General features: G+C 41.9%; 1 protein-coding gene and 1 long non-coding RNA gene across 3 annotated transcripts; one reads left to right on the top strand and one right to left on the bottom strand.

Annotated features, from left to right (window-relative positions):
- The first annotated feature begins 16,700 nt into the window (after positions 1-16,700).
- On the top strand, positions 16,701-51,026 carry WASL (WASP like actin nucleation promoting factor). 2 transcript variants are annotated; one of them, XM_083699331.1, is made up of 12 exons: positions 16,701-17,465; positions 31,123-31,257; positions 31,899-31,985; positions 32,501-32,597; positions 36,845-36,868; positions 39,218-39,386; positions 42,193-42,235; positions 42,562-42,715; positions 43,417-43,434; positions 45,886-46,409; positions 47,272-47,380; positions 48,145-51,026. In XM_083699331.1, the coding sequence occupies exons 1-12, from the start codon at positions 17,352-17,354 to the stop codon at positions 48,204-48,206; spliced, it is 1,536 nt and encodes a 511-aa protein (XP_083555457.1). In that variant the 5' UTR covers positions 16,701-17,351; the 3' UTR covers positions 48,207-51,026. The 2 variants fall into 2 exon arrangements, with proteins under 2 accessions (XP_083555457.1, XP_083555458.1); XM_083699332.1 differs by lacking the exon at positions 43,417-43,434.
- LOC310825691 lies at positions 43,714-45,879 on the bottom strand. Its single transcript, XR_014555447.1, has 2 exons — positions 43,951-45,879; positions 43,714-43,913 (listed from the first exon to the last, which is right to left on the bottom strand). It is a non-coding gene; the product is annotated as an uncharacterized lncRNA (long non-coding RNA).
- Positions 51,027-56,159: the final 5,133 nt, after the last annotated feature.

Here is a 56,159-nt window from a genome sequence, read left to right as displayed (position 1 = left end):
GGCTTATATTCGGGTGCAGCTTATATTCGGGCCAATACGGTACCTGAAATTTGTTGGCAATCATCGTAGATGTTGTGTTTTAATTGGGTGCAGATGACATCACTTAAATCTTGTTATTGTCTTTTGACGTTTTAAACAGGCTTAAAATAGTTTATAGCTCTCAGAATAGACCTTTCCAGAGAGGCTGGATTCATTAAGATGCCATTTTGCTTGTTTTTTTCAGACTATGCCTGCATTTTAAATCGAAGATGTGGCACCATCTGCTGGATAATAATGAAAGCTTTGTTCCTCTTTTTGGAAAAAGCCAGTCATTGTACTGTACTTTTCTTCACCCATTTCTCGACTTCAAGACGGTTGAGAGTTCAAAGAAATGAGAACCATTCAAACTTCAGCCTAAAAAAAACAATTGAAGTTTTATCTTAGGCTCTGATGTGTAGCAGCACAAAATTCATTGTATCACTAGGCATGAAATTCAATTCAATTTGCATTTAAAGGCAAATTTACCTATGTTGCTCTTTCTGAAACTATATGCCATTTTTCAAAAATTTGCACTTCTCTGAATTTTGCAATGCACTTTTCCAGCCAACTAACATGCACAAAAATGCATAAACTGGGTGGTGTGTGTGAAAACTGATATGCTAGTGAAAATAACATACAAAAAATGCATTATATGAGGGGAAATTGCTTTGCAAAAATGAAGGTGTTAGGCAGAATTGCACACAAAACTATGTGTATTAGAAGAAATTTGCGCTAAAAATGCTTGCGAATTTTCAAACCTGGCTCTAGCCCTGAAGGGGGGACATGACTTCCTTCCTGCAACAAGAAGTCCACAATGCAGCACAGAGGAAATGGGCTTATGAAAAACTGTGCCTATGTAGGTAGTAAACTGATATCACACCGCCAGCAGTTTCAAAGCGTTTTATGGTCCTTCTGTCCTTCCATTAATATACTCGCAAAGTGGTTGTTAAAAGTTAAGGCACATTGGCCATTATAAACTTGTAGAAAATGAGTCGATGCTCCAATTTATGGCTGCTTTCCGGAGAATGCTTGTGATGCAATCCCATCTACTTAGGGGTGAAACCTGCTAGACGTTCTCAAAAGTGAACATAGAACTACAGCTTCAAAGACTAACTGCATGTTGCACACAAACATCCACCACAGAGTCCCATTCTATTCTCCTCCTCCTCCTCCTCCTCCTCCTCCTCCTCCTCCTCTTCTTCTTCTTCTTCTTCTTCTTCTTCTTCTTCAAAAGAAGTTTTGAGAAGGCAGATTTTGGAGCAGAGCAATGGTGCTTAACCGTTTCTTCACCTGTTCATTCTTCACCCCCAAATCCTCTCTTTCCCTCCTACTGCTTTCCCTCCTTCTTGACACGCGGAGAAGATAAGCTGCATGGTCTGGCGCCCATAACCAAAATGTCGGCGCCTCCGTACGACCGAGCTGTAATGGCTACTCCTCCGGCCGTTTCTTCGGAACCCCATCCAGGTTCTCCTCCGATGGTGATTAACAACCTAAGCCTTTGAATGAGACTTAAGGCACGCTCTCCATTGTGCAGAGTACTCAGACAGCAGCAGAAGGAGGCAGAAATATGTGCTACATTGCTACTTTATTTCTAACTATGCCAGACAGAAAAGAATATGCGTCTGCTCTCTGTGAGAGACAGAAAACAACAGGGCAAAGAAACAGGAAACCAGTAACTTCAACATCCGTCTCCCGTGAGACTTCCAACAGTCTGGAATGTCAACAGAGTCTTGTTACTCCAAGAACTGCACAGTGGCATAACAAAAACTTAACATAATGTGTCCAAGGCATTGTATGAGGTCAGACCCATTAGCAGGGCCCGCCCCAAAGGCGGGGTGAAGCAGCAGCCTTGGGTGGTGGAATCCCATGGACCAGCACCGCCTGCAGGCACTCTAACCCTGCCGCCACAGGGGTTGCACACCTGCAGCCACAGTTTTCAGCAAGATCTCGTGAGATCTCGATGAACTCTTGCAAGATCTCACCAGAAACTGCTCTCTTGCTTGCTAGATTTCTAATTGCTTTCTAATTTAGGGATGGGCACATCCCTCAATTAATCCAGGTAGGGTACCAACGCTTCAAGTTCCGCTTTGATGTGCTTATTGACGCCCTCTGACACCACGCGAGCTTATGAGCAACTCAATCTTTCCTAATGCCGAAGAAGAGTCGAAACAGACAGATGCGATTGAAGTATTTCTTGCCCAACCGCAAATATGAAGTAAGAGGAAACCTTCCACAAAAACCCTTTCTCATATTGTTTCCTGTCTGCGCTTGTCATGAAAAAGGTCTGAGTTAGTCAGAAAATGATGAGAAGCATCTTCTGTGGAGTTTCTGTTCTGCTTACAAATTAAGTACTGGAAAGTACAGTTGGAAGATAGTTATTTTAAGGGGCGTGGAGATTCCCACCCTCTTTAAAATGCATGCTCCCCACTTCCACTTCTGCTTTGGTCACTTCCAGAGGACCTGTCTGTTTGCATCGATCTCGATTTGTTTGCAGGCAGGTTATATGATTCAGTCCATTTTCTTATCTCTCACTGCAAAAAAGAAGAAGTACAGATGGGTGGGAACAGGTATATTGCACAAGAGCATCAAATCAACTTTTATTGCGATACCTGAATTTCCCTTATGTGATTTAACCCCACCTAAAAACGGTTATAGCTTGGAATTGCCCCTATGATTTAACACTAAAGTTCTTTGAAAATTGTCTCTTCTGGCCCCTCACTGATACCTATGTCTTTGCATCAGAAGTGACTTGCTGGGTGGATGAATCACTGTTGCGTACCAGGTGGGAAAGGGTGAGGCAGCGAGGAGGTCAGTGTGGGGCAAATGCGCCAACAGAGCCAATGTGTTTGCACTACGCTGACCTCCCCACTGCCTCACAGTAAGCAACAGAGACCCACATGCCTTGATGCTAGTGTAGCAGCTCTACCCCAGCCAGCAAGCCGTTTTGTAGTCTCAATATCTCATCAATCATTAGAATTAAACAGAGGTGGGAGGGAGGAATTTGAGGTTCAATGTATTTTTTTGAGACAATTGCATTTGATTTTTGAGCTTAAGAAAATGCCCCTGGATCATGGAAGGATCAGGTGAGCTGTAAACATACAGCAAACATCGTGATCTACAGGTAGATCCTCAGCTGATCCTGGTAGATCACGGGATCTTTACTGTGTACAAAAAGTTATAGGGGGAAAGCTAAGAAAACTCTGTGCAATCCTCCCCAAAAAAGCTGAACAATTAATAATAATAATAAAAATAAATAAATAAATAAATAAATAAATAAATAAATAAATAAATTATTTATATCCCGTCCTCCCCAGCCAAAGCTGGGCTCAGAGCAGCTAACAACAGTAAAATAATACAGCGTTCTAAAATCAATTCATTATAAAATCAGTTCAGATCAAATTAATGGCAACCATTGGGCTAGAGTTCTGTGAAGAACAGCTCTGGGGGCACTTCCCTCTGAAAAAAAACCTCAGCAGTTCTGGGCAATCTACCCATCCCATGCACGCTCCTCCACCCTCCAATGACAATGGGTAGATCACAGCCAGTTTTTTTATACTGAGAGTAGATCACAGTCTCTTGGGAGTTGGATATACCTGACATACAGGATGGAATTCAACATAGCACTAGGCCAGTGATGGCCAAACTTGGCCCTCCAGCTGTTTTGGGACTACAACTCCCATCATCCCTAGCTAACAGGACCAGTGGTCAGGGATGATGGGAACTGTAGTCCCAAAACAGCTGAAGGGCCAAGTTTGGCCATCACTGCCCTAGGCATATTGTTTCACCAGTGCAAGCTTTTATTAGCACAATCTATGGAATGATCCTGATGAGGACAAAAAGCAGCATCCTGCACAACTCCAGATGTTACCGGACTCCAACTCCAGTCAACCTCTTCCAGCATGGCCGATGGTCAGGGATAATGGAAATTGTAATCCGACAACTTCTGAAGGGCCAGTTTCCACATCCCTAGAGGAAGACTGCTTCCAAGCTGATCCACACAGTTCTCAGAAACTAGTATGGACCAGACTGAAGCACTTTACATATCTGAACTGAGAGGGTTGAATGCACACAAAACAGCCCATGCTCTCAATTAGAGATATTATAATAATATAATAATAATTTATTATTTATACCCCGCCACTCTGGGAGGCTTCCAACAAAATACAGTGGTACCTCAGGTTACATATGCTTCAGGTTACATACGCTTCAGGTTACAGACTCTGCTAACCCAGAAATAGTGCTTCAGGTTAAGAACTTTGCTTCAGGATGAGAACAGAAATTGTGCTCTGGCGGCGTGGCGGCCCCGGGAGGCCCCATTAGCTAAAGTGGTGCTTCAGGTTAAGAACAGTTTCAGGTTAAGAACAGACCTCCGGAACGAATTAAGTACTTAACCCGAGGTACCACTGTAGTAAAATATAGTAATGCATCAAACATTAAAAACTTCCCTAAACAGGGCTGCCTTCAGATGTCTTCTAAAAGTCTGGTAGTTGTTGTTCTCTTTGACATCTGGTGGGAGGGCGTTCCACAGGGTGGGCGCCACTACCAAGAAGGCCCTCTGCCTGGTTCCCTGTAACTTGGCTTCTTGCAGTGAGGGAACCGCCAGAAGGCCCTCGGCACTGGACCTCAGTGTCTGGGCTGAACGATGGGGGTGGAGACGCTCCTTCAGATATGTTGGCACGGACTAGTTGCTCGATTCAACCCTTTCCAAAATGTGACTTAAGTGGAACTATAGGGACCATGGAAAAGTATTCCCCAAACAACACTGCAGGCAGTCTCAATGTCTGCTGCATTCCTGGTGGAGCCCATAAACAAAATGACTCACAAACAGAAAACAAGTCAAGCAGACTAGTCCGCCCTATCCAATCTCAAAGGGAAGAAATTATTAATGCTCTTTTTTATCACCCCCATTCAATAACTCTTAGGAGACTTTTTGACTGAATCACACAATTTGGCAGTGCTGTTTTTCAGGAAAAAAGAGGTGCCAGAAGTCACCATGAACACCTCCCTTGGTCTCTTATAATTTCAATGGCACCCACCAGAGAGGTGCCATAACTGAGTTCTGATGAGTTCTGGCTGAAAAAAAGCCCTACAATTCAGTAACATACTATGGAATCCTTGATTTCTCTACAACCAATAACGTCCAATTGTTAGTATTTTAGTCTCCTCTCAATTCCTTCCATGTGGCAAATGTGTGCTATTTTTATTACGGCATCCGCCAAAGAGCAGAAAATCCTAAAGGAGAAACACAGCCGTGACACAGCGCCTAAAGACAGCCCAAACATCACATTGCAAAATTAGATGGCTCACATGCTAAGATGACCTCATGCTCTCATTAAAATAGCAGCATTGTCATGCAGAGGTTGAAATACATTGACTAGGGAAGCAAAATGCCCAAACGATATAGTAATTGAATGGGGAGCAAATGATCACTTAGTGCAGTGTTTCCCAAACTTGGGTCTCCAGCTGTTTTTAGACTACAACTCCCATCATCCCTAGCTACTAGGACCAGTGGTCAGGGATGATGGGAACTGTAGTCCAAAAACAGCTGGAGACTCAAGTTTGGAAAGCACTGTGCTAGTGGCTCTTTCTGTAAAGATGCTATTGCCTGTAATAATTTAGAATAAATTGAGAAAATGCATTTGCTTGTTTGTTTGTTTGTTTGTTTGTTTGTTTGTTGTATTGAAGACTGTAGGCTATTGAAGATGTTGGGAAAGATGGAGGGCACAAGGAGAAGGGGACGACAGAGGATGAGATGGTTGGACAGTGTTCTCGAAGCTACAAACATGAGTCTGACCAAACTGCGGGAGGCAGTGGAAGACAGGAGTGCCTGGCATACTCTGGTCCATGGGGTCACGAAGAGTCGGACACGACTAAACGACTAAACAACAATTGAAGACTGGAAGCAGCAACTAACTAAAAATAAGCAAAGAGGAATGCTTTCTCTGTACTAGACAACTTAGCAGCAGAGCCTGGGACAATTTTTGATGTTGATTTTTTTACCCTCCCAACAATGCCCACCTGCACAAGGCAGTAAAACACATCACTTCTGATTCCTTTCCTAGTTTGACTCCTCTGACAATGCATTTGCTCGCTGGCCTAGATCTTTTCCCATTACATTTTGTACCTTGCTCCATTTATTCCTACATGTTAAAATTAGTTCTTAAGCATTGTGTTTTTATGCCTAGCGTTTCAGTTCTCCGAGCCTTTTGTTTCTCGAGGGAACGTTTCAAACGCCCTCGGTCTAAGAATACCTTCCTTATAATTTCACGGCGAGGATTCTTTGTTCTTTAGTTTTAGCAAATTGTCTCCTGTCTCAGAGTATTTATTTCACTGTGTTCCTGTATTGCAATCTGTATTCCTGGGGGCTTGCGATCACAGAATCACTTTACTCCTCCTCGCAAGAGTCCAAAATGGCGAGGCAAAAATTCAAATTAACTCTGTGATTTCCATTCTGCGGATTTTCAATCAAGAACAAACTTACTGAGTGGTGAATCTGGAACCCAGCTGCAGACTTCCTGCACCCTCTGTTCATGCTGCCGCCTGAAATGCACTCTCTTACCACCTATCCCCACCCTCATTCAGCAACACTTTTGCACACAAAGTTTGTGTGCTCCCACTGCTGCATAGAGACTGCAGTTTGGATTGTGCCCTAAATTATTAACCTCTTTGAACACAATCACAGAGAATGAAGGAGCTCTAGGAAGCTCAAGAATAAGGGTGGGCAACCTCAGGTCTGCAGGCCAAATCTGGACCACTAAACTCCTCTGTTCCTTAGGATTCTCCCCAGTGCCCTGTTTTGCACTCCGTTTTTGCCTATGTTATTGAACTCTGATAATGCTCCATGTGAACCCACCCAGACCCTGAGATCATCTTCTGAGGTCCTTCTTCCTGTGCCTCCTCCGCAAGCGGTCCAAAAAGTGGCAACATAAGAACAGGCCTTTTCCAGAGTGGCTTCCCATTTGTGAAATAGCCTATTGTTCAAAAGGTAAAATTTATATTTCTTCTATCCACTTTTACCTCTGAATTCCCATACAGTCTTCAAGGGAAGGCCCACATAAAGTGCATTACAGTAGTCCAGCTTGGAGTTTACCAGAGAATGAGGAACCATGGCCAGGCTATCCCTATCTGGAAACAGCCATGTTCTTAAATTGAAATAATTATTAATGTTCATGTGATAAATAAGTTCAGAATCTAGGCCAGCTTCAGATGGTGAAATAAAATGCCACTAAATATCTAGAAATGTCTAAGTGCACCTCCTTCAAGTCAGAATAAATTAAATGGCAAGCACCCAAAGGGATGTAGATCAGCTGCATAAGTAACACGTGTGCTTTTAATGTGTCATCTTCTATCAAGTGTTTACAACAGACGTGACAAGTTAATTAAAATTAGTAAGAAGGCATTGATGAAAATGCCAATTAGAATAGCTTGGCCTTGCTAATTTTCTTGTAGATGTTTGTTAAGCACATACAATGAGGTTTCTTTGCAATTTGGGATAACTTTCGTTTAATTTCAAATACGGTGGCTCCAATGCAATTCTGGAAATTGTGATACGGAAAGCTGAGCAAGTGAAGCAAAGCCATGTCAGGTATGGGGAACCTCTGGACTTACAGGTGTTTCTGGACTACAACTCCCATCAGCCCCGGTTAACATGACTATGGAGGGCAAAGATTCCCCACACCTGACCAACCTTCCTGGAGGCACATGTAAACAGCTGAGATGGCCCACAGTGTATGTAGCCATGGCCACACAGAGAAACCACACACATACAAGCAAGCATGCATGCATACATACATACAAACATACATATACAGTACATACTAGATCACTGATCTATTGGGACTTACAACCTGATCTAAGGTGGGAGTATTCTTCTTCTTCTTCTTCTTCTTCTTCTTCTTCTTCTTCTTCTTCTTCTTCAGCTTCTTCATCCACAACGGCAAGGGTAGCACACTGGAGAATAAATTTCCAACTGTGTTTCCAACTCAAGACCCATTGAAGAACATCTCATCCAGTTCAATCTTTGAAAAAACAGCTTTGAAAAACTTTTCCATATTCTCCAGTGTGCTACCCTTGCTGTTGTGGCGGCACGGGGCTGCCGTTCTGTGATTGGATTTACGCTACTTGTTGAACGGTTCATTTATGCAGTCTGTATAACGTTTACTGCACATGTAACTTGTTAAGATAGAGTTGTACATTTATACACTCCATGTTTACAGTATCTCCAGGCTTTGTCTTGCACATGGCACCTTAATATGTTTGTTGTTTGAATGGTTACAAGTCTATCTCTATTCTAGCTATTATTCTAGTAAATTTGGTTTTATACTTACCGGTATAAGCCAGTTTGTGGTGTTGTTGTTTTGTTGTACTGCATCAGGCATGGCCAAACTCGGCCCTCCAGTTGTTTTGGGACTACAACTCCCATCATCCCTAGTTAACAGGACAATCCCTAGCTAACAGGACCAGAGATCAGGGATGATGGGAACTGTAGTCCCAAAACAGCTGGAGGGCCAAGTTTGACCATGCCTGGTCTACATGAAGGACATTTTCAGTCATCTGACTGCGATGACAAATTGCTCAGGGACTTGTGGCTTGTGGCATCCTGAAGCATCTGACTTGAATCCACTTCAGAGGCAAAATCCAGCACACACATTACATTACCACATTATGTTTCCTCCTAATCCAGGCCATTAAGCACCCACTGAAGCATATTATAGAACAATGTGCTCGGGCCAGAAAGAGGCAGCAGATTGCCCTCCACATTTCAGTATGAAGTTTCAGCATAGGCCACTCGAATCCACTTTGGGACTACAGCACTGAAATGAAGCCATGCGATTAATGAAGACCACAAAAACAGTGTCATCACCTGACAGCTGTTCATCCAATGCTTATATAAAGTGAGTAAATCAATTTGGTGCCCTTCTTGATGGGCAAGTGTGTTAGCATACCCTCCAACATTTCTCTAATGAAAACAGGGACATCCTATTCCATCTTCACCAACAGCCATCTGAACGGATTGCCCGAGCCACTCTGGACGGCTTCCTACATATATAAAAACATAATAAAACAATAAAAATATATTTTTAAAAAACTTCCCTATACAGGGCTGCCTTCAGATTTCTTCTGAAGGTTGCATAGTTACTTATTTCCTTGGCTTGGGGGGTCTCACAATTCCATATCCTCTAACATTTCTCTGATGAAAATAGAGAGGTCGTACCATACACACCCTCTAGCATTTCTTCGATAGAGACTTCCTACCATACCCTCCAACATTTCTCCAATCAAAATAGGGACGTCCTAAAGAAAAGCAGGACATTCAGGGATCAAATCAGAAACCAGGACAGCTTCTGTAAATCTGGGACTGTCCCTGGAAAATAGGGACATTTGGAGGGTCTGCAAAAATGTAACAACAGGGTCAGTATTCTGTTCCCTGTCCTGAAAATTTCTCTACCCAGCAGAAAATGGTGGAAGGAAGGCAACCGTATTAGAGGAGGGGGAAATCCAACACACTCATACGGTATTTTCTTAGGAATAAGCAATGAAAAAAATGTTTTGCATTGGTTGCTTTACAAATGTCCTGTTTTAAATAACAGATAGCACAACCCCATGTATGCCTTCTTAGAAATAAGTCCCATTGCATTCCATGTGACTTACACCCAGAATTGTAGCCAGAATATCCTCAAGGACCTATTGATGGCATTTTACCATTGTACTGTTGAGAGTGTATTAACTAATGGTCTGTGTGTGGGGGTTGGGAGCTGCACGGTCAGGGAAAAAACAATGCTGTCCAGGGTTGTAAAGACTGCGGAGAGAATAATTGGGTGCACTCTCCCTACCTTGGATCAAATCTATGCTTCCAGGTGCTATAAGAAAGCTGTAGAGATAGCGCAGGATAGTGCACACCTGGGAAATGATCTCTTTCAGCTTCTGCCTTCTGGAAGAAGGTACAGGGTTATAAAGACTAGGCCTAGCCACCTGAGAAACAGTTTCTATCCAAATGCGATTTTGGTTTTAAACACAGTGTAAGGAGACTCTATGGGAGTACAGTGGTACCTCGGGTTACATACACTTCAGGTTACATACGCTTCAGGTTACAAACTCTGCTAACCCAGAAATAGTACTTCGGGTTAAGAACTTTGCTTCAGGATGAGAACAGAAATTGTGTGGCGGCAGCGGGGTGGCGGCGAGAGGCCCCATTAGCTAAAGTGGTGCTTCAGGTTAAGAAGAGTTTCAGGTTAAGAACGGACCTCCGGAATGAATTAAGTACTTAACCCAAAGTACCACTGTATATTGTATTTTAAAAATGGGTTATCAGAGTTTTTAGGGGGCCAGTGTGGTGTAGTGGTTAAGAGCGGTAGTCTCATAATCTGGGGAACCGGGTTCGCGTCTCCGCTCCTCCACATGCAGCTGCTGGGTGACCTTGGGCCAGTCACACTTCCTTGAAGTCTCTCAGCCCCACTCACCTCACAGAGTGTTTGTTGTGGGGGAGGAAGGGAAAGGAGAATGTTAGCTGCTTTGAGACTCCTTAAAGGGAGTGAAAGGCAGGATATCAAATCCAAACTCTTCTTCTTCTTCTTCTAAGCAGGTTGTGATAGCTGGAATAACAGGCTTGTTGACTTTGAATGTCTTATGTATATATATATATTTTCAATTTCGTTGTTCTGTATGGGACAATGACAATAAAGATTATCGTGTTGTATTGTATTGTATTGTATTGTATTGTATTGTATTGTATTGTATTGTATTGTATTGTATCGTAAGTAGGTAAGATCAGCATACTCTTCAGAAGGGAAATAAAATCAACAGTCATGGTCAAATCAATATTCTTTTCTGATGGCGTCCTTCACTAGCATATCCTGAAGTCAGGAACAATTCCACTCCCATCTCCTGGTTCAATACCATCCTCTGCTGAGGTGGGTAGAAAGCACACAGGGACGAACAGCCTTCCTTCATTATCTGAGGAGACAGGGATACTAGCTTATGGCTGAAATCAAAATTGAGTAACCAATATTAGGAGACTTGCTGTTTTTAGCTTGTTTGAGACTTGGAAAGTCGTGCTGAAATCTCACCTTTTCTTCTTCTTCTTCTTCTTCTTCTTCTTCTTCTTCTTCTTCTTCTTCTTCTTCTTCCTATTGTTAAGCTGTTTTTGAGACTTCTGGCTATTCGATGCCCCTAGGTGGGCTACGTAACTGCCGGCTGTCAGTCTTCAAAGCTTATTTTTGCTAACAGCATTCAGGGGGAATTCTGAGAGATTGATTCTGAAGAAGCGGGAGCTTCAGGGAGTCTATCATTAGGCAGACGGTTAGGCTGAAGGTCTCCATGCTGAAGAGGAACTTCCCCATAATAAATCTCTGCGGTTCTCATTAACCAGTACTCTGCTCTGAAAAGAGGGTGGTGGTTAGTATTCTTTCAAGGTTGTAGTAATGGTATATATTGTTGTGACGTGGGGTTTGTGATTTCAGCTCTCTTGACATAATATGCTGGAGACAGTTCTCTAGTAACACATTCTTTATTAAAGCAAACAAGACTGAGACTTGAGGAGGGGAGAGCTACATTTATAGGGACAGGGAACAAGCTAGAAAGGATACATTTTGGAGGGAACAATATCAGGCAATCACAGTCCTGCCTTTTGGAGGAAACCAATAAGACAGAGGATCCAAATACAGCAGCTTAAATGAACCAATAGTAGCTGTACCCTCTGGAACCAGAAGGCAGTTACTTTACCCTAATGCAATACAGACAATAATAATACAGATATAAAATCCTTTGACTCAATACACAACATATATAGCCCTAAAACAAGTTGCGAGGTGGTTACCTGAGAGAATGCGTGTAAGGAGATTTGCTTGGGTATCAAAATGGGCAAAAGCAGAACCTTCACGCCCCTATTTTCCAGGGACAGTCCCAGATTTACACAATCTGTCCCTGTTTCTGATTTGATCCCAGAATGTTCCACTTTTCATCAGAAAAATGTTGGAGGGCATGGAAGTATGTCCCTATTTTCATCGGAGAAATGTTGGCAGGTGTGGAATTATGCAACCCCTGAACCAAGGAGATAAGGAACTATACAACCTTTAAAAGACATCTGAAGGCAGACCTGTTTAGGGAAGTTTTTTTAAAAAAAAATGTTTAATGTTTTATTATATTTCATACATGTCGGGAACGGCCCAGAGTGGTTGGGACAACCCAGTATGATGGGCAGGGTATAAATAATATAATTATTAAATAATTATTATTAAATAGGACTTCCCTATTTTAATCATAGAAATGTTGGAGGCCTTCTTAATGGTGGCACCCCACTTTGGATCCGCCCCTCCCTCCTTTCTGAGTTATGACTAGCTCTGATGTTAATCTGTTTTCAGCCACAAGTGTAGATTTGCCATGTTTGCTGGAACTGATGGAAGTTGTAGTTCAGTAACATCCTATAGGCCAGGGGTCAGCAAACTTTTTCAGCAGGGGGCCAGTCCACTATCCCTCAGATCTTGTGGGGGGCCAGACTATATTTTTTGGGGGGGAATGAACGAATTCCTATGCCTCACAAATAACCCAGAGATGCATTTTAAATAAAAGCACACATTCTACTCATGTAAAAACACCAGGTAGGCCGCACAGATAACCCAGAGATACATTTTAAATAAAAGGGCATATTCTACTCATGTAAAAACACCAGGCAGGCCCCACAGATAACCCAGAAATGCATTTTAAATAAAAGGGCATAAAGATTTAGAAGGCGATTGGGCTGGATCCGGCCCCCGAGCCTTAGTTTGCCCCAGTGGCGTAGCGTGGGTTGTCAGCACCCGGGGCAAGGCAAGTAATTTGCGCCCCCTAACCCGTGAATTTGCGCACCCTAACCCTAACCCCCAGATGTTGCGCCCGGTGCGGCCGCCCCCCCCTGCACCCCCCACGCTACGCCACTGGTTTGCCCACCCATGCTATAGACCAAATATTCCCACACTGGGCTAAAAGTGATGACATAATCATCTCAAAGCAATTTGAATGAACAATTCAACTTTAATACAGTTCCTAAAGATGGAGTTTTGTGGTTAAAACAAAAGCACCAAGCACATTAAAAAAACCAATTCTGATTATTCAAATCAGTACTAGGAATGTTAAAGCAAAGCTATTTTTTTTTTTTAACGAAGTGAGGTTTTTCTGCAAGCTTTTCAGAATTCTTTGGGTGTATTTGGCACTGATATGTGTTGAATCTGGTCAGCTGTGAAAACAGACGGTAGTCAAAATTCTTTTTCTAACAAAAATGCTCTTTTCCAGTCGCGTTATGCCAGTCGCGTTATGATGTGCCAGGGTCTGAAGTTGGCAGCCCGTCCAAATTCCAGCTGAGTTGCACAAAGCATGATGCAGCGGGATCTCCAGGTACGTAAGCCGACTTAACATTCAGTTGCAAAATTGCTCATTATTTGTATAAAGCTACAGTTGCCTGTAAAGCAGGTCTATTAATCTGTCTCTGTTTTGTGATGTGAAAGATGAAAATCTGGGAAATGTATCAGCACTGCAGCTCAACCTAGACTCTAGATTCCATAACAATACTACCAGCCATCACATACCCTCCAACATTTCTCTGATGAAAATAGGGATGTCCTGTTCAACAACAACACTATTTATACCCCGCACATCTGGTTGGGTTTCCCCAGCCTCTCTGGGCAGCTTCCAACAGAATATTAAAATACAATAACCTATTAAACATTAAAAGCTTCCCTAAACAGGGCTGCCTTCAGATGTCTTCTAAAAGTCTGGTAGTTGTTTTTCTCTTTGACATCTGGTGGGAGGACGTTCCACAGGGCGGGTGCCACTACCGAGAAGGCCCTCTGCCTGGTTAATAAAACATTTAAAAAACCTTCCCTATACAGAGCTGCCTTCAGATGGCTCAGGAATCTGATAACTCCATTGCCTCCAACGTTTCTTGGGTGAAAATGGGAAAAGTGGGACATTCCAGGATCAAATCAGAAACTAGGGCTGCTCCTCTAAATCCGGAACTGTCCCCGGAAAATCGGGACACTTGGAGGGTCTGCCATCAATCTGGCAGGTCTCTCCACAAACAAGTGAGATAAAACAAGGATGGCATGCTTCTTCCAGCAATAGAGCCTTACTCATGAGAACGGAGTCTGAAGCACTGGAGAACATCTTTGTGCCTTGTTGACGTGCAGTTGCCCCAACTCTACTGCTATCCCACCAAGCCAAGCTCTGCTGGAGGCAGGGGGCTTCACCCTTTACCCACATGGTGGTGGCCGTGGTGGAGAGCTCTATGTTATGGATATGTAGACATGCCCCCGACTGATGTGCACAGTCTCCATTGCTATTTTTATCACGGCCTGCCAATTGTATGAACACCACCTCCAAAGTAGGAGGCTGTGTTGTTCCACAACGGAAATACTGTTCCAGGAGGACAAGATGACCAACTGACTGGCTTTTCTTCACCTTTTGTAATCATCATCCTCATCAATAGTAGAGAAGTCATGTGCTAGCAGTGTAAGCCTTGGCAACAGTGAGTTGAGATCCCTAAGCTGAACCAAGCTGACATTCATTCTTAGGTCTCAACGGCTGAAAAGACATCTGTGTGTGCTTTTAATAACGGAACACCATACATCATATAATCGCAATAGTTCTGCAGTTTCAAGCAGACCTACTGTATATCTATTTAAAGTGAATCACAGTCAAATATATGAAGAAGTTTCAGCCAACCGTTTTCCTTTTATGTACGCTGCTTAGAAATGTGATTAAGCAATATAAAGGTAAAGGGACCCCTGACCATTATCGGACGACTCTGGGGTTACGGCGCTCATCTCGTTTTATTGGCCGAGGGAGCCGGCGTACAGCTTCCAGGTCATGTGGCCAGCATGACTAAGCAGCTTCTGGTGAACCAGAGCAGCGCACAGAAATGCCGTTTACCTTCCTGCCGGAGCGGTACCTATTTATCTACTTGCACTTTGACATGCTTTCGAACTGCTAGGTTGGCAGGAGTAGGGACCGAGCAACGGGAGCTCACTCCATTGTGGGGATTCGAACCGCCAACCTTCTGATCGGCAAGCCCTAGGCTCTGTGGTTTAACCCACAGCGCCACCCGCATCCCACTAAGCAATATAGGAATGACTAAAATGAAAGAACTAATATCTATATTACTGTGGCCAGAGTGCTATTGTCCCTGCGGCAGAATTTTTCCTGTTTGCATTAAATCATCTCGCAATTCCCCCTGCCCAGTCTCTCATTTGATTTATATTTGAATGACTTATATATTGCAGGCATTGCACAAAAACAGGGAAAATCCAGATGATGTGATGCACAAAACAGGACTCTGAGATCTGACCTGTTTAAGGTCATCCTCATATGCTCAGATAACATTGTAGTTCAAGCAGAAGAAACTACACTGCAGATTCACTTTTGTTTTGAATGCAGATCGCAGGTAGTCTCTAAATTTTTCCTCGTCTCACTGGGATGTGTTATACTTTAGGATTTTTAAAAATCCATTTGTTTCTATAGTATACTCCCGACAACCATAGGTATGTACTGAAGACTAATGATGTCAGAGGTGGCACTTCCTTTTTGCCCTCATAACCTCTATTCAGATTCCTAAAACTCAGAGTGCATCCCTTTATGAAAAATACACTGCTTTATTCAGCTTACTCACTAGGGAATTCTATGTTACCCTTTCACTCTCTTTCTCCTCTTTGGATAAAGGGTGGTATATCAACTGAAGAAACAATAATAACAAATACATGACAAATCAGGACGACCTGACTTTTAGAAAACATCTGAAGGCTCAGGGAAGTTTTCTAACATTTTATTATGATGTTCTACAGTCTATATGTTGGACTATACAACGTAGAGTGGCTTTACTATATGATTTATAATAAAACCATTTATTGGGCGGGTATAGGGCGGTATATAAATTCAATAAATGATTTGTTGGAAGCCGCCCAGAGTGGCTGGAGTTACCCAGTCAGATGGGTGGCATATAAATTAACTATTATTATTATTATTATTATTATTAATTATTATGGGGTTTTTCAGTTTTTCAATGCAATGAGATTCATTCATTTTTTTGTAATATTGTTGCTGTTGTTGTTGTGAGATTTATTCATTTACTTACAATGCTGATGTTGAGATTTATTTATTTATTTAGAATGCTATTGTGAAATTTATTCATTCACAATGTTGTTGAAGATGAAATTTATTCATCTATTTAGAATATTGTTGTTGTGAGGTTTATTCATTTATTTACAATGTTGCTGTTGATGATATTCATTTATTTAGAATATTGTTGTTGTTGTGAGATTTATTCATTTATTTACAATGTTGCTGTCAATGATATTCATTCATTTAGAATATTGTTGTTGTTGTGAGATTTATTCATTTATTTACAATGTTGCTGTTGATGATATTCATTCATTTATTTAGAATACTGTTGTTGTTGTGAGATTTATTCATTTATTTACAATGTTGTTGATTATGAGATTTATTCATTTATTTAGAATATTGTTGTTGTGAGGTTTATTCATGTATTTACAATGTTGATGATGATGATATTTATTCATTTACTTAGAATGTTGTTTTTGTTGTGAGATTTATTCATTTATTTACAATGTTGTTGTTACTGTTATCATTATCATCCAAAGTTTGCTCCCCATCCAGCAGAAGAACTTCCACCCATCCTCTTCCTCCCACCCCGGCCAACAACTCAGGAGCGGCGGCCTCGCCTCTCCATCTCTTTGCCGCCTCTTTCCCCATGACAGCCCGGGCGAGAGTCAGGCTCGACCAGCCCGGCCGGTATTTAAGCAGCGTAGGCCGCGGGCCGCGCCACTAACCGGGCCGCGCTGAACAGCGGCGAGAAGCAGCAGAGCAGCCGCCGCCACTCAGTCCCCTCCTCCTCCTTCTCCTCAGGCCGGCGGGGAAGAAGGAACAGGAAAGGGAGGGCGAGGAGGAAGGACGGGCCTCTCTCCGCCGCCGCCGCCGCTGCTTCCCTGGCCCGGCGGCCGAGTTCTTTCCCCTCACGCCGCCCGCTCTCTCACCGCCTCGCCCCCCTGCTGCCATGTTGGATCGCTCGGCCCGAGCCGGGGCGAAGCGGGGCGTTTGAGGGGGGAAGGAGTGAAGCGAGAGACCGAGGAGGAGGAGGAAGGGCTCCGGCCTAGAGCTCGCCCAGCCCCCTCAGCGCCCTCTCCGGTCGCCGCCCCGATGCTGCCGCCGCCGCCGCCGCTGCCGCAGTAGCCAGCGGGGCGGAAGCGGCTGCCGCTGCTAGTCGAGAGCCGGGGGGACGCGGCCGCCGCCGCCACGAGAGCCCGGAGCCCCGAAGCAGAAGCGGCCGGCCGGCATCTCGGAGCGGCGCGATGAGCAACAACCAGCAGCCTCCGCCGCCGCGGCGGATCACCAATGTGGGCTCCATGCTGCTCACCCCGCAGGAGAACGAGAGCCTCTTCGGCTTCCTGGGCAAGAAATGTGTGGTGAGTGAGGAGAGGGCCGGGCCGGTCCGGGCCTGGAAAAAAACACCCCGAAGTGGCCCTTGTTTACCACCACCACCCCGGGCTGGGCGTGGAGGGATGTGTACAAGACGCGTGTGCGTGTGAACGCGGCTTCAGGGAGGGCTTGGGGCTCCAGGACGCTTGGCAAGCAGAGCCTCGTTGACCTCTGAGGGCCTTGCTGTGGGGAAAATATGCCTGCGACTTTGGGGGGGGGGGCTGCTGCATTTGGGTGGGTGGAGAGCAAAGGGTTTAGAATGGGGGGTGGGCCCCATAGACATAGCCAGGATTTATTTTACAGGGGGCAAGTAACCAGAATTTTATGTTTGGGGGGCAGTCAGGTGTTGGGGGGCAGAGAGCAAGGATTTATATTGGAACAAGTAGTCAGGATTTAGGGGGGCAGGTAGCCAGGGCTTGTTGGGGGAGAGCAGGTAGCCAGGGTTTATGGGGGGCATGTAGTCAAGATTTTGTTGGGATAAGTAGTCAGGATTGATGTTGGAACAAGTAGACAGGATTTATGTTTTTTTTTGGGGGGGAGGGCAAGTAGCCAAGGTTTATGCTAGAGGGGGCTGGATACCCACCCACCTGTCATCGTCCTCTGACTCTAGCAGATTTGGAATGAAATGTCTCAACGATTAAATTACTTTCTTTTGAACCCAAGTGCTCAGAAAAATCTGTCCAAATATTTCTACATTTTCTACTTTTAGCTAAGTGTTTCTGTTTGTTTACTTGATTCGGGGGGGGGGGGCAGCTGCTGCCCGGGACCCCCAGCTACTCCCATGGGAATGGCTGCCCCTTTCTTCTCTTGGTCAAGATCGGGGGGGGGGCAGATGCCTTGCTGGTCTTTCTGGGTTTGGGAGAACAGGAACACCGCTTGCCAGGCCTTTCCCACATAACAGCTGCTTGCTTCCTTTTTTCTCAACCTGTCCTGCCCAGCTGTCGGTAGTGGGAAATAAGCAAGGTGTGTGGGGGTGGAGGTGTGTTCCTTTCCTTCCATTTGGGCTAGGCGTTCAGCAGCATTTCCTCTTTTTGGTCCGGTGAGTGGGGGGAATGTGGGGCGCAGGTGAGTACAGCCGCAAGCAACACTGTGCCAGGAAAAATAGTCGGTGCTTTCACTGCCCCGCCTCTCTGTGTTCCCTTCCAGGTGCCCCCTTAGTTGGGTTGCACTTTGGCACTGCTCTGTGTTTGCAGGAGGAAATAGATCTGGCAGGGGACTCCAGGGACACGTCTTTCACAGGTGTACAGTCACAGCACTTCGCTTGTTTTGCACAGGTGTGAGCTGCAATGATACTGCTCGGCTGCTGTTAACTGGTTCCTACTGGTTACTTGCTCTCCCACTTCCTCTATGCTTCTCTCCTGACAGGTATATTTTGAAAAGGGCAGTCCCAGTAATGCTCTGCGGGAGGAGTGTGTCAGTCATAGAGCTGTTGCAACGCTTGGTGGAAAAGTTCAGCAGGTTAGAGCAGGCCTGAATCGGTCTGCCTGGATTGCACCTGTAGGATTTTGTGAACTTTCAGGAAGCAAGGTGGTATGATCTGGGCCAGGCAAAACCAGAATGTACTCTGTTTTGTTTCCCCTTAAACAATAGGCAGACATGGCAGGTGCACCCATGTAGATACACTTCACTGAGGGATCTTTTAAAAAGACTGAAAATCCTTGGTAGATTTCTTTTTTTTTAGTCCTAATTATTAGTATCCTGTAGGTATTTGCAAGCTTAAGAATTCTGACATTTGCTTTTATTGTTAGGGGGCACCCAACATTTTTATTAATACTGTTCAAAGCCTTTGCACTGAAACTTTTTGCTCTTTTTCCAATTTCTTAGACAAAGTAAATTCCAAGAAATACAGTATCATCCTGTTTTTGGCTTGTATTTTATTCTGTGAACTGCCCTGAGATCTTACGATGAAGGGCAGTAATACATCACCATCACCATTATGTAATGTTTGGGCCCATGTCATTGTCTGCATTAATCTATTCTTCTGGGCCATTGTTTTATTTTCTAAAACGTAAATATAAATAGTAAATCTTCTTGTGAGCGAGCTACTAAAGACTTGTTCTGATTTAATTGAGTTGTAATGTAAGCTTACCAGGAGAGAAACAGCACAGATAAAAAATTATAATAACTAGGTATATCACAGCAAGAAGTTAGGGCATTAGAACAGGGATTAACAACCCAGCACTGGATTGTAGAAAACCAACAAAAGTAAGACATGTTAGGGAGAGATACAAGGTCCTGTAAAGATTGCAGTAATTTACTAGCATCTGTGGAAGGCTTTATTTATTTATTTTTTAGCTCTAGAATTACTTGGGTAGATGAGGCACACTACAGATCATTGCCTCCAGCTATGCCTCAGTGAAAACTGGCTTATATTATAGATCTATCTCAAATGTCAGTAGGAATCAGTGAATTCTGACCATACTCTTCCATTATTTCCCTTGCAGTAGAAAGTATTCAGAGTCTGAGGTTATTAGTTATTTCCTGAGACCATTAAGACTAATGGTAGTAAATGTTACTACAAGAGGGGGGGGGACTACAGTTCCCATCATCTCCTCCTATTGGCCGTGCTTGGCTGGGGTTGATGGGAGCTGGAGTCTCAACATTACAGGTTCACCACAATGCCAGTAGTAAGTCACTTTAGGCACCCTTCTTCTGAACTACTGTAATTCTTCTTGCTCTTCCCCTGAGCCCTACCTAATTGTCCACTCCGCCATAGTGACTCTAATGACTTTTGCACACTGGTATTACATAAAGGGCCTCTGCACATAGGCAAAATATAATGCTAAAAGCAAAATGTAATGCCAAAAGAGTGTCAATACTGTCGAAAGGATACTGGCAGTGGCATTATGCTATTCCCTGGGGATGCTGAGACTTGCCAGGGAGGGTGTAAATTCCTCTAGGGTACGTTGAAGTACTATTTACCTTAACTGGGCTGAGTGGCTTAATACCAACTCCCTTGCCAGTTGGTGCAATGCAGGAGAGTCTGCCCCACCCTCAATGTTAATAGTGCCATTAGCAATCTTCCCCTCTTTTTTTTTTTTTTTTTGCACAGTCACTACATTAGGTTGAGGACTAGGCAGCTGAAACAATTGCTAAGATTGAGCAGGCATTTTTCTGACTTTCAAAGTTATAAAATTTGGAACTTTTGGTAAAAGCATGCAGTAATTGTTTCATTAGATTCTAGTGGTAAAAGGATACCTGCAAGGGCTGCAGTGTTTAGCAAACTTAAATCTTGATCTTGGAGTAAACTCCATTGAATCCAGTGGAGCTTACTTCTTAGTTAAGGATAGGGCTGTGCTTTTGATTGTCTAAAAACCATTGCACCGTCTTAAAAAAGTAGCCTGATTTAATCTGTCATATTTCTTAAAGTATCCATTTAATTAAAAAAAAAAATACAAGAAAATAGTGTAGGTGGTAGGCATATGTTAAAAGGACCCGCTCCTTCTCCCTTGGGAAGAAGAGCACAAGCTTCGTGTGCCAAGGGTTTCACATTCATTCCTGGCATCTCCAGGTAGATCTGGGAAAGACTGTTTGAAATCCTGAAAATCACTGCCAGCCTTTCTAGACGGTAAAGGTAAAGGGACCCCTGACCGTTAAGTCCAGTTGCAGATGACTGGGGTTATGGCACTCATCTCGCTTTACAGGCTAAGGGAACCAGCGTTTGTCTGCAGACAGCTTCCAGGTCATATGGCCAGCATGACTTAAGCTGCTTCTGGCGAATCAGAGCAGCGCACAGAAACACCGTTTACCTTCCTGCCAGAGCAGTACCTATTTATCTACTTGCACTTTGATGTGCTAGGTTGGAAGGAGCTGGGACTGAACAACGAGAGCTCACCCTGTCGCGGGGATTCGAACCGCTGACCTGATCAGCAAGCCGCAGTCTCTGTGGTTTAACCCACAGCACCACCAGTAGTACTAGACAGTACTGAGCTAGATTAACTACTGAACTGAATTGGTTTAAGGCAGCTTCAATTGCACACAAAGAAATGCCTCTTCTGGGAATGTGCATGAGTTATCAAAAAGCCCCAAAAGAAAATAAAGAAAATAAAAGCATGCTAAATAAAAAACCACCATGTTATTCATATAGTTTATAAACGATGGAAGTCTTAGTCAATTAGGTGTCAACACTGCAGGAAGCCTGAGTAAAATGTGTTGCTAACTGCAGCGAATAAATATTTAGGCTACCTGAAGACTCCCCACAAACGTGTGAGCAATATTAGAGCAAGTTAGCAGTTTGCTATGAAAATTAGGTGGTATACCCTTATAGTATTATAGGAAGTTGAATGTGTGTCAGATTAGGAGAAAATAAATAAAATACTAGGTGCCAGTTCTTCGGCGCTGCAAACATATTTCAAACTCTAGGCATCTGGGGGGCACAGTATTTGGGACATCCGATTGATGAGGTTGCTAAAATTTTCTTTGAAAGTGATTTATTTGCAGACTTCCCCAGAGTGGCTGGGGAAACCCAGCCAGATGGGCGGGGTATAAATAATAAAATTATAATAATAAAAAATAAAAAATAAAATAATAATAAAATTATTGTTTATATGTTGATGAGAATCTTACAATTCTGAAAAAGACAGAGTGAATTTTCTCTTCACCTTTCCAAGTGCAAATTGTTAGAACTGTAATGCATATGTAACAATAAGTGTATATGCTTGGTGTGCAGGGAAGTCCCAGGCTGGATCTCTGGTTAAAAGGATCAGGGAGAAGGAATGGAAAAGCCCTTTTTTGTGAATCCCTGGAGCTGCTGCTCTTCAGGGTAGGCAGTATTAGTCTACATCAGGCAGTATTAGCCTAGTTTAGATCAGGTGTGGGGAACCTTTGGCCCTCCAGATGTTGAACAACTCCCATCAGCCCCAGCAAGCTAGGTCAATGGCCAGGGATGGGAGCTGTAATTTCCATGTGGAGGGCCAAAGACTGCCCACACCTGGTCTAGATGAACAAGTAGTCTGGCAATATCCTATGTTCCAAATGAGGAATATTACACAGAAATTGCCACTCCATCTTCTGCTTATGTAAGAAATATATATGGAGAAAAAAGACATTAGCCTGTTACTGCAGAAAGGCAGATTGATTCTCAAGCTCAATACTGCAATCTCTGAACACCTTTCACCATTGGGTCCTGCACAAGCTTCAGTCAGATGTCACTATTCCAATTTTGGTTTCATTTTTGTTAACTTGGGGCTCCTCCCATGCTGGTGCTCACACAAAAGCATGCTGCAGATATATTTACAACTATGCAATCAGTTGTATGATTTTCTTGGTTTTATGAAAGCAAAAGCTAGTATCCTAGGTGGCTCACATTCCATTCTTTTCTTTTCTTTTCTTTTAATTTCATTTATTGCTAGCCCAGTACATTGCTATAACCTATGCCATTTTTGTTTCGTAACTGAAACAGTTAAATGAGGCCCTGGTTCAGTATGTCCACTTCAGCAGTTGAAAGGCATCAGAAGGCTTTAGAAAAATATTGATTAGCTCACACTGCAGGTTGAATGAAATACATGTCTGCAGAATATGCATGCAATATGCTAGTTTGTCTAAATGCTCTTCAAAGAAACAGTGTCATACTATATAATACCTTCGTTTATCTAATATTGACAGATCTATCTGTGGCCTCCCCTGAGTCACCTTAATGAACCCTAGTTTCCAGTGGTAGCCAGGATTCATGACTTGCAACATTGTTTTGTAATTATTTTTTTGCATCTGTACTTGTTCCTTTTCCAGATGTTTAACTCTTCACACTTTCACTTTGTTCCTCCCCCTCCCCCTTACTTCTGGCATCCAGCTATGCTGCGGAAATACAATACAGTCAATGATATCAGGATTCTGCTGTTACTGTTCTGTTGACTGGATTGTACTATGGAAAGTTGGTGTTTAAGACACACTTTCAGATAATACAGAAGTAGTAGGCATTGTTCATTCTTAGACGAGGAGGCTGCAGTTAAATTTTTGCCATTCTTTCCCAGTTTGTATTGGACACTCATTGGGGAAGGAAAAAGTGGGATTTGCATTGTCTTCAGTTATGGAATTTTTTTAAACAGTAGCAGCACACAGACCTGAGCACCAGGAAAGGTAGTGTGAGTTCTTGCTAAATACCCATCTCAATTTTCTGCCTACGATTTAGCAGTAGCAGTTGAGCTATACAAGTGCGTATGCGGAATCCCCATTTTCTGTGAGAGGAAGGTGCTTGAATCAGGGTTCATGTGGGATTCATGCATTTTATTAAGTGTGTGCGAAAGTAGCAGCAACTGTTCTGTTTCATCAGACTTTTGTAAGAGCAGCCTTGTGGAATTAAGGGCAGTACTTTCAGAAAACTGAGCACGAACATCATGTGGCCTTGGTGTTAAATAAGCCATTCCAGTAGGATTTTTAAAATACCTTTATGTTCTGGCTTTATGTATAAATTTGTGGTGGTTGTAGCTTAGCAAGGGGTGTCTATTATGTACTCCCTTTCAGTGTTCTCTAGCGTGTGGGTTTGCATTGCTTTCGGCAAGCTTGCCATTTGCCGCCTCCTTCCCCTTCCATACTGTGAATAAAAGAGTGACGAGATGATTTTGTGCTGTTAAAAGATTGAACAGGTTGTCTCGTTTTTCGGAAGCCTAGAGCGAGGGCATGCAACTGCTTTTATTGTCGATCTTCATTTGTTAAAAAAAAGAGTTATAATTTGAAACGTTTTTACCTTGCTCTTTAGCTGAAAAGGCCAGCTTACAGAGATCTTTGGTGAGACCGATATAATCGGCCCAAGGACTAAGATACCAGGAGGCCTGGAAAACTCTTTATTTTGCTGTGTATTGCTTTGGCCCATGATAGGATTGCATTTTGAAATTGTTTGCAATTGGTATTAGTCCTCTGCATATTTTGTATGAGGCTTCCTGACAAAGGGCACTTGTGAACAACAAAGCTGGGGTATAGCTTCCCCTAGCACCCTGAAGGATTGGCCTGCAGGACAGCATTGTCTTGAGTATGGACAGTACAGGATTGTATGCAAAGCAGCTTCAAAACTTCATTGGGTTAATAATGCAACAATTTTTTTTTTTAAAAGAAAACAACAAAAAAGAAATACCCTTTGTAAAACATGATTTGTTTAGAAAAGAAGGAAAGGAAACTGTCTGTGCTAGGTTTGGAATACCTGTCTGTTGATCAGTTAAACAATTGTGTTTGTCACAACTGGAAGCCACAATCTATTTCTCTCCTCCTCCCCCCCTTCCTCCCCCTGCCCCCAGCAGTTGCCTACAATCCTGCCAGTGTGGTTTTCTTCTCCCAAAGGTGAGAAAGTTAAAAGCTTTAAAGATGAATACTGGAAGTTGGGTGTAGGGTTCTGGAATAACTGCAAAGGGTCAAAGACTCCTCTGTCCTGTGTCTGTGGTCCTGATTGTCTACCAGTTTGATCATGGCCTGGCAATTCTGTAAAGCTTTTATGCAAAGCCTTTATGTAAGTGGTAGCCCTGGTCTCTGTTTGACTTAAAAGCAAAGCTGGGAATAAGACTTGTAATAAACCAGACATAGAATGGACTTGTTGTTTACAGTACTGCTTGTTTTTACTTTTGCAAAATTTTGCTGCTACGTTTTTCTTCGAGTTCTTAAAATAATAAACTACTGTAGTCACTGTCTTGTGTATAGTTTGCTACATTGATTTGCCTAAAATTGCAAAGTTTAAAATAGCCGATTACAGTTATTTAGAGTAACTTTATTGCATCACGATGAAGTGGATTTTTCTGTAAGCAAAGATGATGCATCTCAAGGTCTATCCCACCTTTTCTTGTCTTGTTTTTTGGTTAAATCTATTGCCCTTTTGTGTGTTCTGCTATACTGTACAGCATTTGTAGCAGCCAGGTTCAGCTTGATGTAAATCATGAGCAATCTATGAGGAGGAGGAGATCTTGTAGAACTCCAACAATTCTAAATTCACTTACCAGCAGGGATCCACGAGTTTTGCCTATTCGCAATAGTGAAGACAAAAGTTTCTGGATTCCATGACCTTGCCCCCCTTCCTTTACTACAGACCTATTCATTTCTACTTGGAAGTGAATAACAATACGTAGTTGTGCTGTCCTTGTAGGGCCTCAGATATTCAGCAGAACCCTGCTTGTGCCCAGCCTCTCTAGCTGGGGAAGGTAGCAAGGACTCTTTGGGGCAACATAGTGCTCTGAGTACCTTGACTGCCACAGCCTGGTTCCATCCATTCACTTTGGAGCTAGATAGAGATTAGGCTTTTGGGAGCAGTGGAGTGCAAACACATGCATTGAAACACCTGCTGTCACCCACTGCCCAGATAATCAGCTCCAGCAGAGATGGGTGTGACTCTTCCCCCTAGTTGCATTGAGTTTTAGAGCCATCCTCAACTCAACACTGACTGTGGGGGTTGTGTTTGTCCCTGCCGATAGATTTAGTGACTAGAACCATACATTATTTTGAATATGGTGTTGCATGATTTGATTAAAGGAATTACAATACTGACAACTCTATTTTCAATCCCTTTCCTACTAATCCTTGACGTGGCATTCACCGCTTTCCACAGCCGCTACATATTACATTGCATTATCTGCCACAACCCCAAGATCCTTTCTGTCAAGTCAGCACCGCCTGAGAGCCCATCAACGTATGTGTGTGTTAGAATTTATTTTTGCCTGAAAGGTTGCACCACTTAATGCATGCTTACATTGAACCACTTTTGACCATTTATCCATTTTGGAGAGATCCGTTGGGAGCTTTTTGCTTTTACCAATCGATACAGTAGGCAGTCCTCCATGGGCTGAATGCCAGAGGTAGATGGTGACAGAGATAAAAGTGTGTGGAACTATAGATGTGGCCCTTAAACTTGTACTGTGGACTGTGTCTCAGCTATGCAAAAGTAGTGGTCCTTCCCCCCCCCCCTTTACTTAAACGCATCTCTCCATTCTCCTATACAGGCAAGCAAGAAGCATGATCACAGTTCAGGAACCTCTTCCATTCATTTAAAAGCGCTTGAGGATAGATAATGTGGAGCAGGGCTGTTGAGAGGCATGACCTGAAAAGAGTCCCAAGGGGCAGATAGAGAGGCCTGGTGAACGGGAAGAACCTCAGCTTGAGGTTCTTCTACGTGCTGGGGTATGATTGTGTTTCAGTATGTAAGGAATGGGGAGTACATTTGAAATATTTCTGAATTGGAGCATAGCTCATGAAAAATATTAATTTGGGAGAGTCTCAACATATTTTTAATCTAAGCTTTGGTCCACTCATTGATCCAAATCAATTTGAAATTGCTTGCTGATGTTTTCAAGGTCAGAAAGATGTATTGCTGCAGAAACGGAGGATCTGCAATGCCTGTTCTGTGGTTAAAATTGCAAGGGCCAGAATCATCCTGTAGTATTGTGGCTTTGGGTGAAATACCACAAATTAACTTCCTTTTTCTTTGCAGCTTGGCAATAGCCTGTACTCATGGTGTGTGTGACTTTGCCACTTGGAGTGATTACTTCTGCTTTATCTACATACAAGGAACTTCCTTGGGCTTTAAGAGGAAGAAGGTTGTGGTCTGCAGGAATTGGTTTGCTGGTTTCTGTAACCTCAGCCACAACCTCTTCCTGAAGGGTGCGGGGAGGTGAAAAACTTACCAGAGTTGCCATTCCTCCCCCCCCACTTGGACATCGCATCCAAGACCCAGCATGGGGGTAGCGGGAAATCTAGAGAAGTTCTTCAAATAATGGTGTATTCTAGTTCACTTTAAAATTCAGTAGGATCACGTTTTTGTTTTGCACACAACGAGGTTTTATGACAAAAGTCTTATCCAGCTGTGCTAGCTAAAGTCCTGTAACTGGAAATGTTGATGAGCCTGTATACATGTAGATAATGTGAAATGCCAGCTGTCCATATGATTTTGTATTTCTTTAACACCTATTCTGTTGAACAAGTCTCTCTAAGACTAAATTGGTCAAATGATGACTAATATTTTTAATTGTTAGGAAATGTAAGATGCTATTTTTTAATTGCTAGGAAATGCCATACCCCAAAGCCCTGTCAAACTAGTGGTAGTTGCAACCCCAAGTGAAGATCAGCCACAAGACCATTCTCCCACTACAAAAAATATGATAAATTTATTTTTGAATCGCTATAAACTTCATAAACCACTTTGAAGAAAGTTGGGACTTTATATAAAATTAGCCATACTAAGACTTGTATATCTTCATAAAGGTGTTAATTTGCTTAGTCTTTAATTCTTAAGGCTGAAAAGGCTTTTGATTGGATAGAGAAATTATACTACACCCATAAAAGACTTTCATTTATCAGTCACTGCTGAATATTTCCAGTCCTTGATCAAATATAATGTAATGATATGCATATTAATTTTTTTAAAGTGCTAGAAACAAATGTCCTGAGTCACTACTTGTTTTTGCTGTCTTTATTGAACCGCTAGCTTTTTATTATACAACACCTAAATGATATAAAGAGCAGAATATTGATTATTTGATTCTATCAAATGCAGAGGTAGCCAATGCCTCCAGATACTGGAACTGCAACTTCCATCAGCCCCATGCAGGTATGGGCAGGGGTGGGGGGTTTATAATCCAACAACATATGGAAGACGCCATGTTGAGTACCTCTGGTTTAGGTGGTCCAAATTGGTAGACACTGTGGAGTTAATATATTTTCAGACTTGTGCCTTTCAAAGTCAGTTAGGTCTTTCTAATACAGTATAAATAGCATCGGGTAGTTTTTGTCAAAACGTTTGTCAAAATACATTATTTTATGGCTTAACTGCCTTTCTTTAAGATACAGAAATATTTCCAACACAACACAGCACCTCGCTGATGCAAAGGTAGGAGTGCCCCTGTTTCCTGCAGGGTTTCCTCTAGTTATAACCCCTAGCAACACAGCTTACACAATTCTGGCTTCCTGATCCACAGAGAGTGGCTTTTCATGAAGTGCTGCAGCAGCGAGGAGGAGACAGAATAACCCTGTTACATGAAGAGAGCTTTCGTTTGCACTTTTTAAGATTTAAATCAATACATCTTGCTAGTTTACCAGGTGGCAACTGCTTTTCTATTAAAACAATGGTCAAAAGGATTCAAGAACTATCTTGTTCAAGTTAACTAGGTTCTAACCCAAAGTACAAGAATGATGGGGAGGGGATTGGCAGATGGGCCACCTCTACATCCTTATGTTTGGGGTCACTTCTTCTGCGGCCACAGGTGGGGTGTGCATTGCTCCCCTGGCAGTCGTCCATTTCATCCACTGCTCCACAAATGCTCGCCCCATCCCAGAGGTCACCTGTGGGCAAGTCCACCCCTCTGTGACCTGGGCCTGAGCAGGGTGAGCTCTACCTGTCTCTGCCTAGAGCACTATCTGAAGGCATCTTGAGGGCATTCCTCTGTGAAACAACTCCCAGGAATGCTTGTGGGTGGAATTGCAGGTATTGTTGCACTGCTTATATAAGGAATTGGCCTCGCAGCAGTAGCAGCATTGGGTGAGATGGAAGGTTCCTCAAGCAATAAGTGTGGCTACCCTCCAATGAATGTAAGATAGTTAATTTGAGCTTCTGAGGAATGTCTTTTTAGAATGGCAATCCCCTCACTCCCAATTTTATCTCTGTACTAGACATTATTTTCTTCTGTTTAATTTTAAGCTGTTAGGTTAGTGTATCTGTATTGTTTTATACAACATTGTGTGGCTAGGTGGGCTTTTTGGTATTAATAGCATTTCAATTATTTCTTGTTGTCTCTATTTTTATTATTTTTTAACCATTACACTTGTTCATTTGATGTGCTTTGGACTGCTTCGGCCACAATTTTGCAGAAAAGCGACGTACAAATTATGCCGGCTGCTTTGAAGTGCTGCATTAGAATCCATCTCTTAGAGTAGATCATTCAAAGGACCATGAATCTTTCAATATTAGGAAAGGATTGTCATTTAAGCAATGTTAGCAATAACCAACTTTGTATTAGGTAGTTGGAACTTGCAAGATACCTGTTCTTAAAGGCTGCCTTGGATTCATGTTGGCTGTTCTGAATAAATCTCATGTTGGCTGTTCTGAATAAATCTCAAATTCTGCCAGTCGTGTCTAGACTTCAATGAACCTTGAAAGGAGAGAGTGCAAATAGCATATGCTATCCAGTCTTGCAGAACCAGAGTTGCAATGAAGTCTGTAAACTGCAGTGTAGGCAAATGTTTGATATTTGCAGAAGGGTTATAAAAGTCCAGTTATCTGATCATCCCCTGCACCTGAGAAATTAGTCCCTGGTGCTGGGAGCAGGTTTTTTCCACCCTTCAGCACTACTGTTTTTGGGACCGGCTGCCACCATCCACTTCCACAGCTTCGTTTCCTTAGTTACTAATCGTAACTAAGCAACTACTTGGTGGTGGAAGGGCTCTCAAGTCCAAGGTTATAATCTCCAGCTAGGGTGGAGCCCTGACTTTAAGCCAGAGCTTTCAAAACTTTTTATGTTGGTGACACACTTTTTAGGCATGCATCGTTTCATGACACAGTAATTCAGTTTTACTAGCAAACCAGAGGTTAAACTAACCCCTCTCCAGCCCCAGGAGGCATGCGGGGACTATTTGTGTGACACACCTACACACTGCAGCTGACACACTAACCTGTCGCAACACAGTTTGAAAAGCTCTGCTCTGTGGGGAGAGAGAAGGAAGAAAGAAAAGAACAATTAGGATGCTAGCAAAGCATTTCCCCTTACTGTTGCTCTCAGGTGTGTCCCCTTGTTCTTCGTTGGCTTCCAAATGTTGAAGATATTTTTGTGCCCCTGATAATGAATATACCGTATATATTTTTTAAACCCCACAAAAATAGATTTATTGTCTTAAGGGCTTGTAGCTCTTTGTTATGGTGTATTCTGATCTTTCATTTTTATTGTTGTTGTGTTGTTCCGTACAGAACTTTGTAAAATTTTATTTTCGGTAGTTTCTTGGTACCTTGTACGGTGTACAGATAAAAGTAGTTCAACATGCAACTGGTCAAAATAATAAAAAGTTTAGGGGAAACGGGTTTCAGAAGCTCATAAGAAAAGTCACTTCTGTACTGTATTATCTAACTTAACTTACATCCCTATAGCCAGCAAATGAGAAGCTCGATATTATCACATTTGCTATTTTTTACTTCCTTTGAGCGTGTGATGGTTATAAAACTAATGCAGCTTCCAGTTTTAAATGCATTACTGAATAATGGAGTCTGAACCATTGTTCCCAAGTTCTTTTTTACTCTTCCACAAAATACTTGGTTCACCGTCCTAAGGACTATGGAGGAACTTGATAACTTGCTGTCTAAACAAGAATTTCTTTTGTTGAATATTCTTGTTCAGTGTTGGACTATTCATCGTTGAATGAATTAAATCCTGTGTGTGCTAAGTTTCTGTGAAACCTTGCTACCCAGTAGTAGCAATCCAAGTGGGATTTTATAGTGCCTTTGAACAAAGGTTGGCGCTCTACTATTGACAGGACTGTATCTGTTTAAAATATTTCTCAGGCAAAAGCAGCATCCTTGCTGTATTTTTTATAGGTGATATTTGGTTAGATTTCCAGCAGTGCTAACCAGAACAAGCACCATTTTTAATGAAGCTCTACACAGCTTCATAAACAATTACATGTTTGTACATATGAAGGTCGCATGATGATGATGAGCTCTCAAGTCTTAACAAAAGTTTTCTTTTTTTTTAGACAATGTCTTCTGCAATTGTTCAGATTTATGCAGCAGATCGCAATGCTATGTGGTCGAAGAAGTGCTGCGGTGTAGCTTGCCTTGTAAAAGACAATCCACAAAGGTCTTATTTTATCAGAATATATGATATTAAGGTGAGATTCTCTTCCTTTTGCCATCTCTAAGATATGCTTGTGCTTGTCTTAATTTGTCCAAATGTGTTGAATAGCATGCCTCTGATTTATGTATTAACGAATTGTTAAACTGTAGAAACAGAAATGAGTGTGTGATATGTTTCAGCTTTGTGGTGCATGTTGGTCACACTTCAAAAGTAGGAACACATGGGTCTAAAGAAATAAATGTACTTGGGAGGAGAACCATGTGGAAAGCCAGAGCTTTGCTTCCTGATCTTGCTGCAGAAGCTCTCGTAGCTCAATTAGCAAGCTGTTGAACTGTAGCCTGACAGTTTGGCAACAAGAACTGCAGAATAAAAGGTCAATCTGAAAATTAATATTTTAATGTATAGAACAACTTAAGCATATATCTAAATCCATGATATATAAATGATGGGAAAGTGCAGGTAGCCAAGAAGCAATGCAACTTGATGGCTTTGTCCTCAGCATAGTGTTGGCTCTTTGCTTTTCAAGAAGATGGCATGGAGTCCTCTCCTAAGAATATCTTGGATGTAGTCAACTGATAGGAAGCAGAAAGTTTGCCAGCATGCAGAAGTCATTTAAGTATGTGTCTGCAGTCACTTTTCTCAGTGTCTTTTTCCCCCCCTTCCATTTTTCTTTAGGATGGAAAACAATTGTGGGAACAAGAATTGTATAATAATTTTGTATATAATAGTCCTAGACCATATTTTCATACCTTTGCTGGAGACGTAAGTATTTTGCTGTATTTTGCATAGTTATCTCTATAACATTAAAAGGAATTTGTGCTGCCAGTTATATTTACACCTGCACATTCTCTCTTTTATTCCCTAAATCAAGTAATATAAAGAACTGTGCAGCTTTCCTGATAATTTGTATTAAGAAGTTAATTTCAAATGAATTCATTATTTTTTACAGATTTGTTTTCCTTCATCTTATAAAAATATGAGTAAAATTCAGGAGAACAGATAGGCACACCTTATACATATTGAAGTCAGTAGCAGTTGTCAGCGACAAACTGAAATCCCCTTGATTTCATCTAGTGTTTATTATTATTTACATCTAGTTTATTATTATTTACATCTAGTGTTTATTATTATTTATTACATTTGTTAGTTGCTCTACCTAATTTCTCAAAGCAATCTAAGATGTAAAAAAAACTAATTTAAGATTGCAAAAAACCCCTGCATGTCTTAATATAGTTTCTTAGAAAAGTTATGTTTATAAGGAAATAATTGTTTTACAGGCATGTCAGGTGGGTCTTAATTTTGCTAATGAAGAAGAAGCTAAAAAATTCCAGAAGACAGTGACGGACTTAATTGGACGACGGCAACGAAAATCTGGTAGATCTATAGTTTTTCAACACATTTTTGCTTTGTATAGAACTTAGAAGAAAACATTCTTAAGGCAGAAACTGACCTTAGTTTCTAGCTTCTCTGGATTCAAAGAAATAGGTTAGAGATTGAAGGGGAGGCATGCACACATAGTTGTTACCAATAAATATGTACAAACTGGACCTTTGTACAGTCTACAGCTAATGCTAGCAGTCATATAATAGAATTTGGGAACCTGTGGTTGTTGGTTTCCAGCTCCCATGTAGTCAGTGGTCAGAGTTGTAGTCAGTGGTCAGAGTTGTAGACCATTAACTGGAGGATCACAGGTTCCTGTTACACAATGAGATTCAGCAGTGCCTAGTCTTTTACAATACAGCAGTGCTTCTCAAATTTGGTTCCCTAGCTGTTGTTGGACTTCAACTCCCATCATCCTTGGCCGCTGGTCCTGTTAGCTAGGAATGATGGGAATTGTAGGCCATCAACAGCTGGGGACCCAAATTTGAGAAACAGTACTGAAATCCCCAATACTATTTCTTCTTCTGATAGTGAACTTGAGTGGTGAGTACCAATGGAAATGGAGCCAAAATGGAGCAACTGAGAAAATAAGAGGGGGAGTATCACCATAGCTGGGGGAATCCCAAGGATTGCCGAATTACAAATATTCTAAGGGAGAGGAAAACTTGGGGGAAACCCCTTAAAGAAACACACACAAAAAACAACAACAGCCCAATGAGCAGCACACACACTCAGCAGCTGCACAATGTTAAGTGTTAGTTATAAAAGAAAACGGGGGTTGGGAGGGAACATCAAATGACCAGGTCATAAAATCCTGAACCACAGAAGTCTTCCTATTAAAGGTGAGAACGCACCGCAGCACTTCATTGTAAGTCCCAGTGGTATTGTTAATTCAGTGAAGTGCTTATTGCTGTCGGCTGAATAAAACAGTATCTCAGTGACATTTTGCACATTATATATTTAGAAATACAGGCAACCTTCCTGCAGTGCATCCAATGGGCAGATAGGCAGAGTCGCAGATATGGTCCGCAGTGATTTTTGTGATGTTGGCAGGTGGTTAAAATTGCCACTCAGCAGCTGGAATCCCTGCTGGCTCTCTGAGCTTCCAGTTTACATGTAATTTTTATCTGTGTTATAGTCAAGATATTGCTGGAGCTTGCAGTTACCTGAATTTGTCCAGTTCATAATATTGGGCTGCATTATTAAGTGCCATTTCCCACCGAAGTCCCCAGATTTTGCTCTCTGGCTTAGACTGTAAAGCAGGCTTCTGCACATGCATGGAGACTGCTCAGCAGACCAGGTAGCCAAAGCAAACTGCCATGGTGCATGTGTAGAATCTTTCCATGTTAATCCTTCCCTGCTTAATCTTGGTTCATAGAATAAGAAAAATATCTATAACCAGGTTTTTGACTTAGCGACCTGTTGTTTGGTGAATACTGATGCAGGGAGCTCTTCACTTCTGATTCTGTGTCTCGGATATATGATTCAAATGCTTCTTTTAAAATCAGTGCATTGGTTTATAATCAGATTTTGTGTGTCTGGAGTTAGACTTCCCTTTGATTTCAGGGCTTCCCCCCCGCTGGTCAGAAATGATTTCTCTGTTAAGCCACCAGATGGAGTCCTAAGACTATCCTATACCACTGGATGTAATTTTTGTTCTATAATAAATTGAGGAGTCACAGCAACAATCTCACAAGGCAGACAAGAATGTACCGTTTTATTTGCAGTGGAATGTACAATGCAGCTGGTTCTATAACCCTGAAAGTTTGTTGACAGGCAGGCATTCTGGGAGCCATGCTTGGAGTTAAATCCGAGAAATAGGACACTGCTTCCTGTGTCTTTTCCAAGCTATTGTATTGCACTACGGCTTACGTCTCACAGAAAGCAGATAAGGAGGTAATGCCTGCATCTGGGCTATAACTACTTCAGATTGCAGGTGGGGACTGCCATGTTGGATTCTTCTCTGGGCAAAAAACCCTCCAGACTCCCTAATGGTTCTAGAACGCGGGTAGGCAAACTAAGGCCCGGGGGCCGGATCCAGCCCAATCACCCTCTAAATCCGGGCCACAGACAGTCTGGGAATCAGCATGTTTTTACATGAGTAGAATGTGTATGCATCTCTGGGTTATTTGTGGGGCATAGGAATTCATTCATTTTTTATTTTTTTTCAAAATATAGTCCTGCCCCCCACAAGGTCTGAGGGACAGTGGACCGGCCCCCTGCTGAAAAGGTTTGCTGCCCCCTGTCTAGACAAACCTTCTAAATATGCGGGGGGGGGGGGGTTAAATAAAAAAGTGCCAGAAGGTTTTTTTTCATGTGGAAAGAGTATTCCATCATGTGAGGTGGTTATAGCCCAGAAATAGCCTCATAGCCTGTTTTTTCAGTAACTAGGTCCAAAAATAGCTCCTTCTTCTCTGTTTGTTTGTTTGTTTGCTTACTTCCCTCTATGATGGGAACGTATAGGACCTGTATGCAATTTTTCACTTTAATTGGGCCCAGTAGATTTTTGAGAGAAAGGGTTCTGAAACAAGAATAAAACAGAAACTGTCATGCCTATTTCTCTCCTTTCACATTCCTGTTGTGCTTGGGGGATTTAAGGAGCTTTTGTACAGACTTCTAAATAGCACAAACCTTTTACCTCCAGAATATCTTATTAAATGTAAACAAGGAAGGACAGCCTTTCGTCTGTCTTAATTAAGTACTATACCCCATCTTTAAGCATGAAAACTATTGAGGCAGCAAGAAATGAAAACAAGACAATAACAATATGAATAAATGCATCAACTTTAAAAGCACACACAAACAGATTTACAATTTGGGTTTGTAGAATTGGTTGGAAATAACTGAACAAGGGACATAAATGTTTCAAGAAGTATAAAACAATGTTAGCATATCATCTTCTGAAAGTGAGGGATTCGAACCTAAGGCAGGAGGGCATAGTTGCCAAACTGAAATGAAAACCAAACGGTTGTGAGCCATGACTTCTAGTTTGATACACGACTGATGCTCTCTTTTCTATAGTTAAAAATTTGTGGAAGGATTGCTGTGCTTGCAGTGCTCAATTTAAACAAGTTTTTTTTATTTTTAAGCAAAACCTCTTAAAATTTAGTTTATTCAAATTAGGTTTTCAGGTTTAATGCCTTTTATTTTTTTAAATAATGCACATGCACTATATCCTGTGGAAGCTTACCATACCATTTTTGTTAGAGGAAAACAGATTGTGGTGGGTTGTATTCAGCAATTTTCAGCTATTCCACCCCTCAAAAAAGTAATCTGCTCTGGAAGATCCTCCCACCCTCTGGATCTAATGTGGGGGGGGGGCAGAAATCACTGATCTCCATATTTCAGTTATGGAGGTATTTTTAACAGCTGAAAATCATTATTGGCTACCAGTTACTACTTGTACATATTTGCTACACATTCAATATATGCATTTCTGTACTGTAATAATACCATTCTTAAATTTAAATGCAACAACACATGCATTACTATGTTAGTATCACTGCTTTTGGGTCAGCTTGCTTTTTTCAGAATCTCAGCTTGGGTTTTTTTAATGCATCAATTGTATTTTAAAACACTTTTCGATTAACCACAGACCCTCACAGATTTTACTCTTGCCTCCTTTAACACAGAGATGTGTAAGCTTTAGTAGGTCTAAAAATGCTGAGATATTAAGTTAGATGATTAGGTAATTGTAGGTATAATTTTCAGGTCTAATTTTTTTGCCAGTGCCAGTTCAGTGACATTTTATATACTTGGTCATAATTATGTAAGATCAGGTTTTATTTTTGTCCGCTTAAAATACTGAGAGAGCATATCTAAGATCAGACAGGGTGGTATTGGAGGATAAGCAATCTGTCTTAGATCACTGAGATTTTGGAAGAAGATTGAAGACTTGACATGTCTATGAAATAGCACTTTTAATTGTGATTTAAATAGAGAACCGGACTTTCTAAGCCTCTTTTCAAGCTGGAGCGATGGCAGCCCTGCTGAAAGAGTATTTAAAAGATTCAAGGTCATCCCCAGGCCATTTGAGGGAAATGTGAACCGTTTATTAAAATGAATGGAAGTTTAGTTAGCTTTTTTTCTCTCCTGACAATAAACCTTCTAAAGTAGAGTTTGAAATAATAATAGGCAAACATTTCACGGGTAATACGTCTCAGGAGGGTAAGAAAAATGTTCTAATATTCTATTTTGTGCACAAATAGTATAAAGTGGTTTTTTTTCTTCCTTTTTAACAGAGAAAAGGAGAGATCTACCAAATGGTAAGTGGTTGGTTTGTTTTTGCTTGCAGTAACCATGAAATTGTTTGATTGTTTCAACGTCGCTCACTTACTCCTAGCTTATCACTCATGAATGCAATTGCCTATCTGAACATCAGTGCATCTTTTAAAATTGTAAGTGGACAGTTATGCTTTGATTAGCTGTGGGATTGCTTAGTGGTACTTTAAAATTGCAATGCAAACAGTACAGTGGGAGGCGAAAGCAGGAAGGCCTGAGAATAAAGACCACTGAAAAATGTGGATGTTGCAGTGACAAACTCCTCTTCTTAGCAAATGCTGATTATGTGGGAATGACTTAGGAAGTCAGCTTTAAACCACTTGACATACTGACATTAGCTTTTCATCTGCAGAATTCACTCAGATGTTTTAGCTGCTAAGTCATGAGCCAGAATCGTTTTAATTTCTGAGGGGGGATTAGAAATAGTGTTCTTCCTTTACTGGTACAAACCTCAACAGTTGTAGAATATTTGCACAAAGGTGCAATATATGATTTGTTTTAAAGTAGCTAAACACCCACCCTATTGTTGAAGGGCTTGGTTAACATCGCAGAATAAAAAATGTAGGATTAAACAAATTGGCATTGCTGGTTATGTAAAATGCATTAGCCTGTAATTTCCTGGGATTTGTGTTTTTATTCATGTTGGTAATGGAAAAGTCTATTCAATGTTAAGGCAGTGAGCTGTAGATTTACTGACCTTCCATCATAATGGTTAGGATGAAAATGGGGATTTATCAGAATTAGTTTTAAAAAGGCTTGCCAGGAATCATGTGGCCCACTTTCATTTTAGCACATGAGCTGGAATCTGATTTAGTCTGCAGGAAGCTGCCCTCCAGCAGGCAGCAACTGAGGAATATAAAGGATTTTCACAAAACATTGCAATGTTTTGTACCACGTTTTCGGAAACCGCTTCTGAGGATGTGAAAGATATCAACATTAGTGGATGCTTAAGACCACTATATTGTCAGGTTCTTCCAAATGACGAACTTTATAGGCCGCTTTCATCTTCACTGATCGAGCTCTCGACAGCTGATGGGGAAGGTGCTTGTGTTATGATGGGGAAAATTTTGTTGGATATAAATATGGCAGTGTTAGAAGAAAATGGAAGTCCCTTAGAGTCATGTGTTCCTCGTGGACAACCCAAGCCTAATGAGAGTGGTAAGCATGCTTTTCATTGGCTGGTGGTACTTATTTCTGAGCAAACATGCTTTTAATGGCACTGCTGTTAAAGGGGGGGGGGACAGCATTAAAAATATATGTACAAACTGAGTGGTTTTTATACAACATGGGGAAAGATTATTTCTTCAACAAATCAAACTAGTAGGCATTATCCTCCATCTATAGCATTGAAAATATGGACCTCATAATGAACAGTGGTTTTTGTTTTTATTTCTGTTTAATTTTACTTGTGGAAACCATCAATTTTTAGCTGTCTCTATATGATACCAAAAAATCAAAATCTGATCTAATTTGCAGATTATGGTAACCAAGAATAGCAAAATTATTACTCTTATTTTATTGTGATATTTCCAAGAATTAGAGTTTGATATGTGTGTGTGTGTGTGTGTGTGTGTGTGTGTGTGTGTAGTTGCTGCTAGAAATAGGCAAACATCAGGTGTGCATGACAGGTACACGTGGATTAACTACCAACATGTATTCTAGGAGCAACTTTGCGGAATACAGTTAAGACAGCAGCTTTCTTTCTTATCAATACTCTAGAAAGGCATAACCCAATGCTCACCTCTATTACAGTTTCTTTAAAATATGTGGTCTCCTAAGACCTTCTGCTACACAGAGCTGCCTCACCATGGAAGATAACTTATGTGCATTATTCAACTTGCACCATGAATTTTATAAAGATTTCTTGCACATAAGAAATAATTATACTGATAGGCTCACATATTTAGAAGAGTAAGAAATATTGAGGAAGAAATTACTCAGTTTCTCAAGAAATTATAAGAGTAAGAAATTCTAAGACATCTTGACAATATGTCCACTTATTTCTGTTGTAAAATGGCATAGAAAGATTTGTCTTAATATTTTAGAGCTAGAGCTATCACTGTTAGAAATCTGTTAAACAACAGTTTTTGAAATGAGATTGGTGGATGGGAATATTGGATTGATGGTACTTTTTCTGTGCTTAAATGAACCATTTTGAGGTAATAATAATTGATACTGACTGAAATCTTCTGGCCCTCTGTGTTGTGCGAAAACAACAACAAAGGTTTTCCTAGTTATCATTTTGCTTTTAAAACATAACTATGTAATACTTGGAGTCCAGAAAACATAAGATGGCAGACCAAATTAATTTGAATCTATTTGCACTCCTACAGGTCCAAGTCTACCAATGGCAACTGTTGACATCAAAAATCCAGAAATCACCACTAACAGATTTTATGGTTCACAAGTCAACAACATTTCATATACCAAAGAGAAGAAAAAAGCAAAAGCAAAAAAGAAGAGGTTAACAAAGGCAGATATTGGAACTCCAAGCAACTTCCAGTAAGAGCGCCGTTTCTTTTTTATAACTTTCTACAGATAGGCACAAAAATTACTACATTTGGGAAGAAAATCAGTTTGCGAGTAATACTAAATAGGTGCCCTTTTAAAGATTTTCTCCATGGTAATTTTTGGAAATGGCGGTATTAAGTTAAGGTAGTTTAAGATGGACCACCCGTGTGTGTGTGTGTGTGTGTGTGTGTGTGTGTGTGTGTTTTTAAAGGCCCAGGGTAGCTTACACAATAAAACAACAATTCAGTATGAAAATCCTCCAAAAGCAGGAGAAACAAAATAGGATGATGAAATCCAGCAGAGCCAACAAAGCCATCAATTAAAATTGGCAGCTGTGGCATGCTTGAAAGTGTGAGCGAGCATGTCTTCTTCTAATACTGAAACGTCACCAAGCAAGCCTACCTAGGGAAGGAGATCCATAGATCTCCCAAAAACGGTAGGAGTACTCTTGAGGATGGCTTCTGAGCGTAACTGGGCACTCGTGGTAGAAGGTGTGGTCCTTGGGATACATGGTCCCTAACCATTTAGGGCACTCTGAATTGGTCCCAAAATGAACCAACAGCCCACTGTAGTTGCATGAACACCATGGTGTTCCCTCTAAGTAACCTAGCTATGTTTTCTGCTAACTAACTGGCACTTGTGAAAAGTATTGGCCTATGCGCAGGAATCTGATCTGGACATTTGGTTGTTTAAAGCATTTTTACCCTGATGAAAAGAGTTGGCCTGTTAATAAAAATTATGTTTAAAAAAAAAAAAAAGAGTTTGCTGAGTGACTTCCAAAGAATTCCTTGACAGTCCCTTCCCTTAGCCATACAGATAAAGACTTACAGGTTGGGAGAGAGAGAAGGAAAAAGACACACTCTGGCACTAGTTCTCAGTTGTGTATTTGGTTAGCTCCCAACAATCAAAACATCTTCTCTGAAGTGGATGTTGGTTGACCTTACAGGGTGGGTCATCTACCTTCTCAAGCCTATCAAAAATCTGCCAATATCTCATTGGTCCCTGTATAGTAAGGATTAGCAAACACAGATAATTGTTGCCATTAAGGGTGAGGTCCAGGTGTTTTTTAGCACTGGAAAATTAGAGGCACCAGGGCTTTTTCTCAGACGGAACTTGTCAGAACTCAGGTCCGGCATCTCTCAGGTGGGTGCCATTGCCATTCTAAGAGAACAAGAGAGGCGCTCATAGTGAGTTTCAGCACCTCTTTTTCTAGAAAAATAACACCAAGAGTTATTTAGTGACTGCAATTGATAGCTACCAAATCGATTTGTATTTGTGTGCGTTGGTGTTTCAATGTTTCGATGTTGTATCTATGTATATATTGTAAGTTGTATAATGTTTTTCCCCCCGATGGTTAATATGACTGTGATGGTTGAAACAGCAATAAACAATCAAGCATCAGATCATGTTTCATTGTACATGGAGAACTTCAGATGTCCCAATAAAATACATACGGGTTAGGTTAAAGACCTTAACCAATCATAATACTAATATCAGAAGCAACTTTCATTATGTATTCTATCATGTATGCATGGTGTCTTAGCTTCTGTTGTTGCATGCAAGCAGACTTTTTATACTGAGTAATTAAGTTTCCACTGAGATCCTTTATTTAGATATCTCAGTGGGCAGACTTCCATGGCAATCAGCTTTTCTGTCACTATTAAGCTTATCCTGCAGTTACACAGAGCTGCACTGGGCGCGTTCTTGATTTTCATGAGATGACAGTGAAATCCTACTGCTGTCCCAAGTGTGCATCTAGAATGTACTCAGTCCGTTTTCACCATGCGGGGCAGTCACGAAAAAATGCTGAATATTCCTTGGCATACACTTTGCTGTAGAAGGCGAAGCAGCTTTCCATGTAGAAAGTTTGAAGCCCACTTATATTGCCACTGAAGGATGACGAGCATCCAGTGGCATCCATGATTTCTAACAGTGCTATACTACTGAATGCTGAAGGTAAATGGTAAAGGACATGGGGGTGGCGCTGTGGTCTAAACTACTGAGCCTCTTGGGTTTGCTGATCAGAAGGTTGGTGGTTCGAATCCCTGCGACAGGGTGAGTTCCCGTTGCTCTGTCCCAACTCCTGCCAACCTAGCAGTTTAAAGCACGCCAGTGCACGTAGATAAATAGGTACCACTGCGGTGGGAAGGTAAACAGCATTTCTGTGCACTCTGGTTTTCGTCACGGTGTTCCATTGCACCAGAAGCGGTTTATTCATTCTGGCCACATGACCCGGAAAGCTGTCTGTGGACAAATGCCGGCTCCCTTGGCCTGAAAGCGAGATGAGCACAGCAACCCCTTAGTCGCCTTTGACTGGGCTTAACCGTCCAGGGGTCCTTTACCTTTTATCTTTTACTACTGAATATGAATATGAAATAACACAGTAGTGAAACTTGTACCCGGCAAATGCAATTTAATGAAAATCCAGCTCCTTATTTAATAAAAGCTGCCTCTATTATTATCTTAACTACTGAAAATGAAAAATGGACTTAATTAGTATAGTATTGCCATTTTTTAGGCTTCAGGGACTCTGTTTTTGAAATGTGATGAAACTCTTAGTTGAGATTGATACTGTTTAAAATTAAAATGCTATCTTGGCACTGGCTATTTCAGAGAGTATGTGCAGAATCTGTGGAATCATTTAGGCACAGAATGCAACTGTGTCTCATCTGAACCATTTTCCATTTGTATAAGTTGATCAATTCTAATGCAATAGTTTATCACCGTGAAGATTACATATTGAAATATGTAATACTCCTTATATATTCTAATTTTGCATTTCGGTTTTTCCCTCTAGGCACATTGGACATGTTGGCTGGGACCCGAACACAGGTTTTGATGTAAGCAAGAAAGAGGGATGGTTAACTGTTCCAAAACTCCAAGCGTTCTACAGTCATTCTATATTTATGTGAAACAAAAATTGAAAGGAGGGCAATTGTAATTCATACTTTTTTTTGTCATGAAGGTTTTTAAATTTGCCATGCAAGCCAATTTAACTAAGAATGCTTTGAGCTTCATGCCTGAAAACAGAAACTATGCTACATCATTGCCACACAGCCCAAGGTTTTGTGTGGAGAAATTTTTCTAATAAAAGGATCTGTGTTTGCTGAAACGCCCCCCCCCCCCCAAAAAAAGTAGCTTCTAACGGCTCTAATGTTTCCATTAGGTTAACAATTTGGATCCAGAGCTGAAAAACCTGTTTGACATGTGTGGAATTTCAGAGGCTCAGCTGAAAGACAAAGAAACATCCAAGGTTATATATGATTTTATTGAAAAAACAGGAGGTGTGGAAGCTGTTAAAAACGAGTTGCGTAGACAAGGTGAGTCCTCGTGCCATCCACTCATGCTTTGTAATACCTACAAAAATGCAGGGTTTGAGCCAGACTTCACTGTTGGTCCAAGTTCTACCTTCTGCACTCTTCCTGAGGCCTGAGAGGATTGGCTGAGGAAAGGGGATCAGCTAAATTCTCTTCTCCCTGCTGCCCCAATCCGTGGGAGCATCCCCTGAGCAGAACTCGGGATACTCCTGCAAGTGGGACCACAGTATGAGTCCAACCCATTACATCAAGTTGAGAAATGCTTCTCCAGATTTTTTAAAACGGATTTCTATTTCCACATTTTGTTAAACACACTTAATTCGAAATGGAATACGCTTCGCTTTGACAAAATCTCCAGCAAACTTTTCTGTTTTAAACACCATCCTGTATCTAAGCCAAAATGTTTAAAAATTGAGTCCCGAGCAGGGGGTATCCCAGGAGTGCATTACTCTGTAGAAACTGACTTCTCTGGGTTTGTTTGTTTTTGCAAGTAGTTGCAATGGCCAGCTATAATTGGAGAACCAAGAATTTCTGTCATGATTCAATACTTACATGGCTGGTTGTGCCTCTGTAGCATAATTATTATGGTGTAGACGTAGACAGCAGAGGCCAGAAACTGACAGTTTAATGGAAGTGGATTAAAGAAAGTAAATGAGACTAGGATGCTTCAGAAAAAGTTAATATATGTTACATTTATGATCTAGGTCCGCCACTCTGGAGTGGTATGTATGAATTCTAATCTTCAGAGTTCTTTGCATTGCAGTGGTGTGTGATACACAATACCTACACATTTGGGTTAAAAAGACCAGATTTAGGAATTGATACATCAATACATAATTTGTAACCATTTTATATAGTTAAAAGTTGTGGCTTTTTTCCTTTGGATATTACTGGTAAACAGTGCCCTGCAATTAATTTTTGTTAAAGTCAATAACCTGCTGCCCTTTGGTGCTTCAACCTACCGTATAATATGCCTTACAAAATATATGTCCTTGTTTGAAGTGTGTGTGTTTGTTTGTGTGTGTGTGTGTGTGTGTGTGTGTGTGTTTGCTTTAACATCTTAATTTAGCGATTTTGAACAAAGGGCTTCCTTGTTCTAATAACAAGAGACCCCGTACTTACAAGTGGTTTTCTTCATCATGGCTAAGTAGAACACATTTTACCAATTAATAGCTTTTAATTGGGTTTTGGGAATGAACTGCTCTGTACTTGCTCTGAACACAGAGATGTTTGACCACTGGTAGAGATTGTGTATGGAGAAAGATTTGAGTCTTAAAGTGCAATCCTATGCAAGAAGTAAGCTCAGTTGAGTTCTGTGAGATGAATAGGTATGAGACTGCAGCCACAATCTTGCGAAGCTCACTGAGGCCATTCACTAGTGAGGTGGTTTCTCCGATGATGACTGCAAGTAGCAGGAAATAATATTAGAGAGACCTTAATAATATTGCATGGTGATGCGTATTCCATCCTTCCTCTTCCTCCTCTCACTGTTAAGGATGGGTGGAAGAGTCGAGCTGCCATTTTGAAATTTAAACAGAGAATGATGGCCTATATGTATATGTCAAGATTAACTTGAATATGCTAGTGCTCAAGATCTGGGTGAGCTAAGGCCTTAGTTCATTTGGCTACTTAAAGTTCTTCCAAAATGAATGCCTTTACACATATACCTATGCCTCAGTGGCCTCCACATTGAGATGATTTGCTGGATTTGATGTGGGGCTATGGTAAAAAGTTATTCAGAACCTTCCATTGATCGTTATACGGAAGTGGGGATTAGGCCTGCCATCTGTATTGGATTCCCTGTTGCAGTAAAAATGTGCCTAAATCAACAAAGCCATGTTTGATTTATAATGACAAATGAGCTATCTTGGGCAAAACTATATGTTGCCCATTTTCTAGTGTATGAAAACGCTTTACCCATTTTTTTTAACAGTTGGGTAGCACAGCCAATTGGGAGCAATAGCTTTGTGTGAGGTGGAAAATTTTCACATTTCAGTGATTCTAAAACACAAAGTATTAACCTTTCTGTGGAGAGAGTTGGTTCCTTTTGGAAATGCTTTGCTGCTGTGTTAAGATTATCCTCCTAAAGGCTATGAGTATAAAACTTCAATGTCATGAAAGCCATGCAGATAGACCGTCACTTGTAAATATTGGCATTGACCTGTATAGACATTTGAGAACATGTATTCTTCCCCCCACCCCACTTTTTCCCTTTTGCTTGGTGTGCAGAGAGTGGTTTGTTGCAGTTGTGATGCTAGCTGGGTGAGAGACCAGATATGCTCAACTGGAAACTAATATATATATTTTTTAAAAAACTGATAAAATGGTAGTACAGTGGTAACTCGGTTTTCAAACATAATCTGTTCTGGAAGACTGTTCAAGTTCCAAAACGTCCAAAAACTCAATGCAGAAAATTCTACGGAATCCACGTGGCATGTTCAGCATCTGAGACATGTTCAAAAACCACAGCATTTACAGGTTTACAGCATTTGAAAACCGAAATGTTTATCGGCCTCGGTCCAGTATATCTGAAGGAGCGTCTCCACCCCCATCGTTCTACCCAGACACTGAGGTCCAGCGCCGAGGGCCTTCTGGCAGTTCCCTTACTGCGAGAAGCCAAGTTACAGGGAACCAGGCAGAGGGCCTTCTCGGTAGTGGCACCCGCCCTGTGGAACGCCCTCCCACCAGATGTCAAAGAGAACAAAAACTACCAGACTTTTAGAGGACATCTGAAGGCAGCCCTGTTTAGGGAAGCTTTTAATGTTTGATGCATTACGGTATTTTAATATTTTGTTGGAAGCCACCCAGAGTGGCTGGGGTAGCCCAGCCAGATGGGCGGGGTATAAATAAATAATAATAATAACTATTATTATTATTATTATTATTATTATTATTATCAACAGAGACATTCGAAAACCGAGGTACCACTGTGCTGTCACTGCAGAAATATAGCATTGTGAACTGCCCTTTATTAATGGATATGCATGTCCTGAACTTATCACATCTGTGATGGAGGACAGACTGCAAACTGAGTGAGGTTCCCCGGGGGAAAGGCAAGGGAACTGAGCTGTTCTGTAAATCAAAATGGTCTTTTTGATGCAGCTCTTAGTCGGGGGGGGGGGGGAGCTGTCCCTCTGTAAGTGACTAAGCACTTGTTTGTTTTTTGTTCTCAGCTCCTCCACCACCTCCACCATCCAGGGGCGGCCCTCCCCCTCCTCCTCCTCCCCCACCACCACATAGCTCGGGGCCACCTCCCCCTCCTATTAGGGGAAGGGGAGCTCCTCCCCCACCTCCTTCAAGAGCTCCGACCGCAGCGCCACCCCCTCCGCCTCCTTCCAGACCTGGCGGTGGGGTGCCGCCCCCGCCCCCCAACAGGATGTATCCTCCTCCTCCTCCAGTTCATTCTTCCTCGGCCCCCTCCGGCCCCCCTCCTCCCCCTCCGCCACCTTCAGGTGGTTCTTGTGTGCCTCCTCCGCCTCCCCCACCCCCACCCCCTCCTGGTCCTCCGCCGCCGCCTGGTGTCCCAGTCGAGGTTGACCATCAGCTTCCAGTTCCTGCAGGAAATAAAGCAGCTCTCTTAGATCAAATCAGAGAAGGGGCCCAATTGAAAAAAGTAGAACAGAGCAGTCGTCCGGTCTCCAGCTCGGGAAGAGACGCGCTACTTGATCAGATACGGCAGGGTATACAGCTGAAGTCTGTGAGTATCACTGGGGTTTTTTGTTCTTTAGTTCTGGTTACTAGCAAAATTTTGTGTAGTGTTTATTGTAGAATCGAGTTGGAATGGATCCCCCTGCAATTCAGGAATCTCAACTAAAGCATCCATGACCGGTGGCCATCTAACCTCTGCTTAAACGGCCATCCAACCTCTGCTTAAACGGCCTTGGTCCTATATACCTGAAGGAGCGTCTCCACCCCCATCGTTCAGCCCGGACACTGAGATCCAGCGCCGAGGGCCTTCTGGCGGTTCCCTCATTGCGAGAAGTGAGGTTACAGGGAACCAGACAGAGGGCCTTCTTGGTAGTGGCACCCACCCTGTGGAACACCCTCCCTTCAGATGTGAAGGAAATAAGCAGCTATCCTATCTTTAGAAGACATCTGAAGGCAGCCCTGTTTAGGGAAGTTTTTAATACTTCATGCTGTATTGTTTTTAACACTTGATTGGGAGCCGCCCAGAGTTACTGGGGAAACTCAGCCAGATGGGCAGGGTATAAATAATAAGTTATTTTTATTTGTATTAGTAAACACCTCCAAGGAAGGAGAGTCCACAACCTCTGTAACATAGTAATATATGTTTGTCACAAGAATTTCATTAACTGTCTTTTCTGTGTCAAATGCGAATTCCTAAAAGTGCCCTTGATTTTAAACCTTCGGCACGTTCTTCCACCTAAGTAGACTTTTGGTGATCGAGTAAAAGTACGAAGCGTAGAATAATCAGTCTGCCCTTGTTTCTGTTTACTTGAAGGTATGCTCTAGCCATTGACTTCTCAGAAATTGAGTGCTAAATGTTCTAAGTTCTATGTATGCTTCTACATTTCTATATTCAATCACCTCCACCCCAGGTATCTGATGGGCAAGAGAGTGCACCGCCTACGCCTGCTCCCACCTCGGGTATTGTGGGAGCGCTAATGGAAGTTATGCAGAAAAGGAGCAAAGCCATTCATTCTTCAGGTAGCGCATTAAATCAGTCTTTGTACAGCCATGTGCAATTTGTTTCTTTGAATTAATACCCACGTTTATAACATGGATTATAGCATCTATTCTATCTGCCGATATAATAATATTTAACAGAAAGGGATTATAGGCTTATCAGCAGTGTGAAGTTTTAAGAAAAACCTGTATTGAAAAATAGCCTTGTAGCAACCATAAAAATTATATTAATCAACAGTTTACTAATTTATACAATTCTAGAACTTCTTGTCACAACCCACACAATGGATGTAATTTATGGAAGCTTGATTCTGTTTCCATAAGTATCCCTTATTTTTTTTAAAAAAAGAATAGGTTATTTGGTTATTCTCCTGAACCAGATAGATCGCTTATTTATTTGGAAGAAGTATATAGATAATAGCAGGAATATTACAAATATTTTGAAGCTGTCACTTAGGTCTTAATACTGTGCCACCATCAAGAAAATCATGTTTTGGTCAGCTGTTATTACAAAAATCATGGGGTAGGCATAAATAATATGCACTCTACTCTGAAGGAAAGTAATATACAATTACTATGCGACTTAGGACCTGGGTACTTAAATAGTCACAATTTTTCACATACATGCCCAGGCATATTATTATTACTATTATTGTTATTATTTCTTACTGTGCAAATGCCATTCATTACCAACTAAATGGGGGCTGGGGGCGGAAATGGCAACACTAGCTTTTGCTGAATGTTTAGTTCTTGCAAAAATAACTTAATTTTTTTCTTACCATTAGATGAAGATGAGGATGAAGAAGATGAAGAAGATTTCGAGGATGATGATGAATGGGATGACTGATCAGTATATTATATATCATATATATTTTTAAGGTGAAATACTAAACTACTTTCTGTCTATGGATTCTGTAAAATTATCATGTAAATGTTCTACCAATTTGCTGTATATTTTTGTTGCCTTTTGCTTTTTTATTAATCTGTGCAATACCTCATTTAATCTGTAAAGGTTTGTCATAATCCTATACAAAGTTACTCCCGAAATTAATGTGTACAAGTTTACACCAGGTTGCTCAGTGTACATGTGAACACTTTCCATTCCATCAATAAGGGAGTTTTAATGTAATATGCGAGATTGACAAACACACCTTAAATGTATTTAGTTATAATGCAAGAAGGAAAACACTATTTTCATACCCTACTTTTTCTGTATCTAAATTTTCTTATTAAAACCTAGTATAGCACTACATTCTTTAAGCAATGCAGCTCCTAGTTTTAGCCCCTTCATCTTGGAAACTCTGCCACGTGGGTGAGGCTGATAAAACAATGAATCGTTGCAGTTCATACCGCTGCGATTTAAATTTAGCATTTAAGCTGACATAAAACAATCGTAAAATAATAATAACAATAATAAAGCAGTTGTGAAAATTTCCCCTGATTCCTGAGCACTGTGTTTCCTGCTATCGGGCAGCGTTGACACCTTGAATGCTCAATTTAGGAACTTCCCTGTTGGTTTCAGAGTGTGACATCTCTGATGTAAGCCACCTCTGATTTTTACCAGCTACCTTTCACAATGAAGAGGAGGAGTCTACATTTATGGCAGCTGCTGCGGGCGTTTATTTATTTTTATATGCTGTTTTTTACTGAAGGGCTGTGGTTATAAAGTTTGCTCTGAATAATAGCGGATTTAAATTAATTTTAAAATGTGTAGGGCATGAGAATACTAATAAATGAATTTAGGTGGTGTCACTCTGCAGTCTTGATGGATTACGGTATAAACTGAACACAATTTAGGCACCAGATCTGTGATCTAGAAATTGAAAGCATTTATACAGGGATGGATGGATGGATGGATGCCTTAAATATATACTTCTCCTGACTGTGACGGGCTTTCCAAAAGCGATGGGGAAAGTTTGTGGGGAGAGAAGGGATATGAGCATGAATTCTTCACTGATGTTTCCTTTCAACTCCCTTTGGCTGGATAAGCTGAGACTGGGTAGGCTCTGTGCCTGTTAGCCTATTAATGTTCAGAAATCCACTCCTCGCATGCACCCCTATGGGTTTATTCAAGCATAATGGGTCAATGTTGCCCTGTTTCCTTTGGACACTAAATCTCCAGGTAGAGCTCACTGAACTGCTTGCCTTTTGAGAGGGTCTCACTACTGCAAAGTTGGTTTAAACCACTGCTTTTTATACGGACTGAACTTGCATATTGCAGTTTGATTTGCTTCACACTTAGAAATGACGCCAAGGGATGTGCTTTGAAATCGCGTTCCGACATATTATGGGGAAAGTTGAGTTCTCATCTTAATTTTCGTATTTACTAATGGACTAAACGTTTGGATTATCTCCCTATTTTATATGCAGGGTGGTGCATCTAAGATAGGCATTGGCAGTGCTAACCCCATACTTGCAGCAAGGAGACACTGAAGTAGAAAACACTTGCCTCGCTGCTGCACAGTGTTTCAAGGGAGGAATATCTGGTGTACAATTAACACATGCTTCTTTCTCCTCTCCCCATCTTCTCTATTCATGGTATATTGGATGAAATTTGTATTTGCTGAAACCCAGTGTTGGCTTGATCTTGGCAGGCTGGACCTGCAATATGACCTGGCTTGGATATCTTAGTGCAGTTATAACGTATGTCTAGCATCCGGATTTTTAATACTCGAGGGAAACAGGATTTTAAAGGTTATGTTGATGAAGAGGGAGGTGTTGGAAGCAAAGCTACGTTATTCCGATGAGGGTAACTTTTCTTTTAAGCACACGGCTTGGGAAAGGAGAATTTTAAAGGTCTCCTCCTCTCCCTGCGGTTGTAGCCACAGCACTGCCTGCTGCTGGAAAGACTTTCAGCCACTGTTGCTGCTAGTATGGCTTGAGGACTGCGGGCAGGTTGGCTGAAGCCTGATTTGAATGCTCTGAAGTAGGATTAAGAATGTGCACATGAGAGGGAGTGTTAATGGCCTTCGGGACAGCGTCTAGTGCTGTCTCTCCAGCTCTGTAATCATAAAGGGCATTTTTCAAATAGATCTTGCTCAGGTGGCCTCCAAAGATGTTACTTACTAGCATGAATAAAGCACATGCTTCTAGAGTCGAGAGAACTTGGAAAGATTTAATATTTTATGTCTGAGATATTTGTGTAATCCATTAATCACTTGCCCAACAGGCTTTCGTTTCGTTTTGTTTTCCTATAAAGTGTATCCACATTATTGCACAAAAGTTCAGATGTTTTGCTTTCAATAGCATATTGTACGGTCTTAATTTAAGGCATGACTGCAGTTACAGTTAGGCTACAAAGTCACAGCTGCATGTTTCTGCATTTTCCCATGTGGGCTGGAGGCGACGTTTCATGTCATTGAATCACTACTGCTAACTGTTGTAACAAGGCAGCTTCATGCACCAGTTAAATTGACTGTCCAGGTAGCCTTGGCAATTAGCAAATGAGCCTGAGGCCTATATTTCAGCACTACGCATAGACAATATCAACTAGCCGCTTGTACTCTGAAAGCATCTCAATCGTTCAGTTTTCCGTTTCATCAAACTGAAATTCTTGGTATGTGAATTTTCTTTCTCTTTGGCTTTTTTTTTTTAATGTACAGTGAATAGGATGTTGCACTGGTGGCAATTCATCATGGAGCATAATAAAATTAATTTGACTCAAAAACACGGTGTGGTGTGACTTTTTTTTCTTCTTGTCTTCTAACTCATGCACAGGTTATGCTTCAGCCAGGATAGCAAAATCCAACATTACCATAACTAGCTCAAATTGGAAAGTGGATTGTGTTCTTAAATAAGTTTCAGGAGGGAATCTAATGCTCTGGCCCATAGGTCAAATATGACAGGTAGCCTGCTGCTCCCATGGAAACAATGGCTGTTGTAAACCAACAGATTGCATAATGCATTAATATTACAAGGTCAGGCAATGTTGGAAGGGGTCTGTACATTAAAAGTCTTGTTGTCTTTGCAGTTGCTGTGTGTATTGCCTGCTCTCTTTTGCATAAAACTTAACATATTTTTTGGTGACCAAATTGCATAGAATTTCACAAAGGAGATTTTATATCCACAAGCATCAAGTATTTTTATTGCCATCACCGGTTTGTTGCTATATCTTGGATAAATTCCTGGTTCTTCTTGCTAGTTGCATATCTGCACATATAAGTATGTTGATCATATTAATAAAATCAGAGATTTAGTAGCTCTCTTGGCTCTTTTGTTCTCAGTCCACAGTGGTGTTTATGACAGTGCCTTCACAACAAAGGTAAGGGACCCCTGGACAATTAAGTCCAATCTAAGGTGACTATGGGGTGCAGCACTCATTTCGCTTTCAGGCCAAGGGAGCCAGCATTTGCCCGCACACAGCTTTCTGTGTCATGTGGCCAGCATGACTAGACCACTTCTGGTGCAACAGAACACTGATGGAATCCAGAGTGCACAGAAACGCGGTTTACCTTCCTGCCACAGCAGTACCTATTTATCTACTTGCACTGGTGTGCTTTCAAACTGCAAAAACATCAAGATTACAATATTTTTGTATACCTGACACATAAGTAGGCTGCACTTTTTTAAAATGTGAGTATCTTAACTTGCTGCTGACACACTGCTTGCAAATAGCTTCTGCAGTTTCCTGACAGTGCAAGCCATGTGAGATATAGCCTGTTCATCCCAAGTTTGAATAAATTGTGTTAAAACAAAGTTTGAATAAACTGTTTTAAAACAAAGCCCACAACGACTTTAAAATAATTTGGGAGAAGAAAAGAGCTGTATGTGAAAAATGCATCCCGGGTGACAGACGTTCTAGTTTCCCAAATGTCTGATTTCTTTGCAGATTTCTTTCCTCCAACTTCTATTGAAGCACACTGCCTACTCAATTTTCCTGTTAGTTTTCCTGGAAATTGCCATTATCAAGCTTCTGTTGCAGATCCTAAAAGCCCATGTGCTTTAGCAACTTGTGTCAGTAGTTGAGATTCAAGTTTGTCAGGGACATGATGTTCCTGACCAGGCTGGGCTCTCCTAGTTCCACTTCTGTCACTCTAATGTGCATTCTCTTCCCTTATCACATACCCCAATAAGCTCCGTGTACTTAATGTCTTCGCTGCAAGCCAGAGTGATGTTGCTCTGCCTGTTTATGGCTCTTCGCTGCCAAAAGATCAGCATAAAGTCTTGCAGTTCTCTGTTTCTGTGGAGCCGGTTCAAAGCTTTTGACACTCCTGAACTTCTGCAAGGCCAAAAATAACACTTTGTTGTGGTCTCCCTATAGTTAGCCTTGGGGCTTTTGAGGTTTGCAAAGGCAGGGAGCACGTTGTTTATGGGGTGGGTTTAGCACAGCGGCGTGTCAGCTGAGTCCTTTCTCTTTATCTTTTGTTTGAAAGAGGACCTGTTGTTGTGCACTGGCACAATTTCTCTGTTCTGGAGTTAAAGAAGCAAACTGCAACACCCCTCGTTTCTGGGACCAGAACTACACAGAACCATTTTCAGAGCATGAAAGTACATCTAGTTCAGGGACTCCAACTAGAGGTCCCCTTTATCTATTCTCTCTTTTTCTTTTGGTAGCTTTTTTTTTATCTATTCTCTCATTGTATTTGGGTAAGCATTGCAAGCAGGTGAAGGATCGGTTGAAGGACCCTGTGTGAGAGGTGGGGAAGGGGAAAGAAACCTCACAGGATGAGAGGCTGTGAGAAGAGAGGAATGACCCCAGGTGAGAGCTGGGAGGGCTCCCTTCTTTCTGTATGGCAGAAGTTTTCAACCTTTTTGAGTCCATGGCTCCCTTGACCAACTGCATTCTTTCTGCGGCACCCCTGTGGGGCTCAGGAACCCAGTTATGTCACCCCTTGCCTGCAGAGCTGGCAGCCTCTCACCCTTTTTTGAACACCCTTCCTTGTGGAGTGTTGCCTCAGCCTCCTCTCCCCTCTCCTTGGGAGTCCTCTGGGCTGCTGCTGCTGCTGCCCTGGCCTCTGAGCTGTGCCCCCTGCCCCAAAGAGAGGTGCCTCCTCACACTGACCCACAGGGACCTGGGACTTGTCTTTCCATTCCCAACAACAATGGCTGGTGGACTGGCTGGCTTGCTTTCTCCGAAGCCACCTCAGCTCCTGGCAACCAGCACCCCCTAACCAGCCCCAGAGGCACCATTCGCCTGGGAGCTTGTAGTCTGGGCTGCTGCAACAAATAGCTGTCAAGACTTTGGGAAGCAGAGATGCGAGAGGGCACTAAAGGAGGGAAGGAAGGAAAGAGGGACAGAGGCCAGTGTTGCCCATGGCAATCCTGACCATCATTCAAGGCACCCCAGGGTGCCACGGAACACTGGTTGAAAACCACTGCTTTGTGGGATAAAAGTTATAGCAGTAAGAGGATGATACAGTTCTCTCTTCTTCCTTTTTAGTTTTTTTTTATTACTACTTTTGATTAGCCCCCCCCCCTTTGTTGTATCACAAAAATCTCAATACATCTTTATAGCAAAAAAACCACCCACATCCATCTAGTTCTTGAAGAGTCAATATAACACATTGAATATTGGTGCTTAATAGCTATTCAAAACCATACACACCGCCGAGGGCCTTCTGGCGGTTCCCTCATTACAAGAAGCCAAGTTACAGGGAACCAGGCAGAGGGCCTTCTCGGTAGTGGCACCCACCCTGTGGAACGCCCTCCCACCAGATGTCAAAGAGATAAACAAGTACCTGACATTTAGAAGACATCTGAAGGCAGCCCTGTTCAGGGAAGTTTTTAATGTGTGACATTTTAATGTATTTTTAATCTTCGTTGGAGAAACCCAGCCAGATGGGTGGGGTACAAATAATAACTTGTTGTTTATTTATTTCATCCAATATTTCTGCTACACATGGTCAGCTACCAAGGGTCAAGGAGGGTGCCCATTGTGTGACAAATGTTTCCTCAAGGTGAGGCCTTGTTGCAGTCCTGAGGAGCACTTCTCCCTTGTAGGCAGTCCCAGGCCTATAAATGGACAACCCAGGGAGGTTACCTTTCCAATGCCAATATTCTCATTTAAATTTTCCAGTTACGTTGGCCTATAGTTCATCATTGCTATCTTTTCATGATTACTTGGCAGATAGTGGAGCCATTAGGCCAGATTGAGAGCTGGGTAAGAAGAGGTGAAATCCCCTTTGGTGGGCTACATTAAGAGATACTGAGGCTGTTACTTTAAGGCCCAGCTTGGTGGCTGGCATGCCTTGCTACCCTGATCCATGTTGGATGTAGAAAATTAGATCTGGCTTAACCCAGTTGCCCCTTCTCTCTAGCCCTCTAGCAAGGAACAGATCACACACTGTTACGCAAGTATAGAAGCTTTACTTACGGAAGCCAAAGGTCTGATTCATGCATTGCTTCATGCAGCAGCAAGGAGAACACAGGTAGATTACTCGGGTGCAAAATCCACGATATAGTTTCAGGCATGCGGTCTGAACTTTGGAGCAAGTTCGGACCCGTCTGTCCTGGTGGATTACATGGCGAGAAGAGAAAGAGAGAATGGACAAGCAGCTTCACTTCCTCACAGAAGTAAGGGGGCGTAACCTAGCTGAGTCTAGAAACAGACCTCTCTGGTCTTAACCCCTTCCTGTGTTAACTAGCACTTCTGCATTGCTACGTTTGACTGCAATTTCCCACAATCCAGGCCATGCCACAATGTACCCAAGCCCTGCCTAGCATTCTCCTCTCCTCTGTACCCCACCCACTTAAAATAATCTGTCGGGAAGTGCTCTGATGTTTCTTGAGAGCTCCTTATTTTTTATTTTCTTTCATATACCAACAGCTTCCTCATCTTTGACCCATTGGCCCTTGCTCTGTATCACACAAAGCTGCTCTTCTCTCTGGGGCCTATATGTGAGGTTTTAATCACAACCCAACTTGTATATTTCCCGATAGAACCAGACACCTACCAAGTGAGCAATTCTTGAAATGGAAGCATTGTGGGCTATGACGTTGCGATCATTCGGAAGGCTGTGAACTTCCCTGCATGCAAATTTATACATTTCTGTGCGATTGTTCAGGGTGAAGTAAAAGGGAGAATCATGGCTAGGTGATGACCCCTTCTAGACTTGGTACCCAGCATACACACACAGGGATGCGGGTGGCGCTGTGGGTTAAACCACTGAGCCTAGGGCTTGCCAATCAGAAGGTCGGCGGTTCGAATCCCCGCGATGGGGTGAGCTCCCATTGCTCAGTCCCTGCTCCTGCCAACCTAGCAGCAGGTGAGGAGGAATGGAAGTTCCCCCAGAATGTCTGCTTTATATACATTATTTACACAATGGGCCCCACGTGCTTGGCTAATTCCGGGATTCACCTGTAGACCAATCAGGTTGTGGATTCACTTCCATCTGGAGCTGGATTGGGTGGCTCCTGTGGACCAATCAGACTGCTGCATTCTGGACCCTATTGTTCTAGGACCAATCAGACTGCTGCATTCTGAATCCTATTGTTCTAGGAGATCTAGGACCAATCAGACTGCTACCTTTTGGATCCTATTCAACTCAGTACATAACAGTTAGCTTTTCTAATAAGGCTGTTTCCCATTGGTCCATGCTTACTCATGACAGGTCTCTCCAGTGTTTGGCTATGACACTTCTGGCTGCTGAGAGTAGGTGGGTTATGAGCTTTTTATGATTGTGAGTGGGCATTATGATCTTGGAAGATGCAAGAGAAAGTAAGTGAACCCACACAAGGGACGCTGACAAAAAACCCCACACATACACTAAGTAGAAGAATAGGAGCATTGCCAGCCGACCCCACCCCACTCACCATCCCCCCCCACTTTCCCCTGTTTTCTTCCTAACCTAACACTGTATGT

The sequence above is a fragment of the Podarcis gaigeae genome (assembly GCF_964106915.1).
Source record: "Podarcis gaigeae genome assembly, chromosome: 10".
NCBI lineage: Eukaryota > Metazoa > Chordata > Lepidosauria > Squamata > Lacertidae > Podarcis > Podarcis gaigeae.
This window is presented reverse-complemented; position numbering and strand designations above follow the sequence as displayed.

Excerpts from the sequence above, each read along its gene's own strand:
- WASL (XM_083699331.1), top strand. The coding sequence starts at position 17,352 with ATGAGCAACAACCAGCAGCCTCCGCCGCCGCGGCGGATCACCAATGTG. Across the intron at positions 17,466-31,122 it reads TCCTGGGCAAGAAATGTGTG|ACAATGTCTTCTGCAATTGT; the intron begins GTGAGTGAGGAG and ends CTTTTTTTTTAG. Across the intron at positions 46,410-47,271 it reads AGGGTATACAGCTGAAGTCT|GTATCTGATGGGCAAGAGAG; the intron begins GTGAGTATCACT and ends CCTCCACCCCAG.